Here is a 72,089-nt window from a genome sequence, read left to right on the forward strand (position 1 = left end):
CAGCTGTCATTCAGCACTTGTCAGTTTTCCAATACACATGTTCCCGTATGATTAGCCCCTTCTATAACCTTCTCGGCCTGGTATAGCCAAGATGAAATCCTTTCGCCAGGCATATCTTACTTGCCAAAGACTTTGGGCCTTGCAAATTTGGGCTATCTTATTCTTTTGGGCTCAATTTACTTTCTAAAAACCGTGCTACAAATAACCTGCTTTTGCAGGATGTCTTTTTTTTTTTTTTTTTTTTTTCCGGTGCTCAGGGGGCTCTTGCAGGATGTCTTTATTTAAAGAGATAAGCGTCATTTTGCTTCACAACTATTGCACTTTTATCAATTTACTCCCCACTTTGAAATTGGAAAATTAAGTTACTTAACTTTTTCTCTTTACTTCTTCTTTTTCTTTTTGGCTAGAACATACTTAACTTTTTCCAATTTTGCCAACTGAGTAATTTCGCTAATTTACTCTGTAAATTGATACAAGTGATGGACACGTGACTACCATTTTTCTCTCAATAAGAACTCTTCACGATGGAGATTTGACTTTGTGTAAAGAAAACTTTAGATGGAAAGCAAGCAAATTCACAAAATTACCTCAATTGGCAAAATTGAAAGTTAGGTATTTTAATTTTTCACATTGAAAATTCGAAAAGTAAACTGATACAAATGCAATAATCTGGAAAGTAAAATGACATTTATCTCTTTTTAAAAAGTGATGAGTTAGTAATTTCTTTCATACGTTATGTTCTTAGGTGCTTCACAATAACAACATTGTCTTTGGTTATTGATGTGCTTGATATATAATTGGGTATTCGGGTTTTTTGTATATCATATTCATCATGTTCATCTTCTCCCTTTTTTTTTTTAATATATTTTTGTTAAATTTAAATTTTTGGTCGATATTTATCAATAATTTTGTCGACTTAAAAAGTATTTTGATCCAAAAGGTGGCAACAGGGTCGTAATTATGTAGTTTTGAAAAATGAGGGTTAGATAATTAGAATGGGTGAAGTTCCCTTATCCAAATCCTTGTCAAAGCATTAAACGGTTGCCACACACATACATACTCCATCCACCCATGTGGGTAAGAAGCAAACTTGTTGAGAGCGGCAGCAGTGCCACGGTGAGAGTGAGACAGACAAGGTTTCTGCACAAATGGAAGTAACAACTGCTCAGTCTCTTTCCCATGCCAAGCTTCCAAAGCCTTCAAGTTTCTTCACTGCTTCTCCGTCACCTCATCCCTTCTTTCACTCCAAAGTCTCTTTTCTTGCTTCTAGTTCACTCCCTTTTCAGTGCTCCAAGAACATTCTAACACAGCTCCAAGGTCTCAGGATCAGAACAAAACAGCTGAGAACCCTTGGCGTTATATATGCTTACAAGGCTGAAACTGAAAGTCCTCCAACTGATGTTTCAGAAAAATGGCTTCTGGAACCTGTGGGTATGTGAGTTCTGTCTTTAACTCCCATTGTATATAAATTATAGGATTTGGAAACATACAACTTTTATTGAATGCGGGTATTTTGGAAAAATTGATTTGGTAAAGCAGAATAGAAATTAGAAGCAAGCGTGTACCTTAAACTCTCAGTAGGAACTTTTAACTTTTTTATCTGGGTATTCTTTGGTCATCATAATTTAACTGTAGCTTGTTAGTGAAGAAGAAAAAAACTCTGGTTCATGAATAGCATCTATCTTTCTTCTATCTTGAACTTAGCTGACCTTTAGTTGCAATGCATGTAAACTGAAGGTTACTTAAGCAATTTAAGTAAACCAGCCAAATGAATCAGAAAAGTGGTGACTTCCTTCTGATCACATGCTTAGATATTTAAAACTGACAAGAAGATCAACACAGACACCCCAAGGCTATAAAATTTGGCTCTAAGACCTACACACACCCAAGCCCTCTACCGCACATGAGCTAAAGGTCCAAGAGCATTTTCATATGCGGTTAACTGTTCGGCTTTCTATTACTATATTTTGAAGTTGCTTGCTTTGATGTTCAAAGTTGAACTAAACATTTCTTTCTCTCACGAAACGAGCTTGCTATTTTTGTTTCATATGCACCACTGACAATGGCTTTAGTGCATTTGTAAGACAAGTAATAACCCCTGGAAGTAAGTTATGGGACATTGGTGTGGTGTAAATCAACGAGCTTTTGACAATCAAGTCAGTAGCCAAAAGCCAAAAGAAAGAGTGTAGGAATCGAGAGACCTAATGTGGCTAAGTCTTAGCATAGCACGAAGCAATAACCAGAATGTTTACCTTAACTCAGCTCTACTGAGTGCCCTAGCCATGTATCAGCTTATCATGGTGTAAAAGGTGTAACTGAAATATTGTCCAATTCTGGTACATGTAGTGCACTCTGAGCTTATAGCAGAAACTACACCGCCTTCACCACTACATCATAAAGCCCAAATTCTCTATTCTATCATTCTTTGACTGCCTGTATATGTTTTATTTTTTAGGTTCTAGTGGCAAGATCTTTCTTTTTCTTACATATTATGTTTACCACACAAAAGGTTCCATTTAGCTAACAACATTAGAATTTCTGATCTTCTTAATTCCAAGGCTTCAGGGCTCAATTTGGTATATACTTCATTTAATAGTCACAATTGCAAAACTGTAGTTGTGAATATTATAATCTAATAGGCCTTTTTCTTTATTTTTTTTCCCTACTGCTGCATTACATCCTCTATCAACACTGTTTTTACTTAATTTTCCTTTTTGGTGAAGGAATAACTAATGACTTTAGTGCATTTGTAAGACCAAAAAGAACTCATGGAAGTTATGGGGACATTGGTGTGGTGTCAATCAAGGAACTTTTGATGCTCAAGTGAGTAACTGAAAGAGTGTGAGACTCGAGAGAACTAAGGTAGCTAAGTTTTAACTAAGAATGGTTTTTGAACCTTTAGAATGAGGTGTCAGGTTCCTTTTATAGGAGCCAAGAGGAAGGTTGGTCATGGTGTGTTGGCGTAACCATATAGTAAACAGAATTACGATTTTCAATCTTCTTAATTTCAAGACTACAGGGCTCAATTTGGTACATATATAATTCATTCAATAGTCACAACTGGAAACTACAGTTTTTTTAAATTATAATGTAATAGGTATTTTTTTTTTTTCCGACTGCAAGCTTCTCCCACTGCTGCATTGCATCCTCTATTAACACTGTTTCTGCTTAATTTTTCCTTTTTGGTTAAGGAATGACTAATTTTCAATATATATTTGCTGTACCTAACAGGTGATGGAGATACAAGGCATATAGGTTTCAAGGTTCCAATGCCAAGTGCATTTGAAATTAATTCTGTGAGGTTTTATTTTCTTATTTAAATATATATTAGCTTTAAAGGTCTGATTGTATTGATTCTAAAATTCAAGTATTCACCAAATTGACTGGATTGTTTTGAATCTAGAATGAGGTGACTGTTGGGAGACTTCCTGAGAAAGCTGATATGGTGATTCCAGTTGCAACAGGTATTAGAGAAACATATTTCAGTTTTCCCCATTTACTTTATGGAACATTTGAACATACTCTTCAAGGTGAAATACACATGCAAAATAAAAATATCACTTGCAAACTGAAAGAGTATAAGAAGTATGTACATGTCATTGATTAAGTGTATTTTGTCTGATGGGAACCACTTATTTTATACTCTCAAGAAGGGCAGATAACTACCACCACACCTCCTAAAAATATAGTTTAATTTTTGAAAGAGAGTGTAGTAGTTATTTTTGGGTTTAAGCTTCTCCTGATCTTCAGTCCACATGAACAATTATAAATTTGTAACTGATTAAACAGAAAATATTGTCACTACAAAGGTGCACTTTATTATGGTCTAAGTTCTTCATTAACTAGCAACTTGCTCATACCAGGTGGTAAAATTCAGTTAGACCATTTACATTGGTATCACATTGTGAACACCAACACTAATCTACGTTGATAAACCCAGATTGACGTTAGACCATGATTTTATGTGCACCATTTCTTGTCATTTCCTCTTACCATGCTCATGGGAGTATGTGACTTACAAAGACAACATGTATTGGGTGACTTCATCCCCTTCATTTAAGTATCAGGTACCAATTCACCATGGCTGGGAACTTGTTTGTCATATCCATGCCACCATTGGCGGCGTCACCCAATTACACACATACTACCTACCCTGAATTTTGATCAAGTTCTCTCTCAGACATATCTGGAGGCTTTTTTGATACCTCTTACAACAACATTATACTATATGAGCCTAGATGTTCTAGTATAAGCAAGATGCTTCAAAGTGGACTGTGTAGAAACTTAATTTGCAAGATATTGATTCCATGCCTTGTTAGTGAGGCAATGATTCCTTGGTAATAGGATGGCTAATAAAGCTATATATACCTATTAGATCTCTCTGTATAGCACGTTAAGCTTTTGCGTTAGATGCTTCAATATTTTTCTTTTTTGCTGATATGTAAACAAACTTTGTAGCTAAATGAAGCCAATTTGCATCTTTTGTGCCAACTCATAAGAGGAAATTACAGATTTGGTCCACTTATTTTATACCTAGTTCAATTTTGGTCCACGATCTTTTTTAAGTTCTGTTTTGGTCCACTAATTGTTTCATTTGTTCAATAAAGGTCCAGATTTGTGACTTTAAATCTTTTGGGTTGTGTTTTCTTCAATTATAATTGAAGTATAAGTTATATTTCATCATTTCTTAGTCATAAAAACAAATTTGGAGTATTATAATCTAAGAGAATTGAGATTTGGTGAAATTTGAAAAATTGGCAGTTTTGGGTACCCTACTTTAGGGTCAATTATCTTGAGTTTTAGAACTCCAATTTGAATGATCTTTATATGGTTGTAAAGAAGAAATGCATAGCTTTAAAACAAGTATATATTTGCTGAATTTGGGTGAGATTTGATAGGGTAAAAAGCAGGCCAAATTTGAGAAAACAAATCTGGACCTTTATTGAACAAGTGAAACAATTAATGGACCAAAACAGAACTTGAAAAAAATTGTGGACCAAAATTGAACTAGGTATAAAATAACTGGACTAAATCTGTAATTTCCTCCAACTCATAATATTGCAAGTGCATCTTTTTATATACAGTTACGCAAAGAATAAGTTATATTCATGAAATCACTGGGTTAATATTCTGCATAGCAGATCTTCAGTATTAAACATTGGAGTCAAGAATCACTTCTTTTGAAGCTGAAAATCAAGTAATTCATTGATTTGTGTTTGCATTTCTCTCTCAATTAATAGTATCTGGTGTGCATGCCCGCATCCAAAAGAAAGAAGGAAATCTCCTGGTAACAGATTTGGACAGCACAAATGGGACATTCATTGATGAAATACGGCTGAGACCAGGAGTTGCTGCCACTGTATCACCTGGATCTTGTGTTATATTCGGTACATTGTCTCCAACTTAACCCTGCTTTTTAATTCTCCTTTTCTTTTTCGTAAACATATACAACTTTATCTTTCTACAACATATACAACATATTTTATCTTTTTACATTCATAAGCTACACTTTGCTTTCTAAGAATTCTTATTAGGCACAGAGAAGATTTATGGATACATATCTTCCAAGTGGATGTAGAAATTCAGTAGTTAAATTGTGGACTATAGTGTCTTTTGAAGTTAAATTAATTCTTAGGTGGAGCCTGGCAAGAGGTCCACACAAGTCATGGCACAATGGGTTTGGCTTTTCCTGTCAATGACAGATGTTATCAATAAACCTTAAAACTCTCATATAATGCAGAGAATAACGAATTATACATGTGCATAAGTGGACTCCATTTAGATGGATTAGAGAAGTACTCTTGAAAGTTTTTTTTCCTTGTTTTTTTTTTTCTGATTTCCATGGATTGATATGAGTAGAGAGAAATAAGGAATCTAGTAACTGGGTGAAGAATAACAGGGATAAATAAAAGAGTGCAGTTGTGATTAATGAAAAGACTGTCTGATGTCTTTCCATTTCTTTTGGAACTGTGTGATGTCATTTTGTAGATCTCCATCCTATCCAGTTCTTTCAACCTTTGTTTGAAGCAAATTGTTTGGGTTTAAGATCAATACTGTTAACTAATGGTTTATACCAGATCACTTTTTGGGAGAGATACTCAAGATCCTTTGTCTGACTTCTATCAGTTTCATGTGATCAAGAAAAACTTGATATCTGACAAAAGTTAATGCCTGAAAAGAATTCCCTTTGCCTTTTACTCTAGAATCTGGCCAAAGTTTGAACCTTTAAGAAAAAAAATAAGCTTTTGATATGGGAAGCACGGATACTCCAACTGCACTGATACGGCTGCATACGTATCGGATACAGATTTGGCCATATCTGTTGACTTTTCGATACGGCTTGAATACGTGAGGGGTACTTGAAGGATACGGTCAAGATATGGCTAGGGTAATTTTGCAATTATTTTTTTAAAAATGGGGGTTGATCTGATCGAAAATTTAAAAATATTGTGGGTCAAATTTGAAAAATAAAAATTTAGATTAGATCTCTAGTTGCTCCCTCAGTTTGACAAAACCAAAGGTGAAAGGGGTTAGGGTTTCTACTGTGTTTTGATTGAAATAAAAGAGAAGAGATGATAAGAAAGAGAAGTTAGAACAGAAAGGAATTATTTTTTAACGTATAAATATATATATAATATTTTAATTGACGTGTCTCAACCGTATCCGTGCAATGATTTTTGGAGATTTGCCACGTATCGATGCCATATCCACATTGGTGCTTCTTAGCTTTTGATAAAGTAAATGAGTATGTTTTATGACATGAAGACTTGATCTTATGGATGTGTAGCAAGTTTTGATTTACTTTTATAACTCTCTTTTTGGTTCTGACTCTTATGTTTTGGTTTAATTTAGAGAAATCAAAAGAAAATTCTATTAATTAATTTTTTTTATTTGGCTTTAAACATAGAGAAGTTATAGTTTCTGTGAGCCAATTTTCTTTCCAAATCTCACTCTTTTCTTTTATAGAGAAAGTTTGAGAAGAAAATCTAGAGTTATTGTCTCTTGTTTTCTGTTCTTTTCCATTTATATTAAGAACCGAACAATGGAAAAAAGTAAATGAATTTTTATTATTTTCTTTTCTTTTCCTTTCCTTTCTCCATGGGTGGCCAAATATAGGGTGCCATGAGAGTTTTAACTCTGTAGCGGTTGGGAAACAGTGTCGGTGCACTTTTCGTTAAAATAAAAACATCTAATGTGCAAAACCAAGAAAATGCCATAACACAAAGGAATGAGGGTAATTGTGTGCCTTAGGATGCCTCATTTGTTAGTGTCAAATAAGGATTCTTCTATTGTTGTGAATTGAAAATTTTGATTTCAATAACAAATCCCATTGTTTGAATGGTGTTTTTTAAATGGTAGACTACTATTTTCTATGGATTTTATTGTGAATGTCTTGAATGCATGGAGTGTTTTGGCAAAACAGAACTGTTCAGTGTTTCATGTTATGCGAGTTTGAAGTTTCATCTTCAACTGCTTAAGTGAAATCACTTGATTTGTTGCAGGAGATGAACACTTGGCTGTCTTCCGCGTCTCAAAATTAGAGAATGTAGAAGCTGCAAGCAGTCCAGATCCTTCTGAAGATAACGTAGAGACTGATATCCCAATTGAAAATGCTAAAACAGGTTGAAATACTGGATATCTATGTAAAATATTTATAGTAAGTGAACAAATTAATGCAAATTTCTGACTGGAATTTTAAAATACTTCCACTCTCAGTTTGGAAATAGTTCTTCATCAAATAATCTGAAAAAAGGTTTATCTTATTAACATCCACATTGCAGAGTTCTATGGACTTCTGGTTTTAAACTTGTGATTGTATGATATGAAAGAAGAAAATGCTACTCAAAACATCAAGTTGGCCAACTTATTTGAAGTCGGTTTACTATGTGAAGCTCTGCAATCCAACAGTATATATGTTCCCAAAAGTGTCAACTGCCAACCTGCAGTTGATGTGGATAATAAAGAATAAATTTAGTAATTCAGTGATTTCCAATGCTGAATGCAAACAGGTGCCTCTTTTCGAAGAAATGATATGGACTTCCATCACCATGGAATATATATAGTTTTTTTTTTTTTTTATAAAGAAAACAAGAAAAGAAAAGAAAGGAGAATGGTTAATTTCGTAGTAAATAAATATCTCAATGTTAAACTAATTATTGAGTTAAAATCTAACATAAATGTTAAACTAATCTTTAAGTTAATGTCTTAGTTTTTTATTTTCAATGTTTTGGTTGCTTAATTGGAAGAGTATCATGTTAATGTTAAGCTATTTGATCTCTTATAGACAAAGTTGCTCAAATGAGGAAATTTTTTTGACCCTAACCGTGAGGGATGATATACAATCCCAATTGAAATTAATAACTCATTAACTCATTGTATTAAATTTAGGAGTTCCAATAGATTAGATTGGTTTGAATCGGTAGTGGGGTACCAAAATCAAATTTAATTCTCAAAAATTTGGAATTACGTGTGATTTAATCCTACAATGGGTACATAGGCAATCTAGAACGAGTTTAGATACAACCGCATCCCAAATGACCAAGTTCATCTAAACACTGTACATGAATCCCAATTTTTCAATGAGTTATTCACTCATTGGGAATCACAAATCTAAACACTCACACATCTCATCAAAAGATTTCAATTTGTCATAATCGGAATCAAAGAGTCTTCCCATGTACCAAAGAATTGTAATTAAGAAATACATTATTACATCTTGAATGGGAGCCCGTACCTTAAATAATAAAACTCTATTCCATAAATGAGAATGAGTGAAATCATGTTGGATAATATAATTAGGCTTATTCACACCATTGCCCACTATAAGATACATTTTTTCTTGTTTTGCTCCCTGAAACTTAAATCTTCTCAAATTGTCACCTGAACTTCACACAGTTGTTGCAAAAGACTCTATGTCATCAACTTTGTCAATTTTTTCATTAAAATAGCTAACGAGGCACCTATATGACATGAGTGAGACCGTTTTTTAGTTATGTAAGATCCATGTGGACAAAAAAATAATAATAATTTTTAAACTAAAAAATAATAAGATCCATGTCAATTTTTTATAATTTTTAGTGTCTACATGGATGTTACATAACTAGAAAAGGGTCCCACACATGCCATATAGGTGCCACATCAGTTTTTTTAACGGAAAAATTGACAGAGTTGACGGCATATGATCTTTTACAACAATTGTTTGAAGTTCAGTGGCAAACTGAGAGGATTTAAGTTTCAGGGGGCAAAGTGAAAAAAAGTGTATCTTACAGGGGCGATTGTGTGAATAAGCCATATAATTATATATTTATTACATTTTTATTCAACACACTTTCATTCTTCTAACACATAATTTCTCTTCAAACTTGAAAAATGTACATAAAAAAAAAGGTTTTTTTACCCAAATAACACCTGGAATATAGGGGTTGTGGTCTCGTACCACTCAAACTTTTTTTCTTGCCAATTTACCACTTGCAGTATCAATAGTGCCAATGTGGCACCTACAGTCAATTTTACTGTTAAATCATCAACTTTTTTCTTAAACTTCCTAGTTTGGCCTTAAATATAATCAAGAAAAACACAATATTAATTATGTTCCTCACCCCCTCTAAGTCTAGACCCACCTCAACCACCATCGTTGGCGTCGCCCCATCGGTGGGTTAGCTAGGTTTGTTTTTTTTTTTTTTTAAGTGTATTTAAATTTTAGTTTTTTTTCTAGATATTTTATAAAATGAATTGACAATATTACCCTTCAAGTTAACAGAAAAATTGACATAAATAGATAGCAAGTGCCGCATTGGCACATATTGATACTTCGGGTGGTAAATTAGCAAGAAAAAAAGTTTTTGAGTGGTATGGAAGCACACTCCTTATAGTCCATGTCGTATTTGGCTAAAAAAGCCACACAAAAAAAAAAAAGATATGGGTTTTCAAAATGGAATTTGCGTGGGTAACGTTTTAGAACATAAGGTTTTGTAACTGTGCTTCAATTTCAAAGAGAAAATATGCATCACTGTGTTTTTATTTTGAAAATATGGTTGCTATATATATAATTACGATAGTATTATATGTATATAATTTTAATATATATATTTGAAGGACTTATATATGTACTTATTTAAATAATTTGTGAAATTCGATTTATTCCGGTACTTATCAAAACCAAACCAAATTTTGAATTGGAAAAAAAAAAATTGCACATTTACCACCCAGATTATAGGGGGTATGTGCATTTACCACCCAAACAAAAATTTTTTACTAATTGCACGCCATACAGACTTTGTTCCATGTAATAATGTACCACATACTGTTAATTTCATCTATTTTTTTGTTAAACATTGACGTGGCATGTTGAATGTGCGCAATGTGTCACCTCTTTTCTTTTATTTTTCAAATTTTTATATTTTTACAAACTTTGAAAATTAATAAAAAATAGTTTCGGACTTAGAAAAAAAAAACGGAAAATTCCTATAAACTCGTCTTGACTAGTAATAATTTACTATAGGATAAAATTACCAATTTGCCATCTGATAAAATTTGGGAAGTACAATTTATTTCTAGAAAATTAAAATACTCTATACTTTTTAAAAATTCAGAGGATAATCTCCCAAACTCATATGACAAGTGTTCAAGAGAAATGTAATGTTAGTTTTTAGAAGACCAATGGTGCATACGTTGTATTTTTTGGAGTTCGAGAGATTATTCTATGAATTTTCAAAAAGTATAGAATATTTTAATTTTTAGAAAATTAGGATTAAATACCAAATCTTAATAATTTTTTGGTATAGCATAAAGATCATATAATATTTCAATTAAACTACCAAATTTAAATGTAGTTTTTTAGATTAGGTCACAAACATGTTGACCCCTTTGATTTGAGCTTTTCCATTTGACATTTTTATTCTTTGGCTCACATATGATGGGTGTTAGTTAAAATTTATAAGGTTTTGACAGAATTGCCCTTAAGGCTTTTATATTATCTTGAAAATTTGCTAATGTAGTCTCAACTTCACATTTAGTTGTGACTGTACAACACTCACAACTTCAAATTAGTTGTGACTGAACGATAGTTACATCTAAGTTGTGAGACAGTCACAGTTAAGTTGTGACTTGATTGAATTTTTTTTTTAAAGAAATTATACAACAATATAGTATAAATAGAGATCAAAACAATACTTTTACTCAAAATAATACATAGTATAGTGGTGTGAGTTGTTTCTTTCAATTTACCAAGACAGTCACAGTTAAGTTGTGACTTGATTGATTTTTTTTTTAATACAATATAGTATAAATTAATGTAATATTTGTGATGTAATATTATTTTTATTTTTTTATTGTAATGGCATGTAATGTAATATTTGTAAATTCTAATACACTTTACTTTATTATTTTGTTTGACTTTTCAACTAGTACATAATCTAAAATACTATTTAATTTTGATACTTAAACTAAAAAGTTATTGAAATTTAGTAATTAAAATTAATTGACCTTTTAAATTTTTGAAAATAAATTTGTATATCCCAAATTTTCTAGAAATACTCGGATGGCAAATTGGTAATTTTACCTTATAGTAAATTAGTACTAGTCAAGACGAGTCCGTAAGAATTTTATGTGTATTTTTCTGAGTCCGGAACTATTTTTAATTAATTTATAAAGTTTGTAAAAATATAAAAATATAAAAAATCTGAAAGAGGTGACATGTGGTACACACCACGTCAGCATTTAACAAAAAAATAGATGGAATCTAACGGTATGTGTGATACATTGCAACACGGAATAAAGTTTGTATAAAAATTAGTAAAATAATTTTGTTTGGGTGGTAAATGCACAAACCCCCTTATAGTGTATGGGCGGTAAATGTGCAGTGGTTACCGGGCCTTTTGGGAAGAGCTGGGCTTAGCCTACAATTCAACGCGTGAGCTATATTATCATATTCAAACCGACGACTTTCTGATTGCTTGTATACGAAAATTGCAACCAAATTCTTTGAGAGTGAGAGTGCAAACCACTTGGTCTGAATACTCTCTCCGTCGTCTACTTGTCTCTGTGTTTTGCTTTGAAACAATGGATGTATTACAGAGCCACAGAGCAGAGATGCTCAGCATTGCTATTGCTGCGGTGGCCATTGGTGTTGGTACCGCCTACTATTTCTACGTCACCAAGAAACCGAAAGGTTTTTCAATCATCCTCCCTTTCTTTTACTATTCAACGTTCTTCATTTATTTTAGTATTCATGGCTCATGGTTTTTTGTTTGTTTTAATTTAAATGCTTAGTTTTTAGTTTACATATAGAATCTTAGGATCTAATGCATTTTGTGGTACATTGAAAGCATGGACTTCAAATCTAGCTGTTGGGTTGTTGAGCCTATGAGTTTGAAGCAGATTGATATTTTTATTGTGCTCCAAGGGATAATAACAGGGTTCAAATATCAAGTTGATTGCTATAGTCAAATATGATTTGGGTCTAGGCTCTGGGTTTGTTATATGCTCTACTAACCATTAATTCCTACTAGTTGGGATCAACTATATGAACCCATTTGGCCATTTTTAATATTCAGCGCTAAGGCTATAACATTCCTACTATAAGGAGAGTAAAAACAGATGGGTCTACTTTAATTAAGAAGAAAATATAATCCTAATTCCTTCATGCAGAATTAAACTTTCTGTCGCTGTAAGGCGAAGTGAGTTGAAATTCCAACTATAATTGTCAGCATGACATAGTATAATGATGTTTTAAGTAGAAAATATATGTCCCAATCCCCACAGAGAGAAAAAAAAAAAAAAAAAAAAAAAGCATATTATTTAAGAAATGATGAGGTAGCCCTTTTCCTTTAGGCTGATAGAGGGGCCTATTCTTTGAGAATTGTTTGGAGTGCCACTAGGGTTTCATTTGCAAGAAACTTAGATATATGTGGGGGGTTTTAGTTTACCATTTTGGTTGAATTTTTGGTTCATAGGAGTAGGCTTTTGCATTGTTATGGTGTTGGAAACGGGATAAAAAAATTATTAAATTAGAAACTAGAGGGGTAAGTGGCTGCTGGTAGAAGTATGATTAGGTTTATTCTTTGCTAAAGAAATACATCATTAATCATATAAAGCAGAGTGCCTTTGCTAGTTAATAATTATTGTGTCCTTTTACCTTATAAATTATTATAGAAATTACATTGAATCTAATTTGAGCAAAGTCAAATCTTTTCATATTAATACCATTTGTGCAGTGCATTATAGAACAACATGCTGCATCACAACATTTTTATACTATATATATAGTCCACTTAAATGGGATTCCGAACTGCTGGATTGTGCACCATTTGAATGGTGTGGTAAAAATAGTCAAAATGCGCCCACTCTCAAGTCCCAAGAGATAAACCCTAAACCCTAAACTTAGATTCAACACCCTAGAGTAATAAAGTAATAAACTCTGTCGGGACCAGAATCAAAAGCTTGGGAAAACCTTGAAAAGAGCACAAAGGGATCTCACAATGCTTTTTCTGTCAGGACCAGAATCAAAAGCTTGGAAAAACCTTGAAATAGAACAGCAAGGGATCCCACGATCCCTCAATGTTTGTGTGCGTGTGTGTCAGTGTGTGTGTATGTGTGTATGTGTTTTTGTTTGTTTTCTTTATATACTCCATATTATAGCTATTGTGGCTATACATTTGCAGAATATACCTAACACCATGTGTCTTGTTAGGTTGCTTGGATCCTGAGAAATTCAAGGAATTCAAACTTGTTAAACGCACTCAGCTCAGTCATAATGTGGCTAAATTTAAATTTGTTCTTCCAACACCAACATCAGTGTTGGGACTTCCTATTGGACAGCATATTAGTTGCAGGTTTGATTGGTTGGTTATGTGTAATATAAACAAATTCCCTTTTTTTGGGACATATAAAGCTTAGTTCCCACACGTTTGATACTGTATTTTTGACTTATGATCAATCATGATTGTTTCTCTAACTTACTGTTTTTTTCATACAGAGGAAAAGATAGTCTTAATGAAGAAGTTGTCAAACCATATACCCCAACAACTTTGGATTCAGATGTTGGATACTTTGAATTAGTCATAAAGGTTTTTTTTCTTTCCCTTTGTTAATTTAACTAATTCAAGGTTTATGTACCATAAGACATACCCAACTGGTGTTACTTTTTATCATGAATACTTATCATGCTTGGCCTAATTTATATTGGTTTCATAATTTTATTTTGTTTTCTTTGCATGAGTAGATGTATCCACAAGGAAGGATGTCTCACCATTTTAACTTGATGCGTGAAGGTGATTATCTGGCTGTAAAAGGACCTAAGGTAAAATTATACTCCTTGATCAAGCTTACATATCAACTAAAAAACCATTAAGTACACAGTTGAAGTACACAAAAAGAGATCCATTCCATTTAGCATTAAGCTTACACAAACCATTAAGCTTACACAAAAAGAGATCCATTCCGTTTAGCATTAAAACCCACTCAGTCAAACAGCTTTTCCAGCCTTCCATATCATCTGGGGATAATCAGAATGCAGTTTTAGGTGGAAGCATTTGTAACCTAGGAAAACTGAGTCTTATCTATCTCCTACAGAATTTTGAATAATCCACCCTCTAAAGTAGCACCTCTGTACACATCAGTGCCAACACTTAAGCTAGGTGCTTCTAACCTCTCTACACATCAGTAGCTCCTTTTCGAAAGATCTCTCAAACCATGCTCTATCCAAATTAATTGAAGAAAATTGTCCCAGAAGTCAGATCTACAAATACATATTGGAACTTGACTCTTTATTCTTTAGTAGTTAATTTACTTATTATCATGCCTCCAGGGACGATTCAAGTATCAACCTAACCAAGTTAGAGCTTTTGGGATGCTAGCCGGAGGCACTGGTATCACTCCGATGTTTCAGGTATGTAATTTAGTGGCATCTGGGATTTACAGAAGCCCTTTCTTCTTTTTGTTCCATTTCTATCATTTTGGATGTCATATTGCTTTTATTTTCTTTCTGGTTTCACAGGTTGCTAGAGCCATATTGGAAAATCCTAGTGACAGAACAAATGTACATCTTATATATGCCAATGTCACATATGAAGACATTCTATTGAAAGTAAAACTCTCTCTCTCTCTCTCTCTCTCTCTCTCTCTCTCTCTCTGTGATATTGCTCCTTTTTCTATTTGTTCAATACATATGTTCAGGCCTATTCACCAGTTCTGCCACTTGACCCAGAAATACGTGTAATTCACAACTACTTTAACTTTAAAATAGGTTCATCTGTGCATCACTTAGTTTTCGTATCTGCAAAAAAGGTCTCATCAGACTCATCAAGACGCCAAATGAGTATGATAAGACTTTTTGAGACACTTACTGAGCAAAAAATTAAAAAAGAACACTTATGGAGACACCATTCCCTGGCTCTCGACTTTTCTAAATCTTCAAGGTGGCATTGAAAAGAAGATGTTGCACCAAGGTTAACTTCTTAATTTCATCCATGATAGCTGGGGTAGGGGAGGATGAGTGAACTTCAGAGTGTTGGCAACGCATGAATGCCAGCCCAAAGTGATTATCAAACCAAATTTGTAACTGGTAAAAAAGAAAAATTAAGATTTTTAGACATTGTTACTCTGGCAATGAGGTTCTAGGTGCTCATTCAAGTTATTGAAACAGATCTCCAAAGGTGATCTTTTTACCAATGCTCTCAAGAGATGGATTCATTTTGTGTTAGCACATCTAGAAATAATAGCTTTTATATGTCATTTTGTTCTTATATATTAGTCCACAATTTCAACTTCTTCTCCATATCACCTGGGGTCCTTTTCTTTCTCCCTTTTAGTGTTAGCAAGTTTGTGCATCTTTGAAAATTTTTCATTCCCTCACATATATGGCACCAAATTTGGCCACTTACCAATTGTTCCCCCGTTTATTAACTTTATAGAGATATTCACATCTTGTCATGTCAGCATTACTAGTATAACTCGATTCAGCTCTTCATAGATCTAACATTGATAGGTGTGCTGAATATTGATCATTTATTGGCGCTTTACAGAGAATGTACTAAAATTTTATAAGTTGGCTGGGTATTGAACTACATTGGTGCATTCTTGATTTACAAATCTGAAACTATCAGTGGCAAATCTTGAACCATTTGTTATTTAAACATGGTAAAAACTTAGTTATTGATTACGTAGTAACAAGAGATGGTGATAGTGCAGATGAATGATTCTGCGGCTATTTCATTCAAGCAGGAAAAAAAAGAGATATCTATATTTCATGATGTATCAAGTTATCTAATGGGGACTGAGAGAATGTTACACTGAGGATTTGAATATACAAAGTTATTGGAAACAAAATTCACATACAAAGTTATTTCACCTTTCTCTTAGTGCTACCACTAGTTTTCAATTTAGATACCTGGATGTCTTTTTATCAATCATGTGGTAAGGGATTTTGGTTGCGGCATTGTAATCCAAATTCAACACAATTTAAAGCTGGGAGGCTTGACTTTTATGTTATCTTTGTTGTATGTTTATGGTAAGCACCCGCTTCCTATTGCACAAATTGGCAGTGATATTGTTGAGAAGTAACTGATGTGATTGGCTTCTTGCATGAATTCTTAAATGATCTGTCCTTTCTATTCTTTTTTCTTTTTTCTTCTCTCATTACTACAGTAAGGCAAAGCAAATGCATAATAAATTATAGCTAATGCATGTGTTTGTTTTGTTTTCCTCTTGGTTGTCCTTTAATTTTCTCTTCACGATTTTTCTTGTGCACAACATTTTATTTATTTGATTTTAGTAAGTGTCATTCAGGTAGTGATGTAATTGCCTGGTCTAGAATCTATGAAACCTTGGAGATTGTGACTATTGTTTAACTTTGTCTTTGCAGGAAGAGCTGGATAATCTTGCCAGTAACTTTCCCACTCGTTTCAACATTTATTATGTTCTGAATCAGGTATTTTCAATTTGGTTTGAAGCCACTCTTACATTTGTCAACTTCCAATTTGATAAGTTGCATTTTGTCTCTGTGTTTCACAACATTATTCATCTCAGATCCTTTTTTCTTTTTTCCCTTTATCATGAGAACTAGGTTTTTTATTTAACCAGGGCTCTAACTAATAATTTCTGTTCAATTTCTTGGATTTATGAACTTTTTCTGGACATCTACTGTTTTTGGTTTTTTTTTTTTTTTAGGAAACAAGACTTTATTAATAAACCAGAAACTGTACACTACTGAGGACAAGGTGTCCTAAAAAAGAAAAGGCAAGAACCCAAAACCATCATCAACCTACGCCAAATCAACTACAAAATATATCAAGACATCTACAGAATGCATTAATAAACAGTAGCACTCCAATCTGAGAAAATAACAGAAAATGAGATCTTCCTATTTCCTAAACTCTAATGACATTAATGCCCAAAGAGATGCCCACAAACGAACCCTCTCCCACAAATAATTTACCTCCTCACCCTTCACATCCTCAAATATTCATCTATTCCCTTCTAGCCAAACAACCCAAATATTAACCATCACTGCACATCTTCCCAGAACCAAACCTTTCTTTCTTCCTTCAAAAAACTTATGCTTCTCGCAAAAGAATGACGCACATGTAGCTGGAATCATCCAGCACATATTGGCCTCTCTGAACATATTGGGCAATGCAAAAACAGATGATCCATACTCTTGGCACCTTTCTTGCACATCACACACCAATGTGGAGAAAAAAAAAATGAAATTCTTCTCAACTACTGGATCCCAAAAGCTCACAGGTCTTGGATTCCCACCAAGCAGCAACCCCAAATATTTCATTGGCCATTTTCCCACTCCACACCTTCCTCCACTCTTCCTTCTTGAATATTGATCTGCGCCATAGAGCACTTATCTCTATTAATTTTAGCCCTGACAACGCCCCAAATGCTTCAGCCACCAGTAAAAAGTTACACAAAATTTCAGTCATCCCCTTATAGGAAAAAGATGGTATCATCTGCAAACTGTAAACATGATATTTCCACACCATCTCTCCATACTCTCAGACCTTCCAACAGCTGCCTTTGACTTGCCTCCTGTCCACCAGCCTACTTAACCCATCTACTACCAGTGTAAATAAAAAAGATGACAATGGATCCCCTTGTGTCAACCCCCTTGTATGGCTCCAAATTTTCGTCTTGGCACCTTCCATTAGTTATAATAAATTTTACTGATATCAAGCAATCTCTTATCCACTTCCTCCAAGCCTCCCCAAAACTCTCTTTTCAAAACAAAATCAAGAAAATCTTAATCCACATTATTGTAAGCTTTTTCAAAATCAATCTTCGACACCAGGCCTTCTTTCTTCTCACTTCCTCCACTTCATTTGCAATTAAAACAGCATCCAATATTTGTCTTCCTTGAACAAAAGCCCAGAGTGTGAAATTGTATCCCCTCACACCCTCCCTCTGATAACACTTTGGAAATAATCTTATATAAACTGGATACCAAACTGATAGGCCTAAAGTCCCCCACTCTCACCACATCAGCTGTCTTTGGAACGAGACAGATATAAGTCTCATTGGTGATCTCATTGATAACCCACTTCTGTGGAACTCCCCAAACACGTTCATCAAATCCGCCTCACAACTTCCCAACACTTTTGAGTGGAGCAAAACCAACGTATTTTTTTATTGCAGTCAATTCATACCAATATCTCCAACATCTGTTGATAACAAGACATAGTACAGTACCATAGTGTGATATGTATACAGAAAAGCACTGTACCACACCTATACAACAAACCTCTGGGAGCTAAACATTGTCAAACTAGCATCAAGGCTCATGAGGGTGGGATAAATAACAAGACATAGTACTGACCCACTTATCTACCCTCATCTTGTCATAGTTTTAGATATAATTTATCAATAGATTATCTACAGCTTATCTACTCTCATCTTGTTCTAGTTTTAAACAACACTGGCCTTGCTACAAGTACCTGATCTGTGTTTATTTACTGTATTTGATTGTACTTGAGTTTGATCTAGTGCAAAGATCAAACCCACTCACAATAGGTAGTCACTTTAGAGTTTGATCCCTCACATCAATTTGACAAATTGATGGAAACTTGATGCTCAGGATTTTATATTCTGTATAAGTATCATTTAGGATTTTCTCTTCTTGAACATGATGTATATTGTAAAGAAACTCTGTGCCATAACGGTAAGTATGTCTATACATCAGGAATATAACCAATTTGTCAAAACTAGGCTACAGATGTTTTGGATTTAGGTCAAGATTTGGCTAGGCCATTCCTGAGACATATAAAGAGAAATTTGCACCCAACGCATTTGAAATGAAATCACATTCATTTTGTGGCTTCATATGAAAAATTAAACCTCCAAAGTGCAACATTGATTAAATTGTGTATGTATGTGTGTTTTTCTTTGCACAGATAAACATCATCCCTTGAAGTCCTAAAACTGACCTGGTACATGTAATTGATATTTTAAAATGCAAGAAAAAAAAATTGTTATATTTTCAAATAAGAAAATGGATTTCTTTTGCTTTGAGTTATGTCCAAATGTTTCCAGGTTCACAGACCAAGTGCTTCTTGATAGTTCAACATTGAAAGGTTATGGTTTGCTATATGCATGAACACTTTAATTTTCTTTTTCATGTCTTTTCTCCCTAGAAAATGACTTGCATCATTCCATGAAATTTTCTTTGCTTTTTAATTTTTTAATTTTCTAATAATTAATGTTAAATACCATCTTCAGCCCCCTGAAGGATGGGAAGGTGGTGTTGGCTTCATATCGAAAGAAATTATTCAAACTTACTGCCCTGCACCAGCACCTGATATTCAGGTAATTTTTATTGTTTTGAGGTCTCTCTCTCGGCCCCAAGTTTCAAATTATATAATGCCAAACCTTGATATTTTCAGATCTTAAGATGTGGGCCACCACCCATGAACAAGGCTATGGCTGCTAACCTGGAGAGTCTTGGATACAGTAAAGAAATGCAGTTCCAGTTTTAAGCCTTTGGTGGAGCTTTGATCATCCTCTCCAATGCCTTTTCTTATCCCTAGCACAGGAAGGGATGTTTGTTTGACATCTTCAAATAGCAGTGCAGCTTGAAGCGGTTCCTGCATTGTCATTAGTCATTAACTTGGTCAAAAAAATAGCTTCTTATTCTGCCATAAGCTCTCTAATTTTTTAGGGAAAGAATTTTGTGGTAGACTTTAAGCGAACGTGTTCCCATATTTCTTATCGACCCTACCCAGAAGGTAGTTGAAAGTTCATTTTTTTTGTTTGTTTTTTGTTTTTGGAACTGAACTGTTCTTGTGGTTTTTCATTGAATAGAAATAATGCAAGCAGCCACTGTAGGTTGGATATTCAAGCTATAAATTGCATTACTACCCCCAAACTCGCATATTTTTTACATTGGTTGAATCCTTGTCACCAAGAATTGTAGCATAAATTGTTTTAGCATTAATGTCGATACAAATGGCTTTGGTCCTTTCTATGAATGGAATTCTTAAAATTGAATTGAGAGGAACTAAAAATGAATAGTTTCTTGCTCTTGATTCAACTCCATGAGTTGATCGAAAGGGGGAAGTGATTGTTACACTTTAGTCCTTGAACCTTTTGATAATTAATATTCCGCCAAAATTTTAGTTTAATAGACCCCTCAACTATAGGATGGATGGGATACAACAAATGAACATTTACTGATCTTATAAGTTGTGACACTTGTAGATTAAGAATGAACCATAATTTTTCAGCCGAACTCAAATATGGCTTTTCCAGATGATAACATGTTCTTCTTTTCTGGTTTTTCTCTAGACAAAATGTTTTTTCTTTTTTGTCACATACTTCAACTAAAGGCAATCAAAGTGTGAAATTTGGAGAACGAGAGAGCTGATATTAAAATCTATATCAGAGAAATACTATAAAAACTGAAAAAGAAATTATTCGAGTGTATTTGTGAACGTTGTCACTTTCAGATTTTTTATTTTATTTTTTTTTTCAAGGAAAAGACATTGATGGATAAAGGAACCATGAAAACTAGAGAAACCAACCTCCAAAGGCAGCCAACGCATCCGCATCCACTCACTATCATTTGATTCTTTGTTTCCCTTCTTGATCTCTGAATAAAAATAAAAACCAAAAACAAAGAAAATACATGTTACCGAGCATGCCCAAAGTTTTGATGGTTATCACAAAGCATTTTTTCCTAGCAGGAATTGGGAGTTCTGCTATAAGCTTTAGCTATAAAAAAAAATGGAGAAAAGTTGGTGAAAATTCTACAATATAATCATTAGATGGCCTGCAAATATTTTTTGAACTGTTGATGGATCATGTTTTCACTATTAAGATAGATTTTTCACCGTTAAATATGTTTGTTATACAAATATATTATTGTACCAACGATAAATTTTAAGAAGTTAGATTTAATTTATGTATATAAGTTTTGAATTGTTCATAATGGGACAGAATCGTAAAACCCTTTTTGTCAACCTGATTTTTACTTCCTCCAAGAACTACAAAATATATATATATATAATTGAATGAAGTCATGAACATTTATACATTCACTTCGGTACAAAATTGGCTCAATTTCAAATGCATCATATATTTCTTGGGGAGTTCGGAGTTCCCATCATCTTGTTGATAAAGCAGATGTTACTGTTACTGATTTGATTGGGGAGAGAGAGAGAGAGAGAGAGAGAGAGAGAGAGAGAGAGAGAGAGAGTCTAATTATCTATAGGTAATAGCTGCTTCAATTTCCATAAAATGTTCTTGAACCTGTTGCAATGCATTTAATTGTTGAGTTTGGATCTCAAACTTTGCATGTAAAATTATAACATCTTCTTAGTTTATTAAAACACCAGCAATCATATAATCATAGATCCTATGGTCTTAATAACAGAACATATATAACACCAATAATTTAAGGGAAATTTCATTATCATCTCCTAAGGGAACTCTTCCCCTCTCAAGTAAGAGTTCTATTCCTTCCTTGACTCCTACGCTTCGAGTACTCGTTGCTAGGGTTAGGGTTTTCCAACGCCTGCAGCGGCGGTGCTGACGATGAAGCCTCGCAGGTGGAACAGCGGCTCATCTGCATCTCCCTTGTGCTATGGAGGAGATTACGACCAGTCTTGCGAAGTCCTTATTGCTCACTGAGGATGAGGTTGAGGCAATAACCATTACCAGACCCCAATCACAAACCAATCAAGAAGTTCTGAAGAGAAGTTTAGTCGCCCAAGTCTTGACTTCAAAACCTTTCAACCGCACTGCTTTCAAGCTGACCATGATCAAACTTTGGGACTCGCTGGGACAGGTGACGACTAAAGATCTCAGGCCCAACCTATTCCTATTCACTTTTACTTTTGTGGAGGACAAAGCACAAATCCTGCGTCAGGCGCCATGGACCTTTGATAGAGCTTTAGTTCTCCTTGAGGAGCCAGATGGCAGTGTTGCCCCATCACAAATGAAGCTGAAATTTGCGGACCTCTGGATCCAATGCCATAACCTCCCTTTTGATTACATGACGGAGGAGATTGGGAAGATCATCGGGGATGGCATTGGACAATGCCTGGAAGTAGCGGGTGGTTTTGAGGCACACCTAATTGGCCGCTTTCTCCGTGTTCGGGTACGTCTTGATGTCACCAGACCTCTACCGCGCATCAAAAAACTCCTCCTTGATGATGGCGTGATGGGAACAGCGGAATTTCGATACGAACGGCTACCGGCTTTCTGCCATGATTGTGGCCGCCTCGGACACAACTCTCGACTATGCTCTTATGCCAGTGATGACCAGAAGAAAAACCCCGCCAAACAATGGGGTGACTGGCTCTATGCTAAGGGAGAGCCTAGCAAATTTACACCACTTGATGTGGGAGTTCCAGAAGCGGTTGCAGAGGAAGTGGAAGAGAGGGTGGAGGAGGCAGTGGAAAGAGAATTGGGAAAAGCTAGGAAGCAACCCAATGGAATGTTGAACTCTACTCCTGGGAAAACAAACCTGGGAGGCGGGGTCGGGAACCATGCAGTGGAGCGACAGAACGTGGAGACTAGATCACCAGATAGACTGATAATTGAAAAGCCCCATCCTTCAGGGGCCAAGCGATCCGAACCAATGCACCCTCTACCGGATATCAGGGTTGAACAGACAAAGAAGTTTACTGGGACTGCAGAATGGGGAAGGAAGGAGAAGGGAAGACTGGAACGCATGGGAAAGGTGGAGGGGGGCAGAGCCTTGCTTGATGCCACTGGGAAAATATCAGGGGAGGACTTAAGGCAGAAAAGAAATGAAACTACGGCAACCCCAGGGGAGATCCCTCTGTGAGAGCAAGCAGTGCCTGTAACTCAAGCACTCAATACACTCAAAACTGCCTTGATTGCTCCCACCGGTACCTCTAGCGCCCCATCTCCCTCTATGGATGGGAACCCACTGGAGGGGCTCTCTAAACAAGCCCACAACCTAGGCGACATGTTCAAAAAGATTATTCATGGCACTGATTCAGGATTTTCTCCAGTAAGAAGTCAGGGAGGTGGCGCCCAGGCAGCGGCTGAGAAGCAGAGAAGCTCTTTGGACACTGCTAGTAAGGGAAAGGGTGGGAGAGGAGGAGGAAAATGGAAAAAGTTAGCGAGGCAACAGGGAACAGGAATGGAAACGGATGAGTTTGAGAACGTTAACACTCTGGGGGAAAAAAGAAAGATGACTAAGGAAGATGAAGTAAAGGGTGTGATTTCAAAAAAAGGGAAGCTGGCTTCTGAGGCTCAGAATGCAGAAGTGGTGGGACCGGATGCCCCGGCCCACCACGAACAATGAAGCTGTTAAGCTGGAACGTCCAGGGATTAGGGCGACCTGGTACGTTCCGAGCCCTTAAGGATATTTTGAGGGAACAGAAGCCCGACTTCGTGTTTCTTATGGAAACACGAATGACACGGTTACATATGGAAAAAGTACAATATAAATTGAAGATGCCAGGAGCGTTTTGGGTGGAACGTGATGGGTTAGGTGGAGGCTTATTTTTTCTTTGGACTGGGGGGTGGACGGCGAAATTGCGTTCTTTCTCGAAAGGACATATTGATTTGTGGGCAACTTCTCCTACAGGGGAACAATTCCAACTAACGGGGTTTTATGGCAACCCCATTACACACCTACGGAAGCATTCTTGGGAGCTCTTACGTAGAATTTCTCACGGGGTAACTCGACCATGGATCATATCTGGTGATTTCAATGAGATATTATCACCAAATGAGAAGATTGGATTGAGGGACAGACCAAGCTGCCAAATGGCGGCCTTCCGCGATGCCATAGATGATGCAGGTCTTTGTGAGGTGCGTTACATGGGCTACCCCTACACCTGGGCTCGCCTCCAAGGAGGGACGGTGACTGTGGAAGAGAGACTTGACCGCTGTTTGGTTAATAAAGAACTGCTTGGATTGTTCCCATTTGTGACTACTCTCCATCTGGTTGCTACCGGGTCGGATCATTTCCCCATTATCACTGAAGCTACAACGTCCGACCCTCGAGAGGCACAGCGATTCACTCCGGGGCGTTTCCATTTTGAACAGATGTGGCTCAAAGACCCAAGATGGCTTGATGTTGTGGACACTACTTGGGCTGACAATATACATAGACACGGCTTGGCTGACTCCATAAAGCACTGTGCTCATGCACTCAAACGTTGGAACCACAATGTCTATGGCAATGTCCGCAAGCAACTGGCGAATGCGAAGAAAGTGGTGGCGAGCTTGCTGGGCAGAACTGATACTAGTGACGTACTGCGCCGAAAACAATGGGAGCACACTATTGACACCCTATTGGAAAAAGAAGAAATCTTATGGCGCCAACGCTCGCGGGTTGAGTGGTTACGGGATGGGGATAAAAACACCCGCTATTTTCACGAGCGTGCTAACTCAAGACAGATTAGAAACAAAATCACTGGGATATTCGATCATCATGGTAATTGGGAAACTCGGGGCTGTCGAATTGGAGGCTTATTCTGTAATTATTTCCAGGACCTATTCTCTTCAACAGGCAATGGTCATCATGAGAGGGTTGTAGAACTAATTGAGAAGCGAGTTACTGAGGAAATGAACAGCCGCCTCCTCCGACCATTCACACGTGCGGATGTGGAACATGCTCTCAATCTTATTGGACCTACCAAGGCCCCTGGGCATGATGGAATGCCGGCACTATTTTATCAATCCTGCTGGCATATAGTGGGAGATGCAATGACTGCCAAATGCTTAAGCATTCTCAATGGAGAGGCCAGTGTCCAAGAATTTAATCATACATTGATTGCCCTCATTCCTAAAACCAAAAGGCCCGAGAGAGTGACTGAATTTCGACCGATCAGCTTGTGTACTGTTGTCTATAAAATTGTCGCCAAAGCTCTTGCAATCCGCATGAAAGATGTGCTTCCCTATGTGATATCTGAATCCCAAAGTGCCTTTGTGCCCGGTAGGATGATTCTAGACAACGTTATGGCTGCTTTTGAGCTTACACATTCACTCCAACATACAAAAAAAGGAGTTAAGGGAAGGATGGCTATTAAGCTTGACATGGCCAAAGCCTATGATCGGGTTGAATGGAGTTTCCTTGAAGCAGTTATGATTAAATTGGGCTTTCATGTAGACTGGGTTGCTCGACTGCTAAATTGTGTATCCACTACTTCCTTCTCTGTGCTCTGGAATGGCCAGCCTACCGGTCTCATCACACCACAACGGGGCCTTAGACAAGGTTGCCCGCTTTCCTCTTATTTGTTTCTAATGGTGACTGAAGGTTTTTCGGGTCTGCTGCGAGAGGCAGAAAATAGAGGGGCTATTGAGGGGGTCCGAGTTTCTCCCACTGCCCCCTCGATATCCCACCTCTTCTTCGCTGATGACAGTATTCTTTTCCTTAATGCCAACAGAGAAGCTAGTCTCACTCTTAAAGAAATATTCCAGGCTTATGAATTGGCGTCCGGGCAAATGATTAATTTTTCCAAGTCAGCAGTGTGCTTCAGTCCTAATGTTATTGATGAAGTGAAATCAACGGTGAGTGATATCCTCCAAATTAAAATTGTTGCATGCCATGAGAAATATTTGGGGCTGCCAACCTCTGCAGGTAGAGGAAAGAAACAGCTATTTCATGAAATCCTAGACAGAGTCACGAAGCGGGTTAATGGGTGGAAAGAAAAACTGCTATCACGTGCTGGGAAAGATGTTTTAATCAAAGCCGTTCTCCAAGCGATGCCCACCTATTCAATGAGCTGTTTTCGGATGCCTAAAGGTGTTTGGCAAAAACTCCACTCCATCTTCGCCAAATACTGGTGGGCCAAGGCCAAAAATGCTAAGGGAATCCACTGGGCCAACTGGGATGCTGTATGCCGTGGAAAACATGGTGGTGGTCTAGGATTCAGACATATTGGTGACTTCAATCAAGCCCTGGTCGCCAAGCAATGCTGGCGCCTCCTCATTGCGCCCAACTCACTGGTGGCTAGGATCTACCAGGCCAAATACTTCCCCAATGGAATCCTCCTCCACGCCCAGTTGGGCAGTCATGCTTCACATATTAATTTGGAGATCTCTCCTATGGGGCAGAGAGCTTCTTCAACTGGGGCTACGATGGAGGGTGGGTACTGGGCTTTGTGTTCGCGTGTATCAAGACAAATGGATCCCTAGACCTTCCTCATTCCGAATCTGCTCCCCTCCCCTATTGGCGCCGGACACCATTGTAACTGAACTATTTTCAGCTCAGGTGTTTGGAATGAACAACTCATTCGAGAATCTTTTTGGAATGAAGAAGCCACTGCGATTTTGAGTATACCCCTGAGTACACAAATGAGAGATGATTGCCTCATCTGGCACTACGAACGAAATGGCCTCTATAACGTCCGCAGTGGGTATAAGATTGCCCGATCTGAGAAGGATAGAATTGCTGGAAATCCCTCTACTTCTACGGGTGTGAACTCAAATCCTTGGAAGTCAATTTGGACCTTGCAATGCCCAAATAAAATCAAATTGTTTCTCTGGAGATGTATGCACAATTTTGTTCCATGCCGAGCCACCTTATACATGAGGAAGGTGACCACGGATCCCTCTTGCCCCAGATGTGAGCGTGCTCCCGAGACTCTGCTACATGCCCTTTGGGAATGCCCCTATGCACATGATGTCTGGAAATCCTCAGTGATATATGGCGCCTCGAGGAAGTGGATTTGGGATGGCTTCTCTGGTTTTCTACGTTATTTAACTACAACACTCTCCCATACTGAACTAACACTTGCAGCTTATATTTGCTGGGGCTTGTGGAACGCCAGAAACGACTTCCTTTTTAATGGCTCTGCTACCTCGCCACTCAAGCTTGTGGAGCGAATGGATGAATTTGCGCGCAACTACAGGGAGGCCAACTTAAGAAAGGAGAACATGCCGAAACCAACACTGACCCAGCGATGGAGGCGCCCACTGGCTGGTTGGGTGAAAGTCAATGTTGATGTTGCGACATGCTCTGTATCGGGTGCTCGCGGTGTCGGGATCGTTATCCGAGATGACGATGGCCATTTTCTGGCGGCTGGGGCGCTACAGGTGCAACCCTTCATATGCCCTGCTCATACCGAGTTGATCGCAGCAAGAGAAGGACTACGGTTTGCTTGGGACTTGGGTTTCAGGCATGTTCTACTGGAGCTTGATGCCAAGGAGGCGGTGGCGAAGATCGTGTCCCAATCGCTCTACTTGGGGGCTGATGCTGCCCTGCTCAACGAGGCTGTGGAACTTGGTCTTCTATTTATCTCCTTCTCCTGTCAATGGGTACCTCGTAGCTGTAACATGGCAGCTGATGCTGTAGCCAAAATGGCCTTATCTTGTAATGAGCTCTCCACTTGGGTTGAGGAAGCACCCCCCTGGTTGCTCCCAATCCTCTCAGCAGATATCTCCAATTATTCTTAATTAATGAAGTTTCCCCTTTCTCAAAAAAAAAAAAAAAGGGAAATTTCATTAAATAACCCTTTTAAATACAAATCTATCTTTGTTAACATTTCCCTCTTAATTTTATCTTTTATGACTCTTTGGCCCATTTTCGGACAAAAATACTCATCTCGTCACCACATGGTCGACATGTCAACACTATCGACAAAAAAAAGTAAAAAATAATGAATACGATAAACTAGTTGCGAGTAAGTCTTCCATGAGGCATGCCCCATGGAAGACTCAGGCACTAGCTACAACACTATCTAAAGTGGCTATAGCACCATGTGTCTATCATTTATCAACCATTTGTCGTCAATGATCAAATTTCAGATCTAAAATAACAAACCCAGGTCGAAAATTCAGATCTAGAACATGAAACCCAGATCCAATTTCATATCTAGAACATCAAACCCAAATCGAAATTTCATATTTGGAATAACAAAACTATATCGGAATTTTATGGAACAACATAAACCCATAATGAATAATTAATATAATGTTCTTGATAATCTTTTTTTTCGATTACATCCAAAACCCACAAAATTTCAAAGGAGAAAAAAAAAAAAAAAAAAAACCAACAGAATTTTTCCCAGATCGCAAAATCTTGGAGCTTGCTGTCTTGGGCGAGCTTGGAGGCGAGGTTGGCAAAGTAACCGAGGTGGGTTTTGCTGGCAGGGTCCCATCGGACAGCGAAGAAGGGAGGGGGCGAGAATATAGGGTAGAGATTGGAGGAGAGGAGGAGGGTTTGGAGGGAGAGAGATTGGGAAGTAAGGTCTTGCAGGATTTGGAGGAGTGGTTGTTGCCATGGGGATTTGGAGTGGCAATTAGGGGTGGGCACGGGATGGAGGGGGATGGGACTTACCTCATCCCGTTCCCATCTCATGATTTGAGTTCGGGATCGGTACGGGATGGGATGGAGGTTTGGGATTATGGTACCATCTCGTCCCGTACCAAAGTGATTCGGTACGGGTTCGGTACCATCCCGATCCCAAACAAAAAAATAATAAAAAATTAATTATTCAATTTTTATTCAAGATTCATCTTCAAATAATAACCTGTAAACAATAAACATAACCTATTTTTATTCAACTATACAAACAAAACAAGAATTCAAGTAATAAACTGTTTTTATCAGTTCCAAATCGTTGAGCAGAGAAGATAAGGATCAAGATTGCTATAGAAATCCCCACAACAGCATCTGGAATATAAACATTAATGTCACTCAATTAATATTGTTAACAAATTAAGTTTCACTAAAAAGTAAAAACCAATTAATATACATACAAGATATGGTAGAAATTAAGTGCGATGCCTGGTGCGATGGCCAGAGGCTATGGCGACGGCGACAGAAGCTGGTGCCTCGATGACCAGAGGCTATGGCGACGGCGAGGGGAGAGAGGCTGCCAGTGGTGCGACGCGCAGTGGTGCGATGCGACTCGATGACCAGAGGCTGTGGCGACGGCGAGGGGAGAGAGGCTGTGTCGACGGCAACGATTAAAGTGATCCCAAACCCAACGAGAGACGGCGACGGCTTCGAGGGTTGCGATGCAAGAGACACTTCGTCGAGAGGCACTTCGTCTGAATCTGAAGTGGGATGCGAGGGACTGAGGGAGAGTGGCTGCTGGGAGAGGGTCGGGCTGCGAGGGCGAGTAGCCGGTGGGAGAGGGTTGGGCTGCGAGGGCGAGTGGCCGCTGGGAGGAGTCTCTGAAGTCTGAGAGAGTGAAACTGTGAGAGTGATTCAGATTTCAGAATTGGGGATTAGTGGATTACTGTAGAGTGTAGTCTGTTTGAGTGTTTTCGAATTTTAGGGATCAGGTGAGGTGATTCAGATTTCATTTCAGGCATTTAGGAAATAGGTTACTGAATTAGGATTGTTAGCCTGTTAGGCCATTTGGGAGTCTTGGGCCATTGGGCCGTGAGCGGGTGTGGGTTGGGTTTTTGGGTGAAAGACTGAAAGTTAAAAAATAAAATGGGTTTAGTGATATTTGCCTATTTGGGCCCATTAAATTATTAAATAATTAAATTTTTAATTGTTCGGTACGGGACGGGATCATCCCGGTATTGAACCTTCAGGACCGATCCCATCTCGTTTAAGATCGGTACGGGACGGGATCGGTACGGGATTGAAAAAAAAAAACGGGATGGGACCAAATGATACGGAATGGCACGGAATGGGATGGTTTCGGTATTTTCGGTCCTAATGCCCACCCCTAGTGGCAATGGAGGAAAAAAGAAGAGTAGCTATGGATTTCAATGTCTAGCTGTGTAGAGAGATGGGGAGGATGTCGATGTGGGTGGAAGAGAGAGGAAGAGAGAGAAGGGCATTTTTGTTCGAAAATGGGTTAAAAAGCTATAAAAGATAAAAATGAGAGAAAAGAGTTAAAAAAGATAGTGTTTGATTAAAAAAGGCTATTATCTAAAATTTCCCAAAATTTAATACATAAACTTAATTTGTCTCATAGTACCCCTATTAATTTTATATCTCAATTCACACCAACTTTTAACAATACCAACTTTTAACAATGACTTTCCCATCTCATATATCATCTTCCTCTTCTTTTTCATTTTCAAATGAAAAAAATGACGATTTCTTTCCCAAATTATTTTCTGAGATGGTAGCAGAAATGTCATGTTTATTGTTTTCTTTTGTTAATGTACAAATTAATATTACATAATTAAATAGTATATTTAAATATATTCAAAATTAGTCTGGTAAGTTCTTATTAAGATGTTTGTAATGCTATATCTTTCATAATCAGTAGATTTATAATTTAAGAAATGTAACAAAATAATAATAATTATTAGTTAAAATGTAACAATATGACGGGAAATAAAATTTGTTTAGTTGAATGAGAAGACAGAATAGGATTTTTTTTTTTTTTTTTTCCATGCACATATAATAGGAATTTAGAGAAAGAAAAAAAAAAGTAAAACCCTGTACGATAGAGCGCCGTTTTGGAACTCAATAAAAGTCAAGACTGCATATTCTATAAAAGAAGCCTCATGTCATTAACAAAACGAGAGGGGAAGGGCAAGGCCGACTTTCAAGGTCCCAAACTTAGTTTCCACCAATCACAGTTCAACAATGCCAAAACAAAAACATGTCAAGATCTCAACCCTTTGCTCTTTAAAGCTGGTTCACACTACATGTACGTTGCTGCTACCCAACAGTGATTGGCACATCCAACTAACATAAGATATGCTATGATTCTCAGACACTAACAACTAAAGAGTTCTCAACTATTTTGCAAAGTGAATGATTCACGTTTGCAAATACAGGCACATTTCATCAGCCAATTTGAATAGAAGTACAACTTGAAAGCACACCATAAACCAGAATGGCAAAACTGTATAAAACCCGGCCTCTGCTGAATGCTTAACCAAATACTGTCTTCAAGAAAATTCTCAACACTATCACCTTCGCATTCCACGCCCACGACCACGAAAACCTCCTCCACGCCCTCTACCTCCCATTGCACTTGCAGCAGCGTCTCCCTGCGCACTCTCAGACTGCATTGCCAACATCAACAGTAAGCATTAAACAGCTGACTTGTTCTATAAGACTATATCAGAAGATAATATCATAATGGTATAAACTTAAAATACAGAGTTTTTTTGTTAAGTATCACATGAAAGCAGTCATATCTACAGGACTCTAAGATACTGAAGAAATTCAAGACAGTACTGGTCCACTCCAATTTTGGACATTTTCTAAGAGAATATATCATGCAATAGATGTGCTTTTGCTCCTCAATTTACAAAATTTGTTGGTCAAGTAACAACTCTGTTTCTAGTAAAGGAAACTGTTTTCTCAATTGAAACCAAATGCAGATGATATAATCCCATTGAAGTGCCATGAATGACAGTGAAAACATGATGATTAGGAACCAATGAATAAATGACTTTCAAAGAATATGAAAGTGAGACTAGGCATAATCAATCACCTAGAAACAGAAAACAGAATTCACATTACCTTTGGATTTTTTACTGTCTCATCAACACTTAATACGAGGCAAGCAGCCTCAGTAGCAGCATTGATAGCATTGATCTACAGGAAAAGACATCATTATGTGAACTGGCACATGATTTTTTTTTAAAAAAAAAATTACTAAATCATGTGCTTATGCACACACATCTCTATATGTTGGCAAAGAGAATAGGAATACCTTCACAACCGCTGGCTCCCAGACAAAGTTCTCATATGAATTAGTAATTCCTCCGGTGTTGATGTCCACTCCATAATTTGCACCTTCACCTGTTAAATAACATTGAATCTTTTAGCAAACAAATACTTAAACAATAATAAGATAACGTAAATGCAAAAAAGCCACCAATATATATAACTACACGTTAAATCCTTCTTTTCAGTAAAAGGATTAGTCTCGCCTACAATAAATAGAAGAAAATTCAGAAATGGATGATTATATTAGCAAATCCAGAGCGACTCCATTGAGGCATTGACCAAATATGCAAATGAGTGGTGATCTCCAATCCAAACAAAATAATTAAATAAATAAACAAGTCTAAGTAAATTGAGAGCTCAACCAGATGGAAGGGCATGTTTCTGTCTTAGTTTGTTTAGCACATCAGTCGCATCAAATCCCGCATTGTCACAGAGTTGTCGTGGGATAACCTGCAACATAAGTGGAACACTGCTAATTAATACATTGCTCACTCTTCATTTGAAGTACAAGTATCACATTCCCATTCAAAGTAGGAAAGAAAGTAGGCTTTCTTTCCATTAAGAAAGCTTCAGCTTTATAGTTCCAGTAAAGAAACATCAACCTATCATACCAATCACTATTCAAACAGCTGAAAACAATACATAGAAAGACACTCCATAACAAAAATCAATTGAGAACTGAGAGTTCCATGAAAAGTGAACAGACACCTCCCTGTACCTATAAGGTCAAACCAGATCATGCGCAAATCAATTCTATCCCAAACACGCAGTCTATATCATAACAAATAAATGCCACAGCTAACATGAAAAGTATAAACCTTAAGTTTGAGAAGAAAAAAAATGATTTCTAGCTCCCTTAATACTGCAAATGGAACCAAGCCCACAATCTTGTTGTTCAGGTGAAACTTCCAACGTGGTTTCAGCAACTACCCATTGGGAAGTGGACAAAAATACTTGGATCAAGACACAAACTTGTAGTAAAGATCTCCTCCAATTTCAAGGTTGATACCCCAAAGCCCTAAAGAACAGTTAAGAAGAAGAAAATCTTTTGAATTCCATGTTAAAATAAATCTAATTGAAAGTTCCTTCCAGCACCTATATTGGCTTTAAGAAGATTTTCTAGCCCCAAAAAGTAGTTAAAGAAACCTAACTCTTAAACTAGCAGAAACATCTCTATTGCAGTTCTTAAAATAGAATCCAGAAATGAAAAAAAGAAAACAGTTTAACCTTAAACTGCTTCATTTATCTCTATTTAATACATGGATTAACCAGAGGAGTCTTCTTTTTGAAGACCCTTTTCAGCCTTTTTTTGAATCAAGATAATGCATCCTGACCTGAATTGATCAGTTGTTTGATCTCATCAAAATCAAAAGAGTGTGACTTGAACAAACCCTGGGACCATACTTCTACAACTTAGAGAAATTAATACATACTATTCTCAAGAAAGCAAACTGTGTTATTGATTGGTTGAATGATTCTCCCAAGAATTGTATATTATCTGACTTGTACCAAGACATTCTGCCTCGTGTAAACTGTATAGCAACCCAAGATGTTTCCAGAAAATATATTATATGTTGAATTTTAAATTTTAAACTAAATTAGACAGATATTTTATTAACATACACTCTATTTGCAACCCTTAGATCCTACATCCAGTACAGTTTAAGAATTGGCACTCGTTTAAACCAACCATGTTAGCCACCACAAGGAACAGCCAAGAATGATGCAAAAACCCAACAATGCGTACCTCAAGAGCTTTTGCGTATGAGTTAATGAAAAGCTGAGACTTTCCAGCAATTGTGCGTGCTTGCTGCCTCAGGTACCGGCTGATCTCCATCTGCCACCAAAAAGAAAAAACAATCAGAAAGGCTTACAACGTTCTCAGATATACTTTTTGCAGATCTTACTAATGGTAACACATACATCTATGGCACCACCACCAGCAACTACAGTTGAATTCTTCATAGCTCTTCTAACAATCATGATTGCATCATGTAAACTCCGCTCAGCTTCCTCAATGAACTAAATAAGAATCCAAAAAAACATCCCAGGGTCAACATTAAGCCAAAAATAAAAACAACTTATATAGAGAGAGAGAGAGAGAGAGAGATAGAGAGAGAGAGAGAGAGAGAGAGAGAGAGAGAGAGATCATATGAACACATGCTAACATGAGTGAACCTAACAAATAAAAATACCTGATCAGCTCCACCACGAAGAACAATTGTAGCTGTTCTACCTGAAGGACATCCACTAAATATATTAAACCTCTCATTTCCAACTTGCTTTTCCTCAAAAACCTCACATGTTCCAAGGACCTGAAATCAACAAAATAAACAGTTTCAGTTGACCAAGAACAAAATAAATGATTCCCAACCATAAAGAAGCACTAGCATAATAACTTCACTACAGAAAAATGTCCACAATTCTACTTAAAATTATGGTGTGACAAAGGATGAGGTTGGAACCTCGTCAATAACATTGTTGATGGATGTCTGCACAGTTCCACCAGTGGCAGCAGCTACCCGTTGCAGATCTTCTTCGGTTACACGTCCAGCACAGAATATATCTCGATCTGCAAAATACTGTTCACCAACCAAATGGTACAATATATCTGTTAATAAAAAATAAAAAGGCATATTTGACGTGGCTTGAGAAGATACTCTTCACTTGATATCAGAAAAGCTAAAATGTCAAAAATATATTTTCAATTTAGTCATATGCATATCTACAGACCCATGTTGTAAAAATTAGGACCATGAGACTTCATCATGCCATACTATTTTACTAGTGTCAAAATCAAACATCCATCCATATTTCACGATACTAAAAAAGGCTCATAGAGCTAATTATAGGATTTAAATTTTCGAGGAGTTTCATGATCAGTAAGATTGCAATCTTTTGAGAGGGTTGATATTGCGTAACGAGGGCTAAACCATACAATTAAGCTTCTTTGAGGGGAAAATCAAATCCCTTTTTTGACTGGTCAGACAAAACTCTCTCAATTCTTTTTACTCTTTGTAAAATTTGTTTCCTCTTTGGATGGGTGAAGTATACAGGTTTTGTGTTCTAGGGTAGTATCGCCTTGGAAAATTTCTAATAAAAGTTTACTTGACAAAGAAAAAAATCAAGGGAGACAACAAGTGATGGATTCATTTAGAAAGGAGAAAACAGCCACCTGTGTTGCTAGATCACCAATAGCCAGCCGAGAAAGAACAACTTTGGCCCCACTCTGCACACACTTATCCAACTTGTCATAAATAATATTCCATTCTGCATCGACAATGGACTGGTACTGGGATGGATCTGACAATCTGCAAAAGGTGGAAAGGAAAACATCAAGTCATGCAGGAAAATTGTTAAAAAATTTAAGTAATACATATCATAACGAACAGGATCCTACCTTATCTCAGCATTTTCTTTCTCAGATTTGAGCTCCAATTCAATGTTTAGTAGAAGTATTTTGGGACTAAGAAACTTCTTTGGTTGCTGTTCAAAACCGGCATATGAAAATGTCTTTTTAAAGGCAACACCATTTACTAAAAATGAGTCACGCATGTTGCCACCAGGAACCTGTAAAAGGAAACCAATTTTCCATTACATCATTCAATTCAATTATCATCTCCTGCCAACACCATTTGTTCACTCAAAAGAAAAGAACATAATAATAGAGCTTTTGCACATTTTCGTTAATCCATGAACAGGATCTATATAGACACATAGACCCATGGATCCATACATCTCGATCGGAAAAGAATCAATAGAAAAGAAAGAATTGGAATTGATCAATATATTGATTAAAAGCCCAACATAAAAGTTCAAAAGTCATCAAAAGAAAAAGATGCTGTAACATTATAAAGCTTGCTATCATTACAATGAAAACAATCAAGACAAATCAATACCCAGAATGATTCCTAAACCGACAAAAGCTAGAACATAGTGCAGGAAAACTGTCTGAAGAAAAGAGGGGGAAAACAAGAAAAGAAATGTAAAGAGAGAGACCATAGAGAGAGAGAGAGAGAACAAAAGATAATGCAATTCTGTGGTGAAAGAAAAATGATGAATGAATGTGAAACAATCACAACATAACTAATATGAAAATATTTTCCCACACGCAGTCATACTGTCTCCATATTTTACTTAAAACATGAAAGGGGTTGTTCGTTTATTGAGAAAAAGACTCAATACACCTTAACAAAAGTGATCAGTGATAAGATGTTTTGAGTTTTTTGTTTTCCTTCAACTTGATGTTTATTTAAGATGTTTTTACCTGAATTTTAGCTTCTTCTTTTTTCTGCTGTCTTATCCATTTTGTGATATTTTAGTACAAAAATACCCTTGCATAATTTTTCATCAATCTCTTCTTATCAGAAACCTCTTCTCAATCTCTCTCCCACAGCCTCATCCCTCTCTTCCTCTCATCACCAGCCATGTCTCTCTCTCCCTTAACTCTCCTTCTCTTCTTATTTCCAACTTACCCAACCCTCTCTCTCTCACTCTAATTGTCTACCTCACCACCAGCCCTTTACTGAAGTGTCTCTGTTTCCATTGTTGTTCACATCACAGTCTTCTTCACAGCCAGCTTCCTAGTGATATTATAAAGTCATGATCATGAACAGTTAACAACTCTTCCCCGTCACCATCAACTGGTCAACCCGTCAAAGAATCAAAACCTGCAAAAAATTTCTAAGCATAACCCTAAAAATCCCAACCTACACTCAAAGACTCATCAGCCAGAACACCCCGAAGAACCAAATTGATCCAATTCCCAAACATCCAATGGACTAAGACCCACAAGCATTATTGAATGTCTAGGTGATCAGCATTAACATGGTATCAGAGCAGGTATTCATCGATGTCTGGCCAGTTGGCCACACGTTTTCCATGTCAGCCAATATAATTAACTCATGAATCAGCCCACACGTGAAGGATTGTGTTCGGAAAATAATATCCAGCATGGAACATTTTAAGGAGAAAAAAGAGGCTACCAAAAGAAGCCAAATATTCTTCTTTATGAACTTCGTTAAAACAGCCCCTTGGGAAAAAAACAATTGACTATGTCTCAAACCAAGTCAATGTTTTTATTCCTACATTATGCTTAACAAGCACATGCAAAAACAATGCCATCTTAAAGCCAATTTTTCCAAAAGCATTATAAGCTGCACTATGGCTAAAGAAAAAAGAAACCAATTATGAGTTTGTGACCAAGGAATCCTCCAAGAACACACATACACAAGGGCAGGGGCATAAATTTAAAAGATTATCCTAGTGGCTCAGAAAGCATGTCTTATTCTGATCAGATCAATGAAAGCATTACATTAAAATGCAGTAACAAGTCTGAATATGGTCATGGTATTGCACTAATCAATAGCTTTCTTATTTTTCAAGCTAGTAAAACTCCTTATTTGAATATTGGTTTTGCTTCTTGATTCTAATTAGAATAAATTTTATTTATTACTGGTATTAGTTAATATAATTTCACATGACTAGCAGACTAAATGAATATAATTAGGAGGAACAATATTCTAATAAAAATCTTGAGAAAGTATTATTGGAGTATGAGCCGCTTATAATCATTACATACTACAATTAGATGATGATAGACAAAATCTGGCCCTAATTAAAATGCAGTAAGAAGTCTGAATTGACAAATTACATAGAGGTCCCCATATAGGCAAAAAACTCCCTTTCATATTAAGGATTTTGTACAAGCTATGACAAGAATATACCTTCTTTATTCCAATCATGTTGAGACGATCTTCATTACCGATTGCAACAACAGCATCCACGACCATTGATGCAAAGAACTCCTTTTCTCCACCAATGAGTTTCGAAGAGAGTGTTGTAGAGGCACATTTAGCTAGTAGGGCTTTCTTTTCTTCAAGGCTTTTCCCCTCTATGCTTTGAGCAAGTTCTTTGATTTTCTCAATTGCCTATGCACAGTTTTTAATATTCAAGATGCATAAAGATCATAGCAAGCATCTCAATCATACATAGAAATTAAGAACATAATTGCGATCACATACCAAATTGCTAGCGGTCCGATAACTTCTTATCAAATTCTGTGGGTGCACTCCATCCTCTATGAAAGGCTTGGCTTCCTTCAAAAACTCCCCTGCAAGAAGAACAACTGTGGTTGTTCCATCACCAACCTGCACCCAAAATAACAACGGTTAACAATCTTCTACAGCAGGTAAAAAAGAAAGTTTGTATCGCCATTTTATAACACAAGATATGGCAGCACCAATCATGTTACAGGAAGTTGGTTGTCGGGTTTTCTGTTTCTTTTTTTTTTTTCATGTTTTCATACACTAAATATGCCCGACAAAAATAGTACAAGTACCATTCATGCACAAAAGTACCGAATTTCCAGTGCTTGCTTGCTTTATAATCTCCATTACTACTACTGACTCCATTGCACAAGCATAACTCTTAAGCTTCTGACAATACCCAAAACCCTAAATCTCAGATTTTTTTTCTATATCAACACCAAAACCCCGGAAACCCTAAAACGAGCAAAACCAATAAACCCATACCTCAGAGTCCTGAGACTTGGCGATGTCGACGAGGATCTTAGCCGCGGGGTGAACAATATCGAGCAACTTCATGATGGTGGCACCGTCATTGGAAATGGTGACGCTGCCCTTGTCATCGTGGATGAGCTTGTCCATGCCCCTAGGCCCCAACGTGGTCCTCACCACGTCGGCAACGGCCGTGCACGCGTTGATGTTACTCACCAGCTGAGCCTTCCCTTGCGAAGTGTCCGTACCCTCCTTCAGGAGTATGATCTGGGGTTGCTGTTTTCGTTGAGGCATTTTCACAAACAGTTAGCAAACACAACAAAAAGGAAGAGTACCAGCACACGAAATGAACAAACGTATTAGAACTGAGAGAGAGAGAGAGTACCAGCATGGCTGACATTGTTGCCGATGTAGATGTTCAAGCAGACGAGCGAAAGAGAGAGTGTAAGGGTGAGAGAGAGAGAGAGAGAGAGAGAGAGAGAGAGAGAGAGAGCGAGAGAGCTAGGGTTTTTATTAAAGGGGTTTCTCTGGCTCTTTCTAGTTGAGTAGTTTCTGCTATTTTGAATTTTATTTTCCAAACTTTTTTAAAAAGAAAAAACAATAAAAACATTTGTATGCCCACTTATAAACATCTAGCCTCTTTTAGGCCTACCACAGTGCATCTGAAAATGTTACCCAAAAACCCATTTTGGGTAACAAATGGGTAACAACTCCCCACAATGGGCCGGAATTTGTTACCTATATTCCCTTGTGGCCCAATGTGTTATCTATATTTAGATAACAGTGTAACCCATTTTTTTTGTTACCCAAAATTGTGATGGCCTACCATTCAAAGACTTGCAGGAGGAGACTGACACCAAAGCTGCAATGAATTCTTCTATTTGAATGTGATGGCCAGCACGTGAAGATCAATTAAATGGAATGATTAATTGACATGATTGAGCTGTTTTTGAAACTGCTGACCGGTCCTTGAATCCAACGGCCCAGATCACATAGCCGTTGGATATCAAGGGCCTAGATCACTCCCATACTTTTTTTTTTTAAAATATTACTAAATTAATTGTAAAATCCATAAAATACTCGAAAAAATTTTAAAAAATTTCAGAAAAAATTTCTAAAAATCTACCACACCCCCAACGGCTATATTCTCAAAGATTATATATATACTACACAAGATCCATGATTTTTTCATCACAAACATCAATCTTTCATACCACATTTACAAAAAAAATAAAAATTCTTTATCATGGCTCCTAGAGGATGTTCTTGGGCACAAGGTGAAGATCAAGCCCTAGTGAAGGCTTGGCTAGAGAAGTCTCCCGACGGTTGTCTTGGTGCAAATATAAGAAAAAAAGTGCTTTGGAGTGACATTTACGCAATCTTCAAGCGTAACTTGGGGGGTGAAACCATGCGTTCGATTGGCGGCGCTAAATCACGATGGGTTGATATAGCACGGGATTGCACCAAGTTTTATGCTTCGTTGATGGAGGCGGAGCGAATGCGCGGAAGCGGTGCAAATGATGCCAACGTGGTAAATTTTTATTTATTTATTATTGGTATGATATTTAATTTTATGATTGTTTATTTATTAAGGAAATTTATTTAATTTTACGATTGTTTATATATCAAGACAATTTATTTAATTTGAAGATGTTTATTTATCAAGGCAATTTTATCTAATTTTACGATAATTTATTATCAAGGCAATTTATTTAATTTGAAGATTGCTTATTTATCAAGACAATTTTATTTAATTTTACGATTGTTTATTTATCAAGGCAATTTATTTAATTTTATTGTTGTAGTTTGCGAACGCACTTGGGAGTTTTGAAGGCAAGACTGGATCCAAGTTTGGTTTCTTACATGTTTGGGACCTATTAAAAGAAAGTGCAAAGTATGCCGCGGTGAATACCTCGGCCCAGTTGAGTGAACCAGAGACCCTCGCCTCTGACGATTTCGACACTCCCGAGAGTGACAATAATGTATGTCCGACCATCCGAATTAGTGATGACGAACACCCACCACCATTTCAACCAATCGGTCCCTCGCGGCCAAGGCCACCAGGAAGAAACCATTCAAAGCGGGCCAAGGCCACTGAGCCCGTCCAAGCTCAAATGGTTGAGGAAGTGCATGATTTTAATGAAAATGCAAGAATAGCTATACAAATGAGAATTAACAGAGAGGCTGCTAAGAGTGAAAGAGAAGCGGCAAAGGAAGCAAGAGAGAGGATAAGGATTGCAAGGCAGCTAGAATGGGAGGAACAAAATATTATGGGCCAAGACCTTTCCAGGATGAATGAGGCCCAACGGATGTATTGGAAGCAAAAACAAGCTGAAGTCATAGCAATGAGGCAGATGCGCACTAACCAAAGCTCGGAGTACACTCCATCTGGATACTACCCAGATCTTTCTAACCTCAATCAGTCAAATCCGGGGTACCCCCCTAATAATTAGAATTTGACTTTGAATTATGTTTGATCTTTAATGTTATGTGTCGACTTAGGATTATGTTTGCATTTTAAGTATCCATGAACTAGGTTTGTATTTCACGTATTTCAAGTTTGAATTTCTTGTTATATGGCATGTTTGAGTTGGTCACCCAACATTATATTCCCTCTATTATTGCATAAGATGAATGATAAGACAATTGATAAGACGAATGCATGATACCAATTGCCCTGACGATTGATAAGACAAATGCATATTACCTTTATTCATACAACAATTGATGGGACGAATGCATGATACCATGACGTTTGCATATGACAAGAGTACACCATCATGCGGCTTATTTATAAATACTACTATATTTACCAAGTTCCATTCACTCTATTTTCAGGATAATATCTCTATCCATTAACACAAAGATGAATCCTTTGTACGTGCATTCATCCTCCTCTTCATCTTCGAACTCTGATAGTTCATGGGATAGGGAAGAGGATGAGAGAGAAAGGGTGGGGCAATTAATTATGTCCATGGGTCATAATGTCGTCGCCGGACGTCCAAGACATGGTGGTACGTCTTCACATCGTCGTTACACACACCGAAATAGGGAAGATGCGCACGAACGTCTCATGGAGGCATACTTCATTCCAGCACCAATCGAGGACACCGTGACGTTTCGGAGGCGATACCGCATGCACCAACCCCTATTCAATAGGATTCTCGAAGATGTTTGCCGCCATGATGAATATTTTCAAGCAAGACCTGACGCCCTCGGTAGAGTGGGTTGTACGCCTCATCAAAAGATTACTGCGGCTCTGCGAGTGATGGCATATGGCATGCCGTTTGATTTGGTCTCAGAGATGCTGACCGTTAGCCAATCCACCATACGACAATCATTTTCTAAATTCATAAGAGCCATCTCAGATATCTACGGGGTCGAGTATCTCCGGAGGCCTACTGCTACCGATATGAGAAAACTTTTACGGAAAGGGAGTCGGAGAGGATTTCCAGGTATGATTGGTAGCTTGGATTGCATGCATTGGGTATGGCAAAATTGCCCTATGGCCGAGCAAGCTCATTATCGTGGGCATTATCATGTCCCTACTATTATACTTGAAGCCGTTGCATCGTATGACACGTGGATATGGCATGCAAATTTTGGTATACCTAGGTCGAATAATGACATCACCGTGCTGGATTGTTCCCATCTCTTTGATGAGGTGATTTCTGGTCGGAACCACAGAGTGAGATTCACTGTGAATGGGGTAGATTACACACTCCCATACTATCTTGCCGACGGGATCTACCCTCAATGGTCAACTCTTATTACTTCATTGCATAGTCCTATTCTTCCTCACCACAAGTTGTTTGCCGCTCGACAAGAGGGATACCGAAAGGATGTGGAAAGAGCATTTGGGATTCTAAAAGCTCGGTGGCAGATAATAAAACGCCCTGCTCGTTATTGGCGTCCGATTGACCTAGGGTATATCATGAAGGCATGCATAATATTACACAATATGATCGTGGAGGATGAGCGCCCTGGGGATGACTGTATGGATGACCCAATAGACCCAGAAGTGAGCACTAGAAGGGCAGAACAAGAATATGAAGGTGTAGAACCATGTCCGACCGGTGTCGCTCCATCATCATTACCTGAGATGAATGCTCGTCGAACTTTGCTTAGGGCCCGAAATGTCAACGAATCCCTAAAATCCAATTTGATTACACATATTTGGATCCGAGAAGGGAACCCACCACTTGCACCAACACATTGAGATCAGAATCATGATTCATCAATGTTGTTCTCATTATCATATGTTAGGTTTATCTTCGTATGTTAGGTTAATCTTTGTTGTTTATCTTCGAAGTTTTTTTCCTGTCTTTGTGTTTGCCGTTTAAGTGTGTTTGTATTTGTCGGTTGCAGTTTGTGAAATGAAATAAAGACATTGATTTCTCTTAGCTGACTTGACATGACACAACCATCACATGCTTGCAAAATAATTCACTCAACCAATGACAAGACCATACACTTACTCCAAACACTCCATTTCATGCACAACACTGTTGCTTCACATGTGAGATTCGAGTATCTGTGAATCCATCAGGGAATCCAATGGGCAAGTTATCATGCTTTTTTCCCCTATAAATACCAAGGTTTAACTAGTAGGCCAACACATCCACATAACTATCGTTTAGAAATGGCTTCCTCCTCTAAGCAAGGTGTCGGTGAGAGCTCTAAGCAGGGCATTGGTGAGAGCTGTAAGCAAGGTGCTGGTGAGAGCTCCAAGCAAGGTGCTGGTGAGAGCTCCAAGCAACAGTGCGATCAAAGCTTGTGTAAGTGCCTCCCTAACTGTGCTGCTCCATTGTGCGATTATTGTTTAATTATGGAGCGTGCAAAAGAACCAGACTGGAGGTTCTGCAAGTGTTCGGATGATATTTTGGTCCCTTTGTGTGAATTTTGCATGAGATTGGAGCTCAAGGATTTGGCCAATCACCCAAATCTTCGCCACCAATGGTTGAACCATCTGCCAGAGCCCAAACCACCTGTGCCATGCACCTGTGGGAAAAACCCTCCCGTTCAACCATGTGACGAGTGTGAAACCGAACAGAAGATCTCAGATTGGTATAATTACGTGGGTGTCAATTCTTCGTCATCGGACTCCGAATAAGAACTTCGCTTCATTTTCTGTTATGTTGAATGCAGTTGTTGTTGTTGTTTTTTCTTTTAATTATCATGTTGTTCTTGTTGTTTATGGTTGTTGAAGTTCCGATGTTGTACGGTTTATGTTTTCTAATTTATGAAGTTTCTTTATTTTAAATATATTCAATATTGACCTTATTTTAAAAATCTCATTAAAATAAGACCAATGGTATAATTTTTATAATTATTTCAGTTTTAAATTATAAATTAAACATTACTTAATCAATATTAGCCATATTTTAAATATGTATAAAATACTGTTACCCAAAATGGGTCACAACACCATTACTGTGAGAAATGGGTAACAGCACTATTTGTGACCCAAAATGGGTTTTGGGTAACAAAATTTGGATATCCCCATTGTGGAAGGCCTTACTCTTCTTCCCGTTGGTGTGAAATAGTTTTTTTTATTACGCAAACATGAATATAAAATTTAATAAATTACAAATAAGTCAAAAAAATTATTTCATAATTATAAATAGGTCAATACTAAATTTGCTATCCCATTTGAGTCAATGAGATATTTTGATTAATTACATTTTTGTCAATTGGTCACTCCACTATCGTTTTTCTCAAAATATCTCATATTCTCATTTTATGTTTTTAGGCCAGTTTGATATTATTATAATATGAAAATAATTGATGTAAAAAATACTGTGATTATAATCAGCTGTGAAATAAAACAGTTGAGTATTTAGTAAACTGTATTATAAAAAAATGTTGTGGGTACAAAAAGCGATTCTCATGTATTTGGTAAATATTAGTGTTAAAAGTGATTTAACTATATGTAATGATTAAAACGAACATGATATTAAAAGTGCTTTATAATTACTTATTTGGTTAAAAAAAACAACTTCCACTAGCGTTTATACATTTTTTTCTAATATTTTTCATAATTTTTACTTTACAAAATATATATATATTCCAACCATAGACAAATAAACTTATTATGTTTGGCATCGTTTCAAAATTCTTTTTGGAAAAAAAAATTGCAAACCATTATAACTTTATTTCTCAACCAAAAAAAAACATTGAAATTAAGGCCTATTGGCCTGTGTAATACCCTCTATAAAGTTATCTCTAAGATTGTGGTGTCCAAGTTAAGACTTGTGCTTCCAAAGCTCATCCATCCTACTCAAGTCAGTTTTGTGCCTGGTAGACATATCACTGACAATATTGTTGTTGCTCAAGAGGTTTTGCATAAATTTAAATTGACTAAGGGTCAAAAGGGCTACATGGCTTGGAAAATTGATCTTTCCAAAGCTTATGATAGACTTAAATGGGGTTTCATCAGAAATACTCTTATGGAGATTGGTGTCAGAGGCTCTCTTTTAGAATTGATCATGACTTGTGTTTGTACTGTTAGGTTCCAGGCTATCATTAATAGGGAAATCTCTTCTTCTTTTGTGCTTACATGTGGGATTAGACAGGGTGACCCTCTCTCTCCCTATCTTTTTGTTCTTTGCATGGAGAAATTGTCTCATTTGATTTCTCAAAAAGTCATTGCTTCTGCTTGGAAACCTGTTAGCATTTGTCAAGGAGGACCTTTGGTAACTCATCTTTTTTTTGCAGATGATCTTATTCTTTTTGGGGAAGCTTCTGTGGACCAGGCCTCTATTATGAAGTTTTGTTTGGATGTTTTCTGTGATGTTTCTGGGTAACAAGTTAGTTTTGAGAAGTCTTGCATTTTTGTCTCTCCGAATACTTGCCCTGAACTTGCAACTGAGATTGCTTCTATATGTGGTTCCCCGCTTACTACTTGCTTAGGAAAATATCTGGGAGTTCCTTTGATTCATTCCAAGATTGGTAAGGACACTTACATTGAGGTTGTTGAGAAGGTTAAGAGAAGATTGGCTGCTTGGAAGTGTAATTCTCTTTCTATGGCTGGGAAACTAACTCTTTTACAGTCTGTTACTTCTGTTATCCCTACTTACTCGATGCAAACTATTTGTTTCCCTATGTCTATATGTAATAAGCTTGATAGACTCAATATGAATTCTTTTGGGGGGTTTCGGGAGATCATAATAGAGTGCACTTGGTTAATTGGGAGCTTGTTTGCAGACCTAAACATCTGGGAGGTTTGGGGCTCAAGCAAACTGCCTTGATGAATCAAGCTTTGCTTGCTAAGACTGCTTGAAGGCTTGCTCAAAAGGAGGATGGTCTTTGGGCCCATGTTTTACAAGGTAAGTACCTCAAGCACTTTGATATTTTAATTGCTAAAAATGTCCAGTATGCTAACTGCTCTAGCACATGGAGGGCTATCCTTTTTGGGGCTAATTTGCTTCCTAAGGGTATTAAATGGAGAGTGGGTAATGGAGATAGTATCTTATTTTGGAGAGATGACTGGCTTGGTATTGGACCTCTTTCCCATTTTGCTACTGTTCACCTTACTGATGATATGCTTGAGTTAAATGTTAGTGATTTTTTTGATGACGATAGAGGGTGGGATATTGACTGCTTGAAGGAATGCCTCCCTTTCCAGATTTTTCAAAAGGTTATTAGTGTTCATGCTGGTGCCATTGGTAGTGGGGTGGATAGATGTATCTGGAAGCTCACTTCTGATGGTAAATTTACAGTTAAAACTGCTTATTTGTCTCATTTTGCCACTGATATTGGTAATTGGAGATGGTCTTTTATTTGGAATTTGCATGTGCCTCCAAAGTTCAAGACCTTTCTTTGGACCCTCTGTCATGGCAGGATTATGACTAATGCTCAAAGGTTTAGAAGGCATTTTACTAATATCTTTGATTGTCCTAGATGCCCTGGGCAATGTGAGTCTTTGAATCATCTTTTCAGAGTCTGCCATTTTTCTGTGTCTCTTTGGCATTCTATTGGTGTTTTTGCTGGTGTTTCCTTGGGTAGTTTGGATAGCTTTGAAGATTGGCTTGGTTTTAATATGAAAGCTAATATCCCTACTAGGAAGGGAATCCCTTGGTTTTTGTTGTTTGCTGCGACCTTATGGTATATATGGAAGTGGAGGTGCTGCTTTGTTTTTGATCCTCACTTTACTTTGCCTATTAATCCCCATTGCATTATCTTTCGTTGTACTTGGGATTGGTATAGTGCAAATAAGGTTAGTTCCTCTAAATCTATTAGGCAGGTGATTGATCTTCATTGGTGGCCTCCTGTTGAGGGTTGTGTGAAGCTTAATATTGATGGTTGCAGAAATCCTTCTTCTGAGATCATTGGTGCTGGTGGTTTATTGCGGAATCATGTTGGGGAGTGGATTAAAGGCTTTACTGCTAATCTTGGTGTTGGTTCTGTCCTTGAGGCTGAATTGTGGGATTTGTTTTGGGGTCTTTCCCTTGCTCGTGATCAAGGTGTTGTTATGCTTGAAGTGGAAAGTGATTCCTCCTTGGTTGTCTCCCTTGTATCTAAAGAGGTTGATGTTGCTCATCCTCTGTTTAGTCTTGCTAATAGCTACAGGCTGCTTTTTGGTGGGTTTGCTAATTGCTTGGTGAGGCATGTGTATCGTGAGCAAAATTTTTGTGCTGATCGTTTAGCCTCCTTAAGTGTAGGGAGGGCTTTGGGTGTTCATTGGTTTGATTCCCCCCCCCCTCCTGAGGTCTGCTCTTTACTTTATGCTGATGCTCTTGGTACTCCTTGTCCTAGAGCTGTAGTTGTTTAGGTTTTTTTTGGCTTCGGCCCCTCTTGTACCAAAAAAAAAAACATTGAAATTTAATAGTACAAATACGGTGCCATAATTTCAATGGCACATTGAAGTACCATAATTTTAATTGAATAAGTAATGAAACTTGAATGCTAACCAATGTTGAGTGTTAAATCTTACATATTGCATGAATATTAAATAATTTTGGTTTATAAAAATAACTAAACTACTCGTACATAAATATATATTAAAATATTTAAATAGATGATACATTCATTAAACTTGCAGCAATATTATTCCTCAATGCCTCCATTTCTTGTGCTACTTGACCATCTTCTTCTTGTGCATGAGCTTCCCTCCATATCTCTTCACTTAGGATGTCATTTGGGTCATCTCCACTTTCTTCAAAATGACAATCACATTGGGCATGCTTTCTTATATAGTTATGAAGTGTCATGGTTGCAATAACTATTTTCACTTACTTCTTGAATGAATAACTAGGCATGTCTCGTAATATATTTCATCTTTTTTTTTCCACACTCCAAAAGTGCGTTCGAAAACGCTCCTAAGAGAAGAATGTGCTTGGTTGAATACTTCTTTATAACCCATTGGTTGAGTACCCCTACAAAAATCAAGAAGATGATACATTTCACTTTTATATGGTCCCAAATAACCTTTCATTTGTGAGTACCCTGCATCCACTAGATAATTATTTCTTGAAAATACAATATATATTTGGTTTATGACATAATTTTAAATTATAAATTGAACAAGAAGTTAAATTATATACACATTTTTTTTCTTAAAAAATTACCATTTGGAAGTTTAGGAAAATTCAAAGTATGATCTCATAGAATCGAAAGGAATACCCTTGTATCGTGAGTAGTGTCTTCCCAACCTACACATGCAAATATGAATTGCATGCGACCATTATATTTTGTGTCGATACTCCCTTCCTTCCAATATATGGTACTTGATAACAAGGAGGTAATGAGGCTTGCACATGTACTTCATCAACAGCATCAATGCAATCTTATAAATGATAATAAAAAAGGCTTGTCATAAAATTATAAACCCTAATGTACATGAAAAAAAAAATAATAAGTATAATAATTACCTTAAAATGAGGCATATATATGGAATCTCTCATTATTTCTGGTGAGACTGTTTTAAATTCGGGATTCAATGGTTTTACGACATCTATAGCCATACGACATACAATATCTATTAAAAAATCAAAATATCTACTCACAGTCTCACCAGAATGTTGAAATTGTTCTTGTACTAGTCTATTTCCTACACCATATCCTAAAATGTGTAAAAACATTCCCAAAATCTCAGCAACACCTATTCTTCTGCTACCCTTCAACCCATAATTAACTTGCAAGTCATCACATAATCTTATAAAGACACCTTTGTCTATCACATAATCTTATAAAGGCATCTTTGTCCATCCTAAATAGGTTATGACTGAAAGTTTGTATTAGATGATTTATCTACCTAATTAACTTGATTAAATCCACTGTCAGCAATCGGACCCCAATTTTTGTTTTATATGATCATTCATGAACTAATCAAGCAGACACAACTCTGACAACACAGCAGCTAAAATCTGAAAACTCAGATTGACTTGTAAAACCAAAATGACTTTTGTAAATGCCACAAATCAAACCACATCAAAGAATTGAGTGACAACCTATGCACTCAAAGGATCCATCAATGTAGGCATCTCAGTGCTATCAACAACTAAAGTGATGTGTGGGCAGATTATCAAACATTCATTTAGCATTCAAAGGATAAGTTAACATGCTAAGGTGGTGTGTGTGTGTGATCTTGTGATATAATTTCTAAATTAATAATTAGCAACACAATGAAAATAAACAACAAACAAGGCACAAGATTGTTCACCCAGAAAATCACTAACGGTTAAAAACTGAGGGTCTTTTTCATCTGACCAAGCAATCCAATATCAAGGGTTTCAATACAAGCTCAATCACTCTAGTCCTAATACTAAGTGGCAGCTTCTTACCATTGTGCATCCTTGTGCAAACACTTTGAAGCTAGCAATCAATCATTCATGTCGTTGGTAGCTCCTCCTTGAGCTCTTCAATGCACGGCACCAATCGCACCCAAGCAAGTGGATTCAATGATATAGATGTGAAATGATATGCAAATTTGGATTCTATAAAAATCAGCCTTCTCAAGCAAGAGACATGAAAAAGCTAATGGAGAATCCTTAATCTAAAAATCTAAATGAATGTGTTTATGAATATATGAAAAGATTTTAAACAACACTCAAACTCATTCAGATTTTAGAGGAAAAACAAGTTAAGAAAATCATTTAACTTTTGAAAATCAAAAGCATTTTCTTACTTGATAAAGGATGAGCACTCACCCAAAATACCCAAGCATGAACACACGAAAATACCCACTGAAAATATACTCATCAACACCCAAGAAAAAATCTGAACCGATACACCATATACCCGTACACCACACACGCCATTTCCATGTTTGCCCGAGTCACGTGGAAGTCATTAAATGATTGTCCACAAGAGACGAATAAAGGGCATATTCATTTTTTCCTAGAGAGGTATCCTAGTATTGCTAAGGATAGAAATGAGGAGCTGTAAAATCAAATATTGTTTTATTTTGCAAAAATCAGAAATGGAGAAGATGGTGAATAGTGCTGAGGTGTGTGAGTGAGTGGCGTGAAAGGATGAGATGCAATCAGATCTAATTGATTCAGTGAAGAAACACAAGTCATGTGCTGTGCACATGCATGTTTAGAAAAACAGAAAATGGGCTTCCAATGAAATGGGTTTTAATAAACAAAACCTGAAATGGCCCCACTGAAGTGACTGTCACTTAAGTGTCAACCATTGTACGTGAAAAACATTGTTCTTTATGTTTAGTGAATGACTAGCCAAATAGACAAAAACTGTTATTTTCATGAAATGAATGAAGTGCAGTATACCTTGAGTCTTTGTTCATTCTTCACTTCTTCAATACAACTGATCTTGTCCTTAATCTAGCCTAGAGCTTGTGAGTGATTAAATAAAAATAAATACAATGATTTTGACAACGAAAATAGCCAATATAACAAATCCTAGAAACTAACAATAACAACGACTATCATTTCCTTCTAACACTCCCATCAACCAAATATTACATGTTTGAGAAGAATCCATACAAGGATTTCATAGCTGAAAAGGTGTTTTAGGAACTGACTTACTAGGCACTCTGTTCAAAATATAATTTGATGTTTTGATTGCATCTCTCCATAGAAACTTAGGCAGATCTGTAATGCAAATCATTCTTCTAACCATGTCTTTTAATGTCCTATTTCTCCTCTCAGCCACACCATTTTGTTGAGGTGTCCCATGGTTTGTATATTGTGCAACAATGCCACAATCTTGTAGGTAACGGGCCAATATATGGTGATGGATGTCTGCCTTTCTCATCATACCTGCCATAATACTCTCCTCCCCTATCGAATCTTAACATTTTAATCTTTAGGTTTAGCTGATTTTCTACTTCAGTTTTGTATACCTTGAACACCTCAAATGCACTAGATTTAGTTGGTATTAAGTAAAGATAGCATAACCTTGAGAAATCATTAATAAAAGTGATGAAATAGATATGTCCTTTTAGGGTTTGAATTGGGAAAGGTCCACAAATATCAGTGTGGATGATTTCTAAAAGACCCTTGCTTCGAATTGACCCTAGTTTCTTAGTGTTAACCATTTTTCCTTTAATGCACTCAATGTATTCACCATAATCCGAAAAGTCTAAGTAGGTATCCTCCTTGACTAGGTGTTGCATTCTTTTTCTAGATATATGACCTAGCCTTTTGTGCCATAATCTTGAAGAATTTTCAAAATTTAAAATTTGTTTTTGGCCTGTTAATTCAGTATTAAAAGAAACACACATGTTGTCACAATTTAATTAAAAGAGATTGTCAACTAGGAAACCATTGCCAATTAAATTTTTATTAAGAAACAAATTGAAACCAATATTAGAGAATTCAAAACTGAAATTCTTCCTGACTAATTGAGAAACCGAAATCAAACTTCTTCTCATGGAAGGTACAAAAGCAACATTTTTCAATTCTAATTGGAAACCTAAACCTAATTGAAGCCTAACACTTCCTACTGCATGGACTTGAATCTTCTTGCCATTCCCTACAAAGACATGTGCTTGATCCTTACTTGGTGTCTTCTGGCTTACGAAGTTTTGTAAGGAATTAGAAACATAGATTGAAGAACCAGTGTCAATCCACCAGGAATTGTTAAGGAATTTGACTCAAAACAAACTAGGACAGAATTAGTTTTACCTTTCTTTGCCTTTTTTTCTATCCATTTCTTGTACCTAGTGCAATTTCGTTTGAGAAGTAGCACTTGAAATCAATAGTTTTGTTAACATTTAAATCATTAGACTTCTTAGGATGAGGATTAGCCTTAGGGTTAGCAGCAACATGATGAGTTTTGGCAGATTGTTGTTTAGGTGCATTGGTGGTTAGGTGCACAGCATTGGTCTCCTTCTCCTTCTTCATTCTGGTTTATTCTTGAACATTAATGCCAATGATCGAGTTCATCAACATCCCAAGTTTCCTTTTGAGCATAATAAATTGTCTTCAGCTGCTTAAAAGATGGAGAAAGAGAATTCAGGGCTAGGTGAACTAGGAAAGGATTGGCTATGGGAATGTCTAAGGCCCTCAGCTTGGTTACAACTTAGATCATGCTTAAAAGATACACCTTGCTATCTTCCACACCATCATGCCTCATATTTATAAGCTTGCTCATCAAATTCCCAATTTCAGCCTTCTAAGATTCCCTACATTTTTTACTCACAGCCTCTAAGTATTCCCTAGCACTTTCAGATTCAGGAATGCCTCCACATACTGCCTCTATCATGGACTTCTTCATTATTAGTAGACACATTATGTTAGCCTTCTCCCATCTCTCAAACTTCAACTTCTGTTCAACAGTGCTTTCTTCAGTCAACTCCTCTGCTTATCTTCCCAAGCCTACCACTATGCTGCCAGATTTTGTGACCCAAAACCCATTTTGGGTCCCAAATGGGTCACAACTCCCCACTACGGGCCGAATTTTGCAACCCAAAAGACCATGTAACCCAAAGTATGACTCGGCCCAGAAGTGGGTCACAATGTAACCCATTTTGTGGTGAGACCCAAATTGGAGAGGGCCCACCACGTGAAGGCAGTAGGCCCCTGCCTGTCGACTGCTGCTTCCTTCCACGCCCCCAGCAAAGCGTGCGCATCACCAACAATTAGGATTAAAGTACCGTTGGTGATGTGCGGCTACCATTAAATGACCGTTTGTACTTTTTTTTTAATGCAGAGTTTGAAAGGGACCACCCAGATTAAAGGACTGTTGATAATCAACAGTCTACATCGCACCCATGCGTCTTTTTTTAAACAAATAATTAAAAATGAAAAAAAAAACTCGAAAAAATTCTAAAAAATTTCATAAAACTTTTTTAAAATTCTCCAAACCCTCCAACTGCTATATTTTTAAATGGGTCTATATATACCATACAACACCCATAGTTTTTCATAACAAACAACAACCTTTTTTTATCAAATTTGCACAAAAAAATATTTTCTTTGTCATAGCTCCAAAAATATTCAATATTGACCTTATTTTAAAGATCTCATTAAAATAAAACTAATGGCATAATTTTTATAATTATTTGAGTTTTAAATTATAAATTAAATATCACTTAATTAATATTAATCATATTTTAAATATGTATAAAACACTGAGACCATTGGAATGAGAAATGAGTCTCAGCACTATTTGGGACCCAAAATGAGATTTGGGTCACAAAATTTGAATCTCCCCACATAGTAGAAGGCCTTACTTCTAAATCATGGTCTAAGAGGCCTAAAGCTATCTCTAGGTCTAGGTCTCTCTTCCACTTTTTAAAGTTGCTACTAGTCAAAGACTCAATAGAATTGATAGAACTCATAACTGTAAACATGAAATATAACAATATAAGTAACTCTTCAACCCCAATTCTTTATGCGTGTATGGTAACCATTTGTCGACTGAGAACCATACATCCCTCACAAGTCTGGCCATATGAACTAGTGTGGTTATCTGCCACCAAAACCCTTCATCTGTAGACATAAAGATCTTAATGTTCACACTAATTAATATGTCATCTTGTTCCATCATAAGTTTGTATCAATGGAATTTACACTTGTGAGCAGAAAATCCAATTAACAGTTCCTCATGATGCGATTTTGTCAGTTATTATCTTGAGATGATTAATAATGATTGATCCATACCTTATCTGTGGACCAAACATGAAACAATCACTATTAACCATTAACCTAACTTCCTTATGAGACATTCTTTATTGCGGAATTTAGTCATACATAGAGGAAGAACAACACATAAAAGCATATACTGCTACATACAGATCATATATATTTAAGGCTTCTAACGTGTGAATAAACAATCACATATTATATATATCAAGAATGCTCTAAAACTAACTTGTTAGTAAGTTAATACAAAACTAACTTGTTAGTAAGTTAATACAAAACAAACTACCATGTTGGGCCCACTGCGCAATGTGATCTTAAAATCCGAACCGTCTATTTTTTAGGCCCTACTTCAAAGATCATCCCTGTAAAAAATCTCCAAAATCGGAAGTCATTTAGTCATTTGATTATAACAGCAACTATTTCTATACTTTTATAAAAAAAAACTGATCGTCTATTTATTTGATCTGAATTAGATGACAACATAATTTCCGATTTAGTTGATTTTTTGCAATGATGATCTTTGAAGTATGACCTAAATAATTGACGGTTCGGATTATAAAATTAGTTATGTGGTGGTCCCAAAAGCATGATTAGCTTCATATTAATTTACTAATTAATTAGTTTTAGAGCACTTCTATATATATATATATATACAGGCTCCTTCTATTGAGGTATCCTCAACTTATTTATGTTGAAGTATAACCTTGTTGGGGCCCACACAAGTCGTTTTGTGTCGATCCGAACTGTTCTCAAGGATCATCTTCATTGATAGATCATCCTTACAAAAATTTGGTCAAATTGGAAATCATTTGCCTATCTAACTTTAATAAAACAAATGAACGGTTTCATCGAAAATATTTGATTTGTCCATTTATTCGACCAAAGTTAGATAGGCAAATGATTTCCGATTTGACTAATTTTTTGCAAGGATGATCTATCAATGAAGATGATTCTTGCGAACGGTTTGGATCGACACAAAACGACTCGTGTGGGCCCTAATAGGATATACCTCAACATAATTAAGTTGAGGTATACCTCAATAGAAGGAACCTATATATATATATATTACTGGCAACTTGTGTAAACAAAACAATCAGATAGATAGCTTTATGCTTTTGCTTATCAACTTGCAAGTTAACAATCATATATATTGCTTTCAACAAAACAATCATGCAATTTAGTCTAACAACAATATATATATATGAGCAAATTACAATTTAGTACCTCAACTTTACATGTTATTTCAACTTAGTACCCCAATTTTGAAAACTTGCAAAAAAGTACCTCAATTTTTATTTTGTGTCAAATAGTACCTCCGTTAGTTTTTCCGTCAAATAAACCGTTATCTGTTGACGTGGCAGGGGTATTTTCGTTTTTTTTTTCAAATTTAAAAAATAATAATATTTTTAAAAACTTTTAAATAAAAAAATTTCTTAAATTTTTTTTTTAAAAATAATTAAAATACAAAAAATTCTTAAAATAAAAAATTTTCCCCCTCCCCCTCCCCCCTTCCCTAGCCATGCCCCACGCAGAACCTTAACCCTCCCTGCCCCCACCCCACCCCCCAGCCTCAGCCACCAATCCCCTCCCCTTCCCACCCCTAGCCCCCACCCAGCCCCTCCCCCACCCATTTCCTCCCCCCACCCAGCCCTCCCCCACCCATCCCCACCCCTCCCAGCCCCTCACCCTCCCCTTCTCCCTGCCCGACCCTCTCCCCCCCCACCCAGCCATCCACTCCCCTTCCCGCCCCCACTTAGCCCTCCCCCAGCCATCCCCTCCTCGACCCACCCCCCTCATACAGCCCCCACCCAACTCCCTCCCCCCCGCCCAACCAAGCCCCGCCTCGCCCAGTGCTGCCCTGCCACTCCCCAGACCAGCTCCCCCCACCCCTCCCCCTCGGCCCCTCCTCTAGCCCCGACCCACCTCACCCCTCTACCTAGATTTATACCCTCACCCCCCCCAACCCAGCCCCCTCACCCCCCTCACTCCCCATTACCCAACCCCGACCATCCCTGCATATCTCACCACTTTTTTTTAAAAAAAAAAAAAATTTAATTTTTATAATTTTTGTAAGAAATTTTTTTATTCAAAAATTTTTAAAAATATTATTATTTTTTAAATTTGGAGAAAAAGACGAAAATACCCCTGCCACATCAGCAAATAACAGTTTATTTGACACAAAATGAAAGTTGAGGTACTTTTTTGCAAGTTTTCAAAATTGGGGTACTAAATTAAAACAACATGTAAAATTGAGGTACTAAATTGTAATTTGCTCTATATATATTCTATACTTTTTCTGTCAATTAACTACAACAATATCAATTGTCGAAAGCCAAGAAATACATGCAATACAAATTATAAGTTCACGTGATTTCCCTTTTCTTAGCATACATACATGTTTCTGTAATCCAAAATTGCATGCAGGGTTCTTTAGCATATTAAATCAAGCAATAATCTTTTATGTATGCAAACTTCACAAGATAGACCTTTAGATGCATAGAACCTAAGCTCTTATATATACCACATGTTGTGTTTTCCAGATTTGCATACAAAAGGGACTGACCTTGTGAAGCCATCTCAACACACACGAGTAGGGATGCTGCTGCACACCAGGTGTTTGAAGGTATGTCTCTATGAAGCCCGAGTCTTCCTCTCTCTTTGTTTCTCTCTGAATGCACTCCTATATGGAGTAGGATATATGCTAGAATGTAGTGCACGAGAGTGGGGACCCTAGCTTTACTTTTATAGGTACCTTGCCCATAAAGGATTTCCTAAGGGTTATCCATATCACCTCCTGACTTCATGGCCTAAGCAATAGGTATTCCACTGTCAATATAATTCCTAATTCACCTCAAAGAATCCGGATATCCAAATTGGCTTCTCTCTTGTATTCTTAGTTGTTTAGGTGTCTAAATAGGATGTAAACTCAATATGGTCCTAGCACGACATCAATGGCTGCATTTCAAGTTTGCTTGCAGATTTGGCTGGCAGCCTCTTTGCTTGCTGATGGGTTGGCAGTGGCTGGACAAGTAAGTAATGGATTTTGATAAGAGAATGCATTAAATGGTGGTAATTTAAATTGTTGACATCCCACAATTTTGTGGACTTACCTTTCCACATTCAAACAAGAATTGCACTTCAAAATAATAGTATTATTAAAAGAAAAATTAAAGATAATATAGTAAAATTTGAGAATCTATGAGCATAGTTTTTGGCCATATATAGACGAGTTCTGTAATTATCATTACACAAAATATGTTCCATTGTCTATGCTGCCCATGCTGAGAATTTAAGATGTATTTCTGATTGGGAGGCCTTAAAGGTTTATATCTGGGGAGGGTCAAGCAATGATTTGGCTCCTTTTTTGTTCATTTCAATACTGCTCACAAAGTTTCAGCTTCATCACATGAGCATTTGCTTTGAGGGCGAGTGTTTAGCTTTTTTTTTTTTCTGCACAATATTACCAAATGGCTTGTCTTTGGATTTTTCGTAACCTACAATTAGGCAAAACTTAAAACTTTTGAGTATCATGGATGTGCACAGTTACCACTGATTCAAAAAACTTAAGCTGTTACTAACAGCTTAAGTTTTTTGAATTGTTAGGAACTGGACCAACGATATACATCAAGCTGTATGGAAAAACACTAACAGTCCCCTTATGTGTAAGGCTCGCTCAATAACTTATAACTGGGAACAAAATGTGGCCTACTGATGCGGAACTGAAGGAATTACTAGAAAAACAGGTTATCGGGAATCAATCCAAAAGATGTCAAAGACAACGAAGTTCTAATACCATATCAAGTTACTGTTGATCCTAAACAATAATAATATCAAAAGTTTTTTTCCTATGTATGTTTTTATGTCTCATTATGCAGCAACTCAAGAGGTGAGATGTTGTGTGATGTAATTCTATAATTTCTATTACAACTACTGGAGTCTCTGTGAGAGAATATTTGACTTGAGGACTTTCGTCAATAAATATATTGATATTTTGGCATCATAGTTGCAGTAAGATTTTTTTCATTTGATTGGCTTAGATTCTGTAGAGGTTAGAAGACTCGGGAGGATGATGGACACCAACCAGGAGGGTGTCTTGTGAGCTAGAGTTCTGTTGTTTTTATTATCTGTTAAAACTTAAATGTGCCTAGTTTTCCCAGATTTCGTTCGGTGCCCCCCACCTTTGCAGATTTTCATTCGATCACCTAAGCATTTATGGTTGATAAATATTGTTTCCACTTTTGATTAGCAATGACTTCCAAATTGAAACCTTTCATAAGTGTCATAGGGTCAAAGACATAATTGCTTCAAAAGTGCCTCCTTACAATATTTCTTCTCACATTGCTGTTTCAAAGCTGTCTTAGCCTTTCTTAAGACTTTCCATAAAATCTTCTACTATAGTGCCTTCATTTTCTGTAATTGTGCTGCTTCTTATCATCTATAACACTTTTACTCGAATTATTTAGAAGCGTGTTTCTATTCTGAATCTTTTCACAATAGACTGTAATTGAATCACAACTTTCAGGCAATCCTTGCAAGCGCATTTGCAAGGAAAGATCACAGCAAGGCTATTGCCACAGCTTCACATGTATTGCAGGTGTGCTAACTTTTGAACATATAATTTATTCTTTTCCCTTGTCATGTTTTGAATTGCATACATTTCTATTATGCAGATGGCTTTGGTTCTAGGGCTAATGCTCTCGGTCATCCTTACAGTTGTATTACAGTTTGCATCCAGATTATTTACAAAAGACATCAACGTTTTGCAGCTTATAAGTTCAGGCATCCCTGTATCTCTCTACCCTCCCGTCCAAACAAAGAAACAAATAAATTTTTTTCTTGTTCTATTGGTTTCCATATAATTTTAGAGCTGAGAATTCTTTCTTTCTTGCTAGTTTGTTGCAGCCACTCAGCCTATTAATGCCTTAGCATTTGTTTTTGATGGAGTCAATTATGGAGCATCAGATTTTGCATATTCTGCCTACTCGATGGCAAGTCTAAAACTCTTGTTGCTCTCCTAATCAGTTACTATTTACTTTGCTTCTTGTTTACTAGTAATCAAACAAATATTTCCACAGAAAAATCTCTCTCTCTCTCTGACTATTCTCTGTTGACTCCAGGTTTTGGTGGCTATAGTGAGCATATTGTGCCTGTTTGTATTATCATTAAGCCATGGCTTTATTGGCATCTGGGTTGCTTTATCTATCTTTATGAGTTTGCACACACTGGTTGGATTATGGAGGTAAATTCTCTAGCAAATGTGCACTGTTTTTTTAGTGAAAAAAATCTCTACTTATTTATCCTTAAAGGATTTAGTTCCTTGAAGTATGAAAGAAAACTATACTTTCTGTATTTTTTGATTCTTTAGTTGGATAGAAAAACTCACACCACAAGAAACCCTAAAGAAACGTGTTTAACAAGGATTGTCATAACATATTCTGGTGATTATAAATTCAAAGTTGATTCCACACACATTTCAGGATAGGGACTGGAACGAGACCGTGAAGTTTTCTGAAGGAGTAATTGTTGCCTAAATACGTTTCTGCGTACATTCATTTACCTCCAGCATGTCTGACAAGATTGCCGAAAGGGAAACGACAAAAATCTTGTTACGCTGAAATGTGTAGTGTATATGTTCAAGCATTGCAATAACTGTACAATACTAAGATGGGAAGTGGGATTTAATGTTAGGTAAGATCTTGAAAAACAGTGTCACATTTGAAGTCATTTGTGCAATTAAAATGGGAAGTGGGAAGTCCCCATCACAATAATGGCCAAGGCAGCCGTACCTTAAAAAGCTGGTGTTTGTGTTGGTTCTGTCCTGCTGATTTGTTTGGTTTACGACATTAATTTGGTAACAGAACCTAAACTTCAATCTTATGGTGGGTCTATGTCCTTGTGGACCTTGTGGTTTGGTCACAGGCTCAGCTAACCTCACACCATCTTCCTATCTAACTACTCTCTCTCTCTCTCTAATTAATTTTGTAGCATCACCATTATGGTAATAATTGGAATAGCTCTGAATGGAAATCAATATTTGCTAGAATAGCAAATACATTCCCTTATTGGTTGGCCATGTTTCCACAGAAGTTAGCCAAGGTGATGACCGAAATAGTAGGAGGTTTAAGGTTCATAAGGTAACTGATCTATCACAGCAAAATTCCATAAGTGGTACTATGATATATGATTATACACGTGAAAACCATAATCACTGAATAAGACTAAACCCAACAATCCAATTCACACTAAGCACAGACTAATGCAAACTCATCAAAAATTAATTCCCACTAATCCCACACCCTTCATACTTTTGAGTGAATAACGGGAGATTTTTAATTTTTTATGGGAGGAGAGATTCAAATTTAAGACCTCTATTACAAAGAGAAATATCACTAAATTAATAGCTAGTTAATAAATAACATAAAAATGGGTCGTTGCTTGATCGAATAGGATCCTAGATACTCAAGTAGAGGAATTTGTGGATTGAGAGTAGAAAAAAAAAAAAAAAAAGCATCAAAATAATAAACAAGGAATTTGAGAGACAATATATGTAAAATGTTAGATTCCCTTCAATGTTTATTACTGTTGTGCTAAATCTTAGGATTGAATGTATTGTCCCTCACTTTGTCTCTCATTTTAAGTTAAATGAAAACTTCTGCCAAACCATATGTCAAAGTAGATGATATATTGATATGTCAATTTTGCTCCTTTCTTTTTTTTTTTTTTTTTTATAAGGATATATGCCAAAGTAGCTTCTTTTATTTTCTTTTGAGGAGTGGGAAATGGAAGGAACAAAGTAGAGGAGGAATATATGGACCAAGCAACTAAAAAGGTGATGTTGCCAAACTAGATTGGTACCAAACTGTAATCCTCTGCCGCATTTACATCCAAAATTATTTAACAAAAAATGTTATGTTGACAAAATGTTAATATTCCGTGAACATGTTATCTTGGTAATATGCCAACCATGGACCCATAATGATAGTCTGAACATAAACATGCCAAACATTATATTTTTTACAAACATTAATTTGAACTAAATATTTAAATATAATTTCAACTGATCAAGGATCTTATTTGACAATCTGACAAAATAAATTTCTCTATATAAGTATATATATATATAATACAAAGGATTTAGGCCTTCCCTTTATAAATAAAATATTAAAAAAATGGACAAGTATATTTGGCTTCCATGACCCATTGTGATCATGTTTACTTCGTAGGGCTAATTGCCCTTATGCTAGTTCTTCTCTATGTTTAGCTAGTAAAATCACAAAAAGACAGGGAATGTCCTGATCAATCCACTCACCGAAAGTGGAAGTATTTTTAACATTTTTTTTGGCTCCCCAAGTCCCTTTCAACTTTTTTCCTTTTCTTATTTTTATTTTTCTGGCTCATCTTTCAGCCCGGGAGTCATATACGTCATTTTCTTGGGGAGAAAAGAGTACAACAAAGATAATATAAATTCCACCAAACTTATATATCCTTGATTATTCTTTTTTCCTTTGCATAAAAGACCTGATATAAAGGAAGGTGGTGTATCATCATCATCATCATCATCATCATCTTCAACATCACATGATATGATATGATCTCTCAACATCAACACCACATGACAAGATGATATCTTAAGTCTTAATGGAGTAAACAATGACAACACCAAAAACCTACAAACAAGTAACAACAGAATAAATAAAAAAACTGTCAAACCACAACTTTGTTTTTGGTTCCTATATTCTCATCTACAAGCATATCAATTGATTCCAAATAAGCAGTCACTGTTTTTCTTGGCATAAGAATAGCTTATCTTTCTTGGCATATCAATTGATTCCAAACTCACACTATAAGGTCACATTAAAACTGCCACACCAGATCTGCAAACTCCTATTCCGAGGCAGATATATAATATAATCCAGAATCAATATTCCACAAGGATTGAGAGAATCCATATTTTCATACCACTTAAACTATTTGAGAGTTGGGTCAAAATAGCTTAAATGGTATGAAAGTAGGTCATTTAATTAAATTTCGCTATAAAATATCTAATTTTCTCCACATTCCACAATCTAAAATCCCACCACCATAATTTGGAATCCACCAAAGCACAATTTCCCATGCTAATGCTTAGCGTAAGGAAAAAACTTCCTAATAAAGCACTAAAATCAAAATCAATGCCAATGAGAGAAAAAACAATGGAAGATTAGCAAAATGGAACTAAAAACAAAAAGAAGCATATGCAACAATAAGAATTAAAGTATTAGAAAACCAATAGCAGTAAAATTGAATGTTACATCATGGAAGGATCAAAATTTCTCCATTTCCTCTTTATCCTCAGTAACTGCACTAGCAGTTAATGCATTCTAATGTACATTAAAAAACATCATCAGAAACAACATCCTCTCTAATCCCCAAAAACGGACCAGAGGTCCGGGCCCTTACATTATGAAGAAATCTTACAGAAGACAATATAATGACCCTCCTAATTTTTAATGAAGTTGGGAATGAATAATAAAAGGTTAAAAAGGTGAAACAGCCATAGGGTTTTGAGTTTCATATTCATAGAACATGTTGCTCATCATAGAAGAAAAAGATGATGATCATATAAACCTAAAATTTGAAGATATTGGAAACAAAATGACACCTAGACTGGGTTTCATTTTGTTGTGTATAACCCAGAGGTAATCTTACGCTTTCTAACTTTTGTAACAATAAATGGTGAAAATGAATTTTCTTCAATGGAGTTTCTGCATTGGCTTTCATCAACGTTCCTGCAACCTTCCACACCAACTACCAACAAAATCTGGAAAAAAATGCATATGTTATTTTACCAAAACATTCCGGTTAATCACCATGGGGCTCACTGAGCATTGTTTCAATTCTGCTGAGCCACAAGATCAAGATGCAAATGGTCGATCCATGCTCCTAAAACAGCATGATCAACCGAATCCATTTGGGAGTTCACATTTAAACCCTCATTGGAGGATCCAGCGGCCGTAACACCTGAGATGGGCGTATTTAGCTTCTCTTTGATTTCAATAGGAGATTCTTTAACAAGTGACTGAACCCATGATAGATCTGGTTCCTCTCCATTGTTACCAAGCTCAAATGAAGATGACCTGCGGAGCTTACCCAGTTCATCTGCACTAACAGCCCAATCTGGTTTTCCATTCGAGGATCCCCATTTCGACCAAGAATTTCCAGGGGAACCAACATTTGAAGCAGAGTTGTAGCCAAGTTCCCGTGAACTAAGGCTACGAAACTGTTGTTGTTTCTCTCGTTGAGCCAGCATGGAAACCCGAGAGCTCATGGGTGAGATAGGTTCCACATTCTGTGGAGACATCCTCCCAGAGGATGGGACCCCAAAAGAGGCCTGCAATAGAGAATGATCAACAGTTTTAGGGGACAAATTAGTGTGGATCGGTGAAAGCATGCTCTGCTGCTGCTGCTGAAATTGATTGAGAACAGCTGACTTGTGAGTTGGGGAGAAAACAGCTGATGCCAATGCTTGATCAGAGTACCGCGGAGATAAGCTTTCAGCAGAGAAGAGATCATCAAGATTTGAGGGGTTTAATTGCATTCGACCAGAACGGTTCAGTGAACTATTATTCATAGATGGTTGTGAGAGGCAAGACAATTCATTTAGGAGCTGCTGTTGCTGCATACCAAACTCTGGCAGTAAATCGAAGTCCTCCACTTGCATATCTCTCGCACAAAGAGAAGATCTCAAGCGACTAGACTGAAGATTGCTGTCTGGGAGATGCAAAGCAGGGACATTAGGTTGGGGCCAAGCAACAGAAGAGTGTGACATGCCATTGGCAGATGGAGACATGGGTGGAGTAAATGGTGAAGGAGACATGACATTGACCAATGAAGGAGAACCGGGCAAAAGGCTCATTGCAGCAGCAAAATCCATGGCCGATGCACCAGAAGTGCTCGAGCGAGGGGAGGGAACAGCAGAACCAGTAGAGACATATAATGGTCTTAGTTCCTCTGGAGTGTGGGCGAAAAAGCAGACTCTCCTTGCACAACTTGTACCATCCTTGCAAAGTCGGGTTCGATACTGAGCTGGGTGTAGCCAACACTCAAAAACCCCATGAGCATATTCACACATATCTCCACGTCTACAAGCCCCCTTTCGGAAATCAGGACAAGGAACACAGCTGTAATGAAACTTCCTTGGATCCCTTCGTCGTGCGTTTTCCCCTGGATGGACAAAAGGGCACTCAGTCCAATCATGGGAGTAGGCACGTGAACAAGGCCTCACCTTGAACGAATACATTCGGAACTCATCAGTTGAATAAATGCTGTTCTTGATGTCTGGGAGAGAGGGGTCAACCGGGTATTCCTTCTTCTCTGATGCAGAAGAAGCAGGAAGATTACAGAACTTTGACTTCGTTGGAGAACAAGTGAAATCTAAAGCAGATGGAGACCCATTTTCTGGGGAAGCTGAAAGAGGAGGAGAACTTGAATGTAGGGTTCTTGTTGAGATCGTGAGAATTTGTTCACCAACAGAACCATTAATCATAAGGAGTTCTTCTAGAGCTAATTTGATATCATGAAGCCTACGAGGAACAACGATAACATCAACAGGACGATGACCATTAGCATCGACCAAATTAGGATCAGCACCGGCTGCCAAAAGCAGCTTCACACCATCGACGGCATTCTCAGCCCCACCTGAGGCAGCACAGTGAAGAGCAGTGCTTCTATCAAGACTGCAGGTTCGATTTACATCAGCATCAGATAGAGAAAGAATCAGCTTTATAACATCAATACTACCATATGTAGCAGCAACCATTAAAGGGGTCCTCTGCTCATTAACCATCTGCTTTGAGCCCTTTTGTCGACAATACCATAAACCAATCTCATCAATGCCAGAAGGGTCACGTTCAATTGATCGTCTGAAGCTCTCAATGTCATTGTTAGCTGCAAGCTCAAGCAAGCTGGCAAAAGTATCTTCAGTTTCAACTGTCAGGTGATTCATGGCTATGTTGGAGAGTCTACGTTCGTTAACAGAGATAGGAGATGCTGCTGGAGATGAAATGGGTTTTACCCGCACTGATCCATAGCACATGCTTTCATTTACTGGGAGTCCAGCTGGAAATAAAAAAACCCAAACCGTATAATTAAACTACGAGTAAACATCAAATTCATATATACTAATATACATATATATTTATACACACACAGAAACAAGCAAGAAACACAATGAAAGAACACAAGATAATATTAAGGGAAAAAATCATAAATTAATCTATGTTTGGCCAGTGAGAAAATCTTGAAAAAGATGAGAGAAAATGAAGCTTCACACATCTTGAAAATCTTGAACATGAGATAATATCGGAAACAATATTACCAACACTCAACTAAACTTCAATAACGACTTATTATATTGATATTATCATTTGGGTGGGAAATAAAAACCCCACCAAAGACTTTAAGACAAAATTGTCTCCTTTGTATTTCTATCAAAAAGGGGGTTAATAAAACCCCAAATAGATCTGTGAGCACAAAGACCAAAGTCAAAACTCAAAAATACTGCACTGTATATCATTATCAAATGAAACAAAATAAATAAAATCAATTAATACAAAAATTCTTAACCAGACCACAAGGATCAAGCCAGCAACAATCCCAGCATAGGATCTTCTTGAAACCCATTAAAAAAATAATTTCCAAAAAATGTAAAAATTGAGAAAACACAAATTTGACAACTTGTGAAAACTGATTGCTTGAAACAAGAAGCAATCACAGTCAAACATCAAAAAGAGAAACGTCTACAATTTCCATGGAGGTAGATAGAGTCATCATTTTCAAGATCAAGTAAAAGAGAGTAACACAAAGAGAGCAAAGCCAAAGTCTTTAAGGCATGAGTCTCAGAGTGAGAGAGCATATATGTATGTATATGCATGTACATGTGTGTATAGGGTGGAGTTTGTGATCAAAGCGAATCTTACCAAATCTTCCAGCTAAGAAAGCAAGGGTAGCACCATTGAGGCACTGTGATAGTGACGCAGACTAGAGCTTCTGTCGGTTCTCAAACTGTTTGGACTCCGAGAAAATTTCCTCCTCTGGTTTCTGAGCAGACGAGAGAGAAAGAGAGAGAGAGAGAGAGAGAGAAAATAAAAAAGCTTCACTTTTGTTGCTCTTCTTCCATCTCCAATTCCTCTGTCCTCTGCTTTCTCACTGAAATAAATAAAAAATTAAGCTCTGTGAACATTGGCTGACTGTGTGTACGTGGAAAATGGGTATAGAAAAATACGGATCCGCTGTTAGCTCAAAAAATTATTTTGCATAATCGATATATTGACACGTAATATAATTAATTTATGTGTTATAATATGAGTAAATATTATTAATACTATATCCTACTAATATAAATAAATCATTCAATAATATTCTTATATAATAGATTTATTATACCATACAACGATATATCGATTATACTTATAATTTTTTCTTTAAGAGGTATGTTGTTTTCTATCTTCCATAAAATCTAATCTGTCCAAATAATTTAACGGTATTAGGAATTTAGGACCGACCATATAGCTATAATTAGTTTTTATATTTTTTTTTTGGCATAATTTCAATTTAGACACATAACTATATATGCTATTTCAACGGGGTCCACGAACTTTCAAATATTTCAAATATACACCTGATTTATTATGTAAATTAAAAAATGAAATTTCGTCCATCAATTTATTGAGAGATCAGTTAAATGTCAACTTGACTTTTGCTAACAAGGATTAATTGGCGACGTGGCACTAACTCAGCATACATTTCCCGCCAAATGAGCAACACATGTCCACTTGACACAGGCCCACACACCCATCACCTCATTCTCGCTCGTCGAACGCTCTCCTGACCATTTAGTCTCCAAAAAATATCACATTTTTCCCCAAATTCGAATATAAATCTCTCACTTGTGTTCAACGAGCGAGAAAGAGATGATGAGTTTGTGAACCTGTGTCAGGGGTTAGGTGGACCTGTGTCGCTCATTTGGCGGGAAATGAGCGACACGGGTCCACCTAACCCCTGACACGGGCCCACAAACTCTCACTCTCTCTATTATTATTAAATTGTGGGTTCGTGTCGCTCATTCGGCGGGAAATGTTTGCTGAGATAGCGCCACATCGTCAAGTAATCCCGGTCAGCAAAAGCCAAACTGTCATTTAACTGATCTCTCAACGAATCAATGGACATAAATTCATTTTTCAATTTAGATAATAGATCGGGTGTATATTTGAAATATTTTAAAGTTCATGGACTCCGTTGAAATAGCTTATATAGTTATGTATCTAAATTAAATTTATGCCTTTTTTTTTTTTTAGAAACTCACACTAAACTGTTTGCCCTCTGCTTAATTTCTGATCACTCTTTCCTTTCTTCTTCTTCAGCCACAACTACTCAAGACACAATCTCAGCCATGACCATAACTTCCAATTCTAAACTCTCTTAATTTATAGAACGTTGTTCCATGTCTCCTCACACTTACTTACCCTGTGCCCAAATGGCCTCTTTTTCTCCCCAAAGTCCGAACACACCCACTTACGCAAACAATCTCCTTTTTCCCTAAACCTCAATCTCCAAATTTGTCTTTCAAATTAGACCCAACTAAAAAAAAAAAAAAACTGGTGAAAAAATGGGGATGATGGGTCCTTCATTGTTTCTTTGAGAAACAAGAGAAAGTGTGTGTTTTAAGTTGTAGAGATAAAAGTGTTGATTTCTCTATTGGGGGTAAAATTAACCATTTAAATGAATTGTAGACAACACCATCTTAATCGTTGGTCGTGGACATGGTAATTCCTCATTTTCCACTTTCTTTTTCCCAGTTATTATTGTTTCTTTTAGTTAAAGAATTTAAAGTTGTGGGGGTTTGATTTTATTGATTTTTGATTGAATTCATTAGAGAATTCTAAGAGAGAGAATCAGTGGTTTTGTAAGATGAGGGAAGACAAATTGATGATAGCGGCTGATAAGAAGAAAATGAGAGAGAACAAAAATAGTTTTTAGGCATAAATTTAATTTAGACATATAACTATATATACTATTTTAATGGGATTTAAGAACTTTCAAATATTTCAAATATACACCTGATTTATTATGTAAATTAAAAAATAAAATTTCGTCCATCAATTTATTAAGAGATCAGTTAAATGTCATCTTGACTTTTGCTAACGGAGATTAATTGGCGACGTGGCACCAACTCAACATACATTTCCCACCAAATGAGCAACACATGTCCACTTGACACGGGCCCACACACTCATCACCTCTTTTCCGCTCGTCGAACACTCTCCTGACCATTTAGTCTCCAAAAAATATCACGTTTCCCCTAAATTCGAATATAAATCTCTCACTTGTGTTCAACTAGCGAGAAAGAAATGATGACTTTGTGGACCCGTGTTAGGAATTAGGTGGACCTATGTCGCTCATTTGGCGGGAAATGAGCGACACGGGTCCACCTAACCCTTGGCACGGGCCTACAAACTCTCACTCTTTCTATTATTATTAAATTGTGGACCCGTGTCGCTCATTTGGCGGGAAATGTTTGCTGAGATAGCGTCACGTCGTCAAGTAATCCCGGTCAGCAAAAGTCAAGCTGTCATTTAATTGATCTCTCAACGAATCAATGGACAAAAATTCATTTTTCAATTTAGATAATAGATCGGGTGTATATTTAAAATATTTTAAAGTTCATGGACCCCGTTGAAATAGTTTATATAGTTATGTGTCTAAATTAAATTTATGCTTCATTTTTAATAAAAGCATAAGGATAACTACGTTACTTCCATTAAAAAAAAGTCTTATGTAGCTAATGTGGTTTAATTAAAACCGTTTGATTATTTGGATGACTAAGATTTTATGAAAGGTAGAGAAGAACCAACTCTCAAAGCAGAGGAGTTTGAATCCGAAAAGTATTTACCTATCTATAGTGACGTGGTATCGCTTGTATAGAAAATAGAGGCAAAAAAATAAGAGAAAGAGAGTGAGAGCGAAAGGAAGGATGTTTTCACACCAGAGGATATGTACCGCTGTTGTAATAATTTAATCTTTGTCTTTCCGTCAAATTCTATAGAAATTCAACCTAAATTCACCGCACATGAAACATAAATTGTCATCTCGAGATAATCGTGTGTACCTAAATCCATCAACACCCCTCTTCAACCTGCGACGTGGGATCATTCTATTGGTCAGAAAGACAGATTTCTCCATTGAAGTGATGACACGTCAGCTACAATGGTGGTCGTGCTAGCAGACAAGAGAAAGTGTGTTAATTTCTCACATGGATTTGATATGTCCTTGGAAACCGGTTTAGAAGGTGGAAAGGCGGTAGGGGTAACCGGTTAGGTGGGTGTGAGTGGGATTAAGGTGACCGGTTGGATGCGCGCGTGCACAAGGTGGATTAAACTGGAATGGAAGGGGGACTGGCGTCCGCCAAATGAAGGAGGGGTTTGGACCCGCTGGTCGCAAGCGTACGGGAGCGGACATAAGGCAGCAGTCAATTCGTTAATTGTGGGGTCAAATCACAAGTGGGGAAAAAAAACATAGAGCACCAACGACACAAAACATAAACAAAAAGAAAGAGGCAATATCACATTAATTTAAAATAAAAATCCTACACTCAACTATATTAAAATATAATAATGCTAGTGGTCTCACATTTTTTTTTTTTTCATATTTGTATCTCATTTGATATGTCATTACTTTACTAGAAGGATATTTCTTTTTTCTTTATTTCTTTTTTAGGTTTTTTTTTTTTAATTTTTAGTGTCCAATGTATGAATGTCATGTAAAATGGTATGAAATTGTAGTATAAAAATGTAGTAAGTGTAACATTACTGATTAAAATGTACTCAATTTTTTAGTTATAATTTGTTGACAAATATTACAATTTTTGCATGAAATTTTGAGACAGCTTCTTTTAACTCAATTTAAGCATTGTATAATTTATAACTCATGCTAATAATATTTCTCTAATAACATAACATAATTTTTTTAAAAAATTATTAAAGATGAGTGCAAATATACAAAATAGGAGTTTGAAAAATCACTGTCCAAAATTTTTCATGTTATCTAAATTTTTTTCATGTTATCTTAGATTCTTAATGAATAATAATAAATATTACATTAGACTTTAGAATTTTGTTATCAGACTATTAATCTTAACAACCTTACAATATGAACCATCTCAAATATGTATTATTTTTTAAATAGAGGTGAGACTCTGTACAAAATTCATATAGTTGAATCTCATCTTTGTTAAAGAGCTCATCAATTGAGATCGTCCAAATAATAATATCATAATCTGAAACACAATTCATACAACAATCCAATTTGCTAATCGTTCAGATTAACAGCCTATTAACATAAGATGCAGCTATTCTGACCTAATTTTTTATTAGTAGTCCCAACATATTTTTTACACTCAAATAAAAAGTAGATTTTACAAAAAATTATTATTATACCCAATAGATTTTCCCAAATCATCCTTATGAAAATCCAATACCACATTCAACTTATTCTACTTTCTATTACCAATATAAACACCCAACTCCATCTCCCCCACCACCATCAAAACATAAGATTGAATTGCACCACCACCACCGAATCAAAATTCTGAATTTGAAACTGGCCGAAAAATGATATCACATTCCACAAAATTAGAGCCTGTAATCAACATCTTGAGCTAATTTCAAATTTTTCTTTAATAACAAAGTTAACTGCAAGGCCGAATAAAAAAAAAACTACAAAAGGCCGAACGAGAGAATAATAAATAAAAATACAAAAATATGATCACCACTGAGATTATAGAATTTTTTGGTTTACAGTTTGTTAAAAAATGAATGCCAAGTTCTCAATAAAGGGTCGGGTGTTGTCTGTGTTTTGTTGGCCTGCCGTAATCACATGCTCTCACGCCCACGTTAACATCAGCTCATGCCTCTTCGCCGTCCAATCCCTATCCAAATCCAACTATTAGATCTTGAAAACACCTGCAACCCACTTTGACTCACTTCGCCAATCCAATATCTACGTGGTTTATTTCTTGATCTCATTTTTTTTTGGTAAAGCTAAAGAAAAAAACCTTTATTACTTTAAATAACCAGATTGTTTTACACAGTATTAGTTCAAAGGGTCGGTTTGAAAACTTCTGTACTTTCTCAAAAAATGAAATAATGAAAATAATTCATTTGAAAATTCTCAAACTATGATTTGAGCAATCATTCATCAATATTATGCTTGTTTGTCTTGATATAAAGAATGTTAGTGTAGTAGGGTTTATGATTTTGTTAAAAATGAGAGGTGTCTAGAGATGTTGGATATATTAATAATGTTAGGTATATTATAAGTAAATTAATTTTTAAAATTTTTAAATTAAATATTTATTCTTAATAGTCAATTTACATGGAATACAATTAAAAATTAATACTTTATTAAATTATTAAAGTTACTAATAAAAAAATTAAGTTGGAATAGCGACATCTATTAAGAATCTAAGATATATGAGAATTTTATAAAAATAAAAAAATTAATATTTATTTATTTATCTATTTAAAAGGTTTCGCATGGGGAAGAAGAAAACTTTTCAGCCGCCCCAGTTGACCAAGTAATAAAGTGAACCAAAATCAATGTATATTAAAAGGGATAGGATACAATCATACAAGTACTTTTGACAAAGACTTTAACAATTATTTTGAGCATCTTAGAAGATTCAAGGGTCTAAAATAAAACCAATATCTAAGATCTTTACTCATTAAATGACATCAATGTGGAATTATAATTAATATAATTGGACTCAGTAACATCTGTAAGAAGTTTTACATTGGATTATAATTCATCTAATCTTTCATGAATTGTCTTTTTTTTTTTTTTTTTTTTGGAACACAGGAGAACTTTCATTGAAAGAGATTAGGAATTAGCAACATCCTGAAGAGATTGATGAGGCACCAACCAATCTGCCTTCGCCTCTATCCATTAAAACAAGGCAAGGGTGTCTTCCATGAATATCTTGATTAGTAATGGTTGCTTTCCCAAACACCAAAACTCAACCTAAAAAAATAAACAGATAATACAAAAAGTAAAAATAAAAACATACCCATCCCCCTTCCCTTCCTTTTCTTCCTCCCCCAACTCCCATTTTCTCTCTTTTTCTGCATCTTTCACACCTCTCTCAGTGAACTTGGGATGGCTCCCAGCGTTAGATAGTTGCACTGCCACCTGGGATTTGAAGTTCATTGAGTTCTCACGTTGTTTAGTTTCCCCTTCGTCTGAATTATGATCTCTCTCTCTCTCTCTCTCTCTCTCTCTCTCTCTCTCTCTCTCTCTCTTTATTTCTCTTATTTTTTTTCTTTTATTAATTATAATTCCACATCAGATGCCATGTCATTTAATGAGGAAAGATCTTAAATATTGGTTTTATTTTAGACCTTT

The 72,089-nt window shown here is 36.7% G+C and overlaps 5 protein-coding genes across 6 annotated transcripts; 3 read left to right on the forward strand and 2 right to left on the reverse strand.

Moving 5' to 3' along the window:
* Positions 1-1,080: 1,080 nt before the first annotated feature.
* LOC147299269 (SMAD/FHA domain-containing protein) lies at positions 1,081-8,153 on the forward strand. Of its 2 annotated transcripts, XR_015120060.1 has the most exons (7): positions 1,081-1,431; positions 3,232-3,296; positions 3,404-3,464; positions 5,241-5,387; positions 7,503-7,645; positions 7,924-7,999; positions 8,033-8,153. XR_015120060.1 is itself a non-coding variant. In XM_086230088.1 (5 exons), exons 1-5 carry the CDS (start codon positions 1,149-1,151, stop codon positions 7,625-7,627), a joined length of 681 nt encoding a protein of 226 aa, XP_086086214.1. In that variant the 5' UTR covers positions 1,081-1,148; the 3' UTR covers positions 7,628-7,978. The 2 variants fall into 2 exon arrangements, 1 of the variants encoding a protein (XP_086086214.1); XM_086230088.1 differs by lacking the exon at positions 8,033-8,153 and having other exon boundaries at positions 7,503-7,978.
* Positions 8,154-11,917: 3,764 nt separating this feature from the next.
* LOC147299270 (NADH--cytochrome b5 reductase 1-like) lies at positions 11,918-20,405 on the forward strand. Its single transcript, XM_086242801.1, has 9 exons — positions 11,918-12,169; positions 13,691-13,832; positions 13,976-14,066; positions 14,222-14,299; positions 14,807-14,887; positions 14,996-15,085; positions 16,862-16,927; positions 19,720-19,806; positions 19,884-20,405. Exons 1-9 carry the CDS (start codon positions 12,061-12,063, stop codon positions 19,974-19,976), a joined length of 837 nt encoding a protein of 278 aa, XP_086098927.1. The 5' UTR covers positions 11,918-12,060; the 3' UTR covers positions 19,977-20,405.
* A 10,480-nt stretch (positions 20,406-30,885) lies between these two features.
* On the reverse strand, positions 30,886-39,141 carry LOC147299271 (TCP-1/cpn60 chaperonin family protein). The gene is made up of 14 exons (XM_086240579.1): positions 38,987-39,141; positions 38,617-38,877; positions 38,107-38,232; positions 37,810-38,013; positions 35,484-35,653; positions 35,259-35,394; positions 34,549-34,665; positions 34,279-34,398; positions 34,007-34,105; positions 33,831-33,920; positions 32,446-32,533; positions 32,067-32,155; positions 31,874-31,948; positions 30,886-31,410 (listed from the first exon to the last, which is right to left on the reverse strand). Exons 1-14 carry the CDS (start codon positions 38,999-39,001, stop codon positions 31,315-31,317), a joined length of 1,686 nt encoding a protein of 561 aa, XP_086096705.1. The 5' UTR covers positions 39,002-39,141; the 3' UTR covers positions 30,886-31,314.
* A 16,870-nt stretch (positions 39,142-56,011) lies between these two features.
* LOC147299272 (protein DETOXIFICATION 42-like) lies at positions 56,012-59,380 on the forward strand. Its single transcript, XM_086229891.1, has 8 exons — positions 56,012-56,021; positions 56,195-56,277; positions 56,633-56,683; positions 58,177-58,248; positions 58,325-58,441; positions 58,547-58,642; positions 58,772-58,893; positions 59,132-59,380. Exons 2-8 carry the CDS (start codon positions 56,251-56,253, stop codon positions 59,154-59,156), a joined length of 510 nt encoding a protein of 169 aa, XP_086086017.1. The 5' UTR covers positions 56,012-56,021; positions 56,195-56,250; the 3' UTR covers positions 59,157-59,380.
* A 2,520-nt stretch (positions 59,381-61,900) lies between these two features.
* On the reverse strand, positions 61,901-65,880 carry OXS2 (CCCH-type zinc finger protein with ARM repeat domain-containing protein). The gene is made up of 2 exons (XM_086227864.1): positions 65,612-65,880; positions 61,901-64,751 (listed from the first exon to the last, which is right to left on the reverse strand). Exon 2 carries the CDS (start codon positions 64,726-64,728, stop codon positions 62,527-62,529), a length of 2,202 nt encoding a protein of 733 aa, XP_086083990.1. The 5' UTR covers positions 64,729-64,751; positions 65,612-65,880; the 3' UTR covers positions 61,901-62,526.
* Between the last annotated feature and the right edge of the window lie 6,209 nt (positions 65,881-72,089).

This window comes from Dryas octopetala, chromosome 1 (assembly GCF_963921425.1).
Source record: "Dryas octopetala chromosome 1, drDryOcto1.1, whole genome shotgun sequence".
Lineage (NCBI taxonomy): Eukaryota > Viridiplantae > Streptophyta > Magnoliopsida > Rosales > Rosaceae > Dryas > Dryas octopetala.

Excerpts from the sequence above, each read along its gene's own strand:
- LOC147299271 (XM_086240579.1), bottom strand. Across the intron at positions 35,395-35,483 it reads AAAGAAAATGCTGAGATAAG|ATTGTCAGATCCATCCCAGT; the intron begins GTAGGATCCTGT and ends CACCTTTTGCAG. Across the intron at positions 34,106-34,278 it reads TTCGTGGTGGAGCTGATCAG|TTCATTGAGGAAGCTGAGCG; the intron begins GTATTTTTATTT and ends ATTCTTATTTAG.
- LOC147299272 (XM_086229891.1), top strand. The coding sequence starts at position 56,251 with ATGCTGCTGCACACCAGGTGTTTGAAG. Across the intron at positions 56,278-56,632 it reads TGCACACCAGGTGTTTGAAG|ATTTGGCTGGCAGCCTCTTT; the intron begins GTATGTCTCTAT and ends GTTTGCTTGCAG. Across the intron at positions 58,442-58,546 it reads TTATAAGTTCAGGCATCCCT|TTTGTTGCAGCCACTCAGCC; the intron begins GTATCTCTCTAC and ends CTTTCTTGCTAG.
- LOC147299269 (XM_086230088.1), top strand. The coding sequence starts at position 1,149 with ATGGAAGTAACAACTGCTCAGTCTCTTTCCCATGCCAAGCTTCCAAAG. Across the intron at positions 1,432-3,231 it reads ATGGCTTCTGGAACCTGTGG|GTGATGGAGATACAAGGCAT; the intron begins GTATGTGAGTTC and ends TGTACCTAACAG. Across the intron at positions 5,388-7,502 it reads TGGATCTTGTGTTATATTCG|GAGATGAACACTTGGCTGTC; the intron begins GTACATTGTCTC and ends GATTTGTTGCAG.
- OXS2 (XM_086227864.1), bottom strand. The coding sequence starts at position 64,728 with ATGTGCTATGGATCAGTGCGGGTAAAACCCATTTCATCTCCAGCAGCA.
- LOC147299270 (XM_086242801.1), top strand. The coding sequence starts at position 12,061 with ATGGATGTATTACAGAGCCACAGAGCAGAGATGCTCAGCATTGCTATT. Across the intron at positions 13,833-13,975 it reads GGACAGCATATTAGTTGCAG|AGGAAAAGATAGTCTTAATG; the intron begins GTTTGATTGGTT and ends TTTTTCATACAG. Across the intron at positions 19,807-19,883 it reads CACCAGCACCTGATATTCAG|ATCTTAAGATGTGGGCCACC; the intron begins GTAATTTTTATT and ends TGATATTTTCAG.